The sequence below is a fragment of the Pistacia vera genome, unplaced genomic scaffold (genome assembly GCF_008641045.1).
Source record: "Pistacia vera cultivar Batoury unplaced genomic scaffold, PisVer_v2 Contig660, whole genome shotgun sequence".
Taxonomy (NCBI): domain Eukaryota; kingdom Viridiplantae; phylum Streptophyta; class Magnoliopsida; order Sapindales; family Anacardiaceae; genus Pistacia; species Pistacia vera.
The window spans coordinates 36,195-108,283 of NW_022196513.1; the positions used below are offsets into that span (position 1 = coordinate 36,195).

General features: G+C 36.2%; 3 protein-coding genes and 1 non-coding gene across 5 annotated transcripts; 1 reads left to right on the forward strand and 3 right to left on the reverse strand.

Annotated features, from left to right (window-relative positions):
- Positions 1-10,413: 10,413 nt before the first annotated feature.
- LOC116112372 (uncharacterized protein ycf45-like) lies at positions 10,414-14,794 on the reverse strand. 2 transcript variants are annotated; one of them, XM_031398510.1, is made up of 9 exons: positions 14,083-14,794; positions 13,336-13,550; positions 12,814-12,964; positions 12,508-12,699; positions 12,159-12,321; positions 11,804-12,045; positions 11,444-11,620; positions 11,052-11,213; positions 10,414-10,871 (listed from the first exon to the last, which is right to left on the reverse strand). In XM_031398510.1, the coding sequence occupies exons 1-9, from the start codon at positions 14,557-14,559 to the stop codon at positions 10,569-10,571; spliced, it is 2,082 nt and encodes a 693-aa protein (XP_031254370.1). In that variant the 5' UTR covers positions 14,560-14,794; the 3' UTR covers positions 10,414-10,568. The 2 variants fall into 2 exon arrangements, with proteins under 2 accessions (XP_031254370.1, XP_031254371.1); XM_031398511.1 differs by having other exon boundaries at positions 13,336-13,553; positions 14,083-14,203.
- A 20,381-nt stretch (positions 14,795-35,175) lies between these two features.
- LOC116112383 (probable cysteine protease RD19D) lies at positions 35,176-37,047 on the reverse strand. Its single transcript, XM_031398528.1, has 4 exons — positions 36,500-37,047; positions 36,178-36,294; positions 35,740-35,983; positions 35,176-35,523 (listed from the first exon to the last, which is right to left on the reverse strand). Exons 1-4 carry the CDS (start codon positions 37,019-37,021, stop codon positions 35,252-35,254), a joined length of 1,155 nt encoding a protein of 384 aa, XP_031254388.1. The 5' UTR covers positions 37,022-37,047; the 3' UTR covers positions 35,176-35,251.
- Positions 37,048-40,232: 3,185 nt separating this feature from the next.
- LOC116112303 (GDSL esterase/lipase At2g30310-like) lies at positions 40,233-42,735 on the forward strand. Its single transcript, XM_031398462.1, is given in 4 exon segments — positions 40,233-40,856; positions 41,781-42,042; positions 42,570-42,605; positions 42,608-42,735. Coding segments are annotated over 4 exon segments (1,050 nt in total).
- Positions 42,736-43,374: 639 nt separating this feature from the next.
- TRNAY-GUA lies at positions 43,375-43,465 on the reverse strand. Its single transcript is given in 2 exon segments — positions 43,375-43,410; positions 43,429-43,465. It is a non-coding gene; the product is annotated as a tRNA-Tyr (tRNA).
- Positions 43,466-72,089: the final 28,624 nt, after the last annotated feature.

Sequence of the window (72,089 nt, forward strand, 5' to 3'; positions counted from 1 at the left end):
TGGCGGCTTGAATCATTCTGATAGGGTTTTCTTTGGGATTTAGGGGGTTTGTTTCCTCCCACATCATCGTGTGAAATAGCGTATGATGGCTAAATGACCCTTCTGCTTGTCGCTTTTGTAGACTGGCAAAATGGACCCCTCAACAACTAGATCCGAGTAGGGAACCGGTTTGTCCCCATAGGGTGCTTCAAGTATCCCTCTCGAGGTCTTCTCAGTACTTACAGGGGATGAGCTCGAGAGGGTAATAAAACAGTATGGTATTGAGGTGAACGTTTTCCTTGACGTGACTCACTCATCGTGATACCCGTCAAGTGGCCTGGCCGTGATCTCCAAGGAGATCATCAAGGATGGGGGACTGATCCCCTTCCACCCTTTCATCAGGCCGCTTTTGGACCACTTCAGGGCGCGCCAATGCAGCTGACTCCGAACGTGTACGTCATTGTCATTGCAATGTACATCGCGTGCCACAAGAACGGGCTGAGCGAAATGACCACGACGGAGCTTGGTTGCTCGTATTTTTTGAAAAAGAGCAAGGACAAGGATTCTTATTACTTATCCAGGTGACCTACTATAGCCGAGAGGATACACAATTACCCGAGCAACGTGGGGGCCTATGAAACGAAGTTTTTCTTCTTTCACTATGATGGCCATTGCCGCTACCAGGAACCAAGTAGGCCTCTTTTTCTTCTACCTTTTTTTTTTTTTTTTTTTTTTTTGTTTGACAAATTCATTACATTTGAAATGTGCTCTTTCTAACGACCTGATTCTTTTTTTACAGTTAACAAGACGATCGACTTAGGGCTGCTCTTTGATAGACGTAGGATCGTGCATTTCGGCTCCTTATCTGAGGACAAGCGCGACGCGAAGAAACTCGTGACGACCTCGAATTTACGGAAATACGGTTTCTTCAAAGCAAGCGCATTGTTAGAGCCCCCATTGAGTAAGTCCTGCTAATTGATCCTTTTCTGGTTGTGAAATGGAATACCTTTGCTAACAATGCTTTGCATGCAGTGATCATGCCTCCGAAGGAGTCAGAGCAACCGCGACGAAGGCCGCTCAATTTTCCTCTGTCAAGAAAAGCCAAGGCGACCGATGCTTCTCCGACCGTTCCCCCGACTGAAAGTGCAACATCGGGCCCACCGGTGCGACCTGCCAGAACTTCTCAGCCACAACCGTCAGAGGACGTACCAATACGAACCATGAAGGTCCCCCAGCCGTCGCCTGCTCACCCGTTGCTAAAGACAATGGCTCAGTGAAAGAAAAGGAGGCAGATTCAGGTCGAAGAGTCAGAGACTGAATCTGAGGGCGATCAACCCAAGAGGTCGTGGCTGGACGTGAGGAGGTTGGGTAAGGAACCGATGGACAACACGACCACTGCTGAAGGTGCGAAGAAGGACACTCCAGTGTTGGACTCGCTGGGGAACCTGCCGGAGTACCTGCAGTCGGTGGTCTATGCTCTATTGGAATGCAGACTCTCGGAATCATTTGAGCAGTTCGCAGATTCTAGCGACGTGGACCTAATGTCCACATCGGTCCAACACTTAAGCAAGGTGAACGAACTGTCCTCGGCGAGGACTACCCTTAGCTTCTTTTGATTAGCTAACTCTATCTTTCTTTGTTTGCAGGCTCTTCTTTCCATGCGAATGTCCCTAGAGAAGGTTCAACTGGGAGCCGCAAAGGGAGAGGTTGCTCTGAAGAAAGAGAACGCAATGCTCAAGCGAAGCCTAGAAGCCGCCGAAACAGAGAGAAACCTATCTTCTGAGTAGATGAACCGGTACCTGAACGAAAGAGCCGCAGCTCTTCGCACGGTGGACTTCCAAAAAGTGCAGCTCGAGAAGGATGGAGAGGAAATAAAGGAGCTACAAAGGACCATAGCTAGACTCTCCAAGGAGGTCAGGAAGAAGGACCAGGAGCTCAAAGTGACCTCTCTGCAGGCCTTGTGAATAGAACAAGAGAGGGACGCCTCCGAGAAGCGAAGGCAAGCTCTCGAAGTTGAACTTCAGGGGAGTTAGGGAAAAGTTGCTTCGTTGACAAAAGAGATACAGAATCAGGCAGCGGAGGTCGAGGAGAAGGCTGCCGAATGGGCGATCTAGTCTATCTATGCCTTGCGACCGAAGAATCCGCGGCTTGATATGTCCGACCTCCCAGAGGACTGGCGGGATACACTTATGTCCATGGCGCGGGAGGATGATGAAGCGGCGGCCTCCCGAGCAGGAGGTTCGGGACATGTCTCGGATAAACCCTCAGCCGACCAGCCCTAGGACGATGAGGTCGATCTTCTAGGAGCCAGATTAGGGCTTATAGTCATGCCATTTTGCCTGCTGTACTCCTTATTAATGAAATACATTTTTGCTTTTACAATTTCTGTTCGCTTTATTATACATGAGTACTTCCTGATTGCTTACATTTATTGGAACAAGTGTGATAACATAACACATTTACACGAACAAGATTACATGTGAAGATTGTTACAAGCGCACAAAATAACACTTTACAAGGAAATGATTTACAAAAATCATAAATTAATTTACAAGGAAAACTGAGCTCAGAATTACTGATAGTATGGTCGAAGGTGCTCAGCATTCCAAGCTCGGGGTACTTTGGAACTGTTCAACCTTTTGAGATGATAAGTCCCCAGTCTAATTGCTTTGTCTATGCGGTATGGACCTTCCCAGTTCGGTCCTAACACTCCTTCACTTGGTTCCCTGGTACCGAGAAGAACTTCCTTTAACGCAAGGTCGTCGACCTGGAAGTCTCTTCGCCTGACCTTTGAATCGAAGAACCTCTTCGCGCGTTGTTGATAGGCTGTTATCCTTAGCAAAGTCTTGCTACAATGTTCTTCAACAAGGTCTAGGCTTGCTCTCATAAGTGCTTTGTTGTCGGCCTCATTGTAGAAGTCCCTCCAAAGTGAACCAGTTACCACCTCTACAGGGATCATCGCTTCACATCCATATGCCAGCAAAAAAGGTGTTTCTGAGGTGGAGGTTCTTGGAGTTGTTTTGTATGCCCAAAGGACTTTGGGGAGGTCGTTGGCCCAATTCCCTTTGGCTGCACCAAGTTTGGCCTTCAGAGTGTGCTTGATGGTTTTGTTGACAGCTTCAACTTGGTCATTTGCTTGCGGTCTTGCGACTGAGGTGAATTTTTTATGAATGCCTAGCTCGTCGCAAAACTGTTTGAATTCCTCGTTATAAAACTGTTTCCCATTATCCGAGATAAGGGTATGAGGAATTCTGAAGCGGCACATGATATTCTTGAAAACGAAGTCTTTGAGCTTTCTGGCCGTGATTGCGGCTAGCGGTTCGACTTCTACCCCTTTGGTAAAGTAATCTACTGCAATCACGACATATTTGACTCCCCCTTTCCCGACTGGCATGGGACCAATGAGATCGATCCCTCACATGAAAAAAGGCCAGGGGCTAGTCATGGTTATTAGTTCGTGGGAGGGAGTTCGCGGTATGTTCGCGAACCGTCGACATTTATCACACCTCTTGACAAAGTTGTAAGCGTCATCTTGAATTCGGTGCCAATAGTACCCTTGACAAATAACCTTGTTCACAAGAGATTGTGCGACAGTGTGATTACCGCAGATCCTGTCATGAATTTCCCTTATGATGTATTCTGCTTCTTCGCTGGTTACACATCAAAGGAGAGGGGCACTAAATCCTCTCCTGTACAGCTGGTCCCCGATGATGGTATAGCAAGCAGATCTTGTTCGTAGAACCCTTGCCTCGACCTTGTCGTCAGGCAAGATCCCATCTTTGAGGTATTAGAAAATAGGAGTCATCCAGGAATCTGATTTTATCGCATTCACGACTTGTTCGATCGGGCTGATACTTAGGGCCTCGACGAATCGAACATGAATGCTATCCAGTGCTTCTGAGTCTAACGATGAGGCTATTCTTGCCAGGGCGTCCACCACAGAGTTGCTGTCTCTGAGAATTTGAGTTATTACGAAGTGCTTGAACGGCTCGAGTGCGGCCTTAGCTTCTTTTAGATAACGGACCATGTTTTCTTCCTTGGCTTGGTATTCCCCCAAAATCTGGTTAACGACCAACATGGAGTCGCTGTGGACACTGATCGTGGTTGTACCCATTTCTCTGGCCAACCGCAATCCAGCAAGTAGAGCTTCATACTCGGCCTCATTATTGGTTGCCTTGAATCCGAACCGTAGAATGCCGTGAATGCGAGCCCATTTGGGGCTCACAAGGAGAAGACCTGCACCGGCCTCTTTTTGTTCGATGATCCATCGACGTAGAGGCTCCAGGTCAACAGATTCTGAGTGGTTTTCTGGATGGCTTCGCTAGGCTGTTGCTCTGACTCACTTGGAAGATAGGAGAATTTTGAGATGAAGTCAGCAACAGCTTGCCATTTGATAGTCGATCTTGGCTTGTACTTCAGATCGAACTGACTCAATTCCATGGCCCATTTAAGCAATTTACCCGATGCCTCTGGCTTCTGGAGGACCTACCTGAGTGGGTAATTAGTCATCACATGGATAGTATGGGCGTGGAAGTAAGGTTGCAGCTTTCTGGAAGCGATCAGCAGGGCATAGGCTAAAGGCTCCATTTTTGGATACCGCATCTCGGCATTCGTCAAACACTTGCTCGAAAGTACATTGGCCATTGGACCTTTTCCTCTTCCCGAACTAAGGCTACACTGACCGCGAACTGAGAGACGGACAGATACAGGAGCAGGATCTCTTGCAGAAGAGGCTTGGACATGAGAGGTGGCTTCCCGAGGTGTTCTTTTATACTTTGGAATGTCTGTTCGCATTCTCGGTTTGTGGATGAACTCTGGCTATGATGAGAGTCCGAACAGACTCTTCTGGAGTATGAGCCACCTTGTTGAGTTCTCTATAGAAACGGTCAATGTAGGACTGGAGGGATTCATCCCTTTCTTGCCTTATATTGCTTAGGTAGCTCAAAGGCATCGAGAACTTCCGATTTGCTTGAAAATGCCTTAGGAACGTCGCGCTCATCTAAGGCTACGAACAGATTGATCCCGCTGGGAGCGACCTGAACCACCATTTGGCATGGGAGGTCAAAGTCACTGCCAAACAACGGCATTTTGCTAAATCTGAGACTTGGTGAAGTTCCATCAAGTAGTTAAATTCATATAAATGATCCCACGGATCAGAATTTTCATCAAACGCCCGCATGTCGGGCATCCTAAATCCTAGTGGGAGTGGAGCGACTAACACTTCGAGAGAGAAGGGGGACGCAGATGTGACCTGCCCCTGTTCGTTTTGTTGAGCTCTTAGTCTGTCTAGAGCTCGCTATAACTCCTCAATTTGCGGCAATGGGGCTGCTTGGGGATTGCTTTCACCCATATGAGTTTGACTGTCGCGGTTACGATTGAGGAAAGTCCGAAGGTCGGGTTTCTCTTCGCCTCCGCTGGCGGTCCCTGCCACTCTCAACACATGCTAGCTAGAGACGTGCGATGGTGACAAAAGGTGTAGGGTATTTTCACGACCTTCCCGATGGTAAGAACCGCCCTGCGAAGTGTGGACCCTCTCGCATGGTGACGATTAGGATTGTTTTGCTGGCGGTGATAAGAATCGCCCCGTCTAGCACTTTTATGGATGTGTACTTGCGACATGGCATGAGACAGCTTGGGCTGCATCTTTTCACCGAGTCTTAACGAGACTATTATTCTATTTGGGACGTGGTTAGTGTTTGCTGGCCCTTTGGAGCCCGTGGGCTTGTTTTTTGCCACTTCCTTACCCTTTCGTCTACACGCTACAGTGCTTGTGGCACGGGCTATTTCCCTTCGCCGCACTTTCATGCGACTTGTAGGCGTTTTTGGCGGTTACACTCAGCTGATTTGGATGGCATGCCTTGGTCCAAACGGTCCAACCTTCGATTGACCATCTAGAGAGTATTGTCAAACCTCTCTAGGCAGCTTCTTATAGCGGGGTCAAGCTGTGAACTTGACGGGATATCTCCTGCAGCATTTTGCGAGGCTAAAGTTTTTTTGGAAGAAGTGTCCCCCTGAACTTGGGGGAGCCCCTCAGCGCCCTGGTTGGTTTGCTCAGGTTCTGGTTGGTGGGCCATTTGTTGTTGTAGGACCGGTAAGTTGGAGATTCTCCTGATGAAGGATGAACACTAAATCAGGCCCTCCTTCTAGCACCAAACTGTTGATGCGTGATTTTTACACCAACGAAACACACGTGTGAAATGTTGAGCTGGCCCAAAAGACACATATGCATGCAAAGGAAAATGATAGTAAATGCAATGGGGACAGTTTTTAAAGTGGTTCAGATGCTAAGGTAGCAAGTCCTACGTCCACTGATGCTTATATTGATGATAAGGGTTAGGTTGTTTTTAGCTGACTGACTTTACAAGGTATCAAATGCTAAGAATTCTAGAGAGAGAGAGAGAGAGAGTAGTTAATCAAGTGTAAAAATATGCGAATCCCCTTAATGAGAGAGGAGCTCCCAATTTATAGTGGGATGCATTGAGACAATGATCACTAAATCTGTAAGTTGGCTGGATTATCCGTGCAAATCCTTCTTTATGTCACATTGCCCACCTTCCAGAGTGATTTGCGCGATTTAGAGCAGGGATTGGACATGTGGGATCACTACAGCTTCTGGCTGGCCTGACGTGCACCCACTATTCTGACAGAATCAGGCTGTGGTTGTACCCATGATCTGACTCTTGTAGGCTAACTTGACCTTACGTCAGCCCTTATATTTTTTAGGCATAACAAGTGGGAACATGTCGTTTACTCTTTTTAAAATCAATAACACTACGGACACCGAAATATTAGTACCGAATTTCTGTACCGGCCTACATGTAACGCGTCTTTCCATTTTTTTACAATTTTTTTTCTAGTGAACGGTCGTCCATCAAATTTGGACGGCCGTTCACTCACATGGACGCCCGTCCATATTATATGGACGAGCGTCCATATTTGAGGGACAGACGTCCATATTCGTCCATATTTGAGGGACAGACGTCCATATAATATGGACGCCCGTCCCTATTAAAATAAAATTAAAAAATTTATAAAACCTTAGGGACGGCCGTCCATAATGCATTAATTTTGGACGGGCGTCCACAAATAATGGACGCCAGTCCTTCACCCACATATGAAGAAAAAAAAAATTTATTTGGGGACGCCTGTCCATACTTAAAAAAAAAGAAAAAAAAAATTGTAAACTTTTTCGTCTTCATTCCCCATTTCCTCTCTTTTTCTTCTGTCTTCATTCCCTATTACCTCTCTTCTTCTTGTCCACTTTACGCTTCCAGCAGATAATCCATAACATGAAAGCAATGATCAACATTAACTGCAGATTATATAGGCACACTCTGTCAATTGCAAAATTTGCAATCTTTATACAAACGGTTTTGCCATTATTATGTCATTGTCTCATTGTCTGTTTTAAGAAAAGAAAGATTTTTGTTTAAAAAAGAAAGAAATGGGCTGTTCGCCCAAATGAAGAAGAAGGAGACGAGAGCAGAGGGAGAAAACGAGAGTAGAGCAGAAAAAGAAAAAAAAAAAAGAGAAAGAAAAAAGAGAAAACGAGAGGAGAAGAGAAGAAAGGAAAAAGAGAGGCAAAGGAGAGAAAGAAGAGAAAGGAGAGTAAAGAAGAAGAGTGGAGACCGAGAGGTAAAGTGAGAGAGGAGTAGTGAGAGTGTAGTGCATGCATGGGGTTAGGAAGCTTTTTCTTTAATTGTTTCTTCTTTGTTGTGAGAGTGGGTGTTTGATTAAAGAAAAAGCTTCCTAACCCCATGCATGCACTACACTCTCACTACTCCTCTCTCACTTTACCTCTCGGTCTCCACTCTTCTTCTTTACTCTCATTTCTCTTCTTTCTCTCCTTTGCCTCTCTTTTCTTCCTTTTTTTCCTTTCTTCTCTTCTCCTCTCGTTTTCTCTTTTTTCTTTCTCTTTTTTTTTTTTTTTTTTCTGCTCTGCTCTCGTTTTCTCCCTCTGCTCTCGTCTCCTTCTTCTTCATTTGGGCGAACAGCCCATTTCTTTCTTTTTTAAACAAAAATCTTTCTTTTCTTAAAACAGACAATGAGACAATGACATAATAATGGCAAAACCGTTTGTATAAAGATTGCAAATTTTGTAGTTGACAGAGTGTGCCTATATAATCTGTAGTTAATGTTGATGATTGCTTTCATGTTATGGATTATCTGCTGGAAGCGTAAAGTGGACAAGAAGAAGAGAGGTAATAGGGAATGAAGACAGAAGAAAAAGAGAGGAGATAGGGAATGAAGACGAAAAAGTTTACAAATTTTTTTTTTTATTTTTTTAAAGTATGGACGAGCGTCCCTTTATTGCGGACACCCGTCCAAAATTAAGGGACGGCCGTCCACAATGGTGGACGGCCGTCCCCAAATAATTTTTTTTTTCTTCATATGTGGGTGAAGGACGGGCGTCCATTATTTGTGGACGCCTGTCCAAAATTAATGGACGGCCGTCCCTAAGGTTTTATAAATTTTTTAATTTTATTTTAATAGGGACGGGCGTCCATATTATATGGACGCCCGTCCCTCGAATATGGATGCTCGTCCATATAATATGGACGGGCGTCCATGTGAGTGAACGACCGTCCAAATTTGATGGACGGCCGTTCACTAGAAAAAAATTGTAAAAAAATGGAAAGACGCGTTACATGTAGGCCGGTACAGAAATTCGGTGCTAATATTTCGGTGTCCGTAGTGTTATTGTTTTAAAATATATTAAACTTAGAGGAAAGATGAAAAAAACAAAATTTAGTTTTAAAATTCAAACCAATATCTTCATTTTCAACATTTTTTTGGAAATGGTTTTTTTTTTCTTCTTAAAATTAAAACAATAATACTATACTTATAAAAAAATCTTACAAAAAAAATTATACAAAGTGAGATGGCAAAATATGAATAAAAGAGTGAAACAAAAAATCAAACTCATTATATTCACTATTCCATTCATTAATTATCACATTATTTTGTGTGAAGATCTTTGTAAGATTAAAATTCAAAAACTAAATTTATATAAATTAAAAAACCTAACATTCGAGGGCATTTACGTCTTTTTATCTTTTTTTATTTTGTCAAAGTTAACACAAAATAACAGTTAGGGGGCATTTGGTTGGGGGCTATGTGAGATTACTATGGTTAAGTCATCTTATATTACTTGATTACCATGTTTAGTTGTCAAGCAATATAAGATTCTAGTAATCGTCAAATACCGATAGTAGTTATTGTTGATAATATTGGAGATAATCTGATTATCTCCATTTTCTTAGGTATTGTAAAATTACTTGGGTAATCTTTTTTTTTGTTACAATTTTATCCCTTATAAATAAAATTTTAGGACAATAATGCCCTTATTTTTAAATTTATTTACATGAATCTTGCTTTTACCATTTCACCTCAATTAATTAACTTTTTGGACAAAATTACCCTTGAAATCAAAACAAATTTAAGCCTACCCAAGCCACCACCCCCACCCACCTGCTGCCGCCAGCCAAGCCACCACCAGCCGCTGTAGGAAGTCACCTGGAGTTGTCGTGAGCAGCCCACCGTGACCGAGAGGCCCCGATATGTCAGTTTTTGGCCATATTGATGGCCGAAAAGGCCATATCAAGAGTAGATCTGGTCGTTAACGGCCACACCCTTAGCCTTTAGTGGCCAGATCTAGGCGAGATCTACCCGTTAATGGCCAGATCCATGGTCGTTAACGGCCATATCTCGCCCAGATCTGGCCGATAAAGGCCAAGGGTCTGGCTGTTAACAGTCAGACCCATCAATCTGGCTGGAAAAGGCTAGAATAGATCTGGCCATTTCCGACCAGATCTACTCCCGATATGGCCTTTTCGGCTACCAATATGGCCAAAAACGGCCATATTGGGGCCTCCCAGTCACAGTGGGCTGCTCACAGCGACTTCTCACGGTGGTTTGCGATGGCAGCAGGAGGCGGCAGGGTGGTGGGGGTGAGTTTGTTATAAATTAAAGTTTTATATAAGCAGGGGTGTTTTAGCTAAATTTGAAATATTGAGGGTTAAAAGAAATTATTTAAAAATTAATAATAAAAATAATATTATATTAATATTTAAAAAGAGGGCAATTTAGTAATTTAAATAACATACTAACCAATTTATTCCTCCTAACCAACCATATTAATATAACATACCTACCAAATTATTCTAACTAACCAAACAGATTTTCTTAAAGATTCTTAATAATCTTTAAGATAATATAAAATTCCAGTAATCTAACATTCCTTGAACCAAACGCACCCTTAATTGTTGCTTAATGGAATGATTTGAAACTTCTGTTTGCGGAAACTTTGTACCCCAACCGATAATCTCCTTATATTTATTAAAGATCTGTGTATAAAATGGCATAATATTCTTGTAAGAAAAACTACAAAGCTGACATTTTTTTTTTTTTTTTCTTTTTTTTAAGAGTGAACACTTGTGTTAAAGTTTTCATTCCTTAAAATGGAGACGAAATGACAACAAATTGTTATCACAGTATTTCACAAGGTTAAATAATTACATTATGTACATGAATCGGTGTATGTATCAACCAAAAGATTGACATATGTTGCATTTGAAGAGATGGTTGAATTATTCAGGCAAGAGTGGCAGCCTGGTGACACTGGTACCTCCATCACTGCTGGTTAGTGATTTTTGGGATGTTTCCTTTTGTAAAGTTGAACCAGATTTGGAAGATTTAGAAGAAAACTTCTTGTTTAATCTCAGTGGAAGAATCTGCAACCTAGGATTCAATTCTGTACCTGAATTTTCTGCGGCCAAATGATAGCTCTTCACAAGCTCAAGCTGCCGCGCAACTATTTCAGAGCGTCGTGGGAGAAGCTCCACTGGCTCCCCTCCAGGAATTACAATATATTCAATTGCTAGGCGTACCTCCTATAGAAAAACAGTGAGAGAATTCAATACGACGAATATCCATGTCAAGCTGAATATAACAAAATACTCTTTTGGAGTCTTGCCGTGGCCATCCAGTGGAAAATATGCTTAATAAATTCTTTTTCTTTTTGTATATTAATGTAACTCAAAACAAAATGCAAATGAAGAGAGGAGTTGCACCTCCAAGGCATCAATCTCTTCCAAGGTGGGTTTTCTTTTTGGTGCATCATCTTCAATTTCAATGTCAAAGGAACCTTTGAGGGTCTGTTTTGATTTTGAGCCAAATGATTCCATCCCGAGAATCATACGAACTGCCTTGACCATTTGTGCCATGGCATTTGACTGCAAGAGAAGGAAGAAAACATTTTCATCATATAACAAATCTACATAAATACCATTCTTACAACCCCAAAAGATCTTGTCACAACCTTATGGATAGCATCTGGAGCTTAATAAAATATAATTCATGGTGCCACATTTCATCATCTGAAGTTTATAATTATAGCCACATGGTTTTAAGAACCATCTCCTTAACTACATTTGTCCCATTTGGGGAGGAAATTGAGAGATACCTTGATAACAAATATTGGCAATTGGTGGAATTTAGCAACTCCACGGATCCATGGGTTCTGCTTCATTTCGGTACTGGATGCAAGAATTGCATCTGCTGTTCCAATGTCATCAGTGACATCAATCTCGTCCTCTAGCCCCATTACTTTTGCTACTTGTAGTAGATCGGCTTCTAAGATCTAAAACACATTCAATGTAACAGATACAGCGTTATAATATTTTCAGTTCAGATCACTGACTATAAAACAACTGTAGTACTTATAACATTTTAGTTTAGATATTACAACAATTAACCTTGACTATCTGCTATGTGGAGTAAATTTGGAAAAGAATAAATCGAAATGGAAACTTCAATAGTTTACCTTATATGTATAGACGCATACTGGCAAGCTCCTCTTGATCAAAGATTTCTTAGCATTCTGTTTCTTGAAGTGAATCGGAGAATAATCTTCATCTTCTTCATCAGATTCCACTTCAGAACTTTTGTCTTCATTTATAGTCAGTTCAGATTCTTCTAGATAGCTCTCTCTAAATATGGGAGTAAACTTCAGAGGATCATCATTTTCAGCATCCATTTTGCGAACCTCAAAGAGAGGAGATTTCCCTATCACCCGGAAAAGCTTATATATAATATAACTGTTTTCCTAATTTTCAACTATAATATAAGTACATGGACCCTTGTTACACTAGAATGTTTTGAAAGAAAATGAAAAATACCTGCCAGTATAGCATCTACCGTTGCATCTAATCTGTGATGAACACGACATTCAGTCCTAGATATCAATTCAACAGCACATGTAAAAGTAGAAGGCCCTTTCCTTTCAAGAATTGTCTTCTGTACTTTCCTTTTCTTTGCTTCCTCGTCACCAAGAGTTACACTCTATTTTAAGAACTAAATTTAATTAATCAAAATATTACCATTAGAGAAAGACTTATATAAGACACTATCTGTCTAGACTATATTTAACTAGATAAAAGTAATCAATAAACACACATACAACAGTCCACATGAATACATATATGTGTTGGAGGCAAAATTATATTGAAAGAGAAAGGGTGCCTTCACCTCTATGCCCCCAACAAGGTTCTGGAGAGAAGGATTCTTAATTATGTTCTCTATAGTCATTCCATGTGCTGTTCCAACTAGCTGGACTCCTCGTTGTGCAATAGTGCTGGCAGCTAATGCTTCAAGCTCTGTTCCTATTTCATCAATTATGATGGTCTCAGGCATATGATTTTCAACTGCTTCAATCATAACCTGAAATGAAACAAGAGCTTATTAGAATTAATAGTTAATGAAAAAGAACATCTGAGGCTAATCCACATGAATATTGTAGCGAAAGGAATTCTGAGAATCCAGTTCAACTCTCACATTATGCTGCATATTAACATTAGGAACTTGCATCCTTCTTGCACGACCGATTCCTGCATGAGGTACATCTCCATCACCTCCAATCTCATTTGATGTATCTACAATGACAACGCGCTTCATGTGCTCATCTGCCAACATTCTAGCTATTTCTCTGCTCAAATAAAGACTCTTCAACTTTATTAACACTGTGTAATATGAAAACAGGTGAATGATTAAACTATCATCAATTTTCTCATTTGTTCTTTCTTCATAGTCCAAAACTTCAATAGAATATTTTGGAAAAAGACCATGAAGCATGCATCTTCTCAAAATTGAAAAAGAATCAAGCAAGAACCTTTAAACCAAAGGAGGGAAAATTCTTTTAAGCTCTTAAAAAATGTGACATCAAACAAATAACAAACACAAAATACAGAATCACAAGCTCATAGATTATGGAATAAAAGGACTGGCTTTGGACAATAAATAGTTACAAACATGAAGCTTAGTTTGGTTGCTCATTTTACAATATGCAAAATCTGATACCTGATAAAGGTTGTTTTACCAACTCCGGGAGGACCTATGACCAAGATGGATCCTCCCCCTTCGACCAAGTCCCGCAGGATCTCAGCACTTCCAGATACTGCTCGACCCACCCGACAAGTGAGACCAATGATTTGCATTTTACGGTTTCGAATTGCACTTATTCGATGTAAAGATCTATCAATACCCGAGCGGTTATCGTCTGCGAAATCTCCAACCTACTAAGATCAAGTAACTTAACATGAATCCACCTTTCCACAAACATCCCAATTCCAGCACCAGAATACAGATTTCAAACAGTCCTTACTGACAAAATATTATATAGTGTATGTGTATCAATCAATACTCCCTACTCAGCAAATCCAATCACAAGAAAGACCAAGATTAACCATTCTCCAATAACTTAGAATATATACATATAAAAAGGCAATTACATCACATAACACTTAAAAGGGATAAGATCTGAATATTTTTTTACACGTTATAACAGGACAACACTTTTTAAACATTAAAATACTGCAATCACATACAAAACAGAATTGACCATCCACTTTCTGTGGTACAACAAAATAGCTTCAAATAAAACCTACTACAATCAAAACTCAATAAACTATTTGAATAGGCAAAAGCTATTTCATTTTAATTCTCCCACTATGTTAACTGTTAAGTAACTCTACTTATATAACATGATCTGTCACAATGACTATGAACTCATACAATCAAATGCAATTTAAATTATATTTATATCACCTTAGATATTGCATGCATTAAATCTTCATGCTTCACAACTTGTTCTGAGATCACCCAATCCCCAGAAGGGAACCGAGCAAGAGGCTTTCTTCCCAAGTCCATCACCACCTCAATCAACTCACCAAGATCCTTATGCATACACAAACCCCTTCTCATTTTCAATGGCAACAATTCAATAAACAACTCCAGCTCATTATCTCCCACGGACCTCGAAGTCGAATCCGAGTTTTGAGAATCCGCCACCAACCCATTTCTAGACGCGACCCGATCGCTCGGCCGTCTGAAGCTCGGTGACTGAATCGACGGCGGTGGTGAGTTCTGAGAAAAGATTGTTTTACGGCCACGACGCGTTCGACGAAATGACGACGAGATTGAGGTGTTGAGGTAACTCATAGTTGAGATTGGAATCATCTTGTTGGCTGCGTGCCATGAACTGTTAATGTCTATAAGCACAAACCGCGAATTCAAAGATCTCATTTTTGTTTCTGTTCTCTTGTTTTTGTGTTTCAATTTTCAGGTTTTATGTACACAAAAAGAAGACATAATAAGAATATTTGAAGGATCTTTTAGCTAGTCCACTACAAGCTGTTTTTGTTTTTGCGTTCTACACAGCAAAGAGTTGAGACAATTTAATATGTACAAAGTGAAAATGGGAGGATTGAGAAGGAGAGGATGTGAAGGAGGGGAAGATTCGGAGGGATCTCCGGTGGGATTGGAGGGAAGAAGGTAAAGTGGGTTCCACATAGGAAACCAACAAACTGTTAACGACCGTTTAAGCGAAGGCCAACAGAACACGTGGGGCTCCCAACAACACATGTTAGAAGAACAATTTCGAGATGTGTTGTGTTAACTTGATTTGTGGAACTCTTTCGAAGACTTTTCTCTAATATTGAAAATTTAAAAAAAAAAAAAAAAAACTAATATTTATTTTATAATTAAATATATTTCATTATTTGTTAAAATGCTATATTATTATATTGTACTTATAATCTAATCTCATAAATATTCTCTTATAATTTCGACGTGTTTGTCCAAAAATATATCTCGTTTATCAAATTGCAAGTTGAACACTTGCATATTGTTACGTCGGAGTTGTGAAAGAAAGCTTGTAAAATTTTATTATGATCCATTTTTATTGTTTCTTAAAATATCATTAATGCAATTAAAAAGAAAATTAATTAAAAGATCAATCCAATTTCTCTGAATTTTCAAAGAGAAATTCAAAAAGTTGGCATTTCTTTTTCAAGTACACTCACTTTCCCAATTTCTCTGTCCTTGCCATAACCATTACGAGGATAGCGATCTGAACCACCATACCTATCACTTGCAATGCGATCTCCACCAGGTTGGTACCTATATTGTTACAAAATGTTGACCAAAGAAAAATAAGGCTTTATCTATTGCAGTGACAAACCCTTCCATTTTTTGTGTTAACTTGATTTGTGGAACTCTTTCGAACACTTTTCTCTGATATTGAAAATTAAAAAAAAAATAATAACAATATTTATTTTATAATTTCGTTATTTGTTAAAGTGTTATATTACACTTACAATCTAATCTCACAAACTTTTTCTCACAATCCCGACGTAGCAGCTTGTAATAGGTCATGTCTGTTCAAAAATAGATCTCATTTGTCAAAGTGCAAGTTGACCAATTGCATACTGTCACGTCGGAGTTGTGAGAGAAAGTTTATAAGATTGAATTGTAACTCATTTTTATTATTCTTAAAATATCATTAATGCAATTAAAAAGAAAATCGATGTTATTAGAATAATATATTTTTTTAATTAAAATATCAATCCAATTTCTTTGAATTTTCAAAGAGAATTTCAAAATGTTGGCATTTCTTTTTTAAGTACTCATTTTCCCAAAACTAAAACTAATTAAAGTTTGAATTTATTGATTTGACATAAATGAAGGAAATGATTTTGAGTATAAACGAATCTCACAAACTTTCTCTTACAAACCCGATGTGGCAATTCACATTATCACGTCAACTCACGGTTTTGACTAAACATAAACGATCGTTCCTTAAGGATGAACGACCGTTCATCATATTATCCATTCCATCATAGAATGGTTGTTCCTCTAGGTGGAATGATCATTCTATAGGAAAGAATGGCTATTCCATGAGGAATGGCCGTTCCTTGGAGATGGAATGGCCATTCTATGAGGAATGACCATTCCTCATCCAAGGAACAACCGATCCATCCAAAGAACAGTCATTTTTCATCCAAGGAACGACCATTTCTCCATTCATAACGGTCATTTCTTGTTTCTTAGTTCTAGTTGAAATTATCCTGCAACAATTCTGGTGGGGGCTGCCAACTCAAGTGCCACGTGGGGCTCTTTTTATCTTTCACTTTAAATGAGATATATTGTTATAATTGAAAAAAAAAAAACACACACACACACACACACACACACACACACATATATATATATATTTCTCCCCTTACAATTATTTCAAAGCTTTATATTTACAATTATAAAAAAAATTAAAAGAAATTTAAATCAAAATTCACAAGTAAATTAGAACTTATAGGAATTATCAAATTACTTAGCATTTCTCCTTTATGAGAGGAATTAATTTTTATACCTTATATCCTTCTAATCTAAGGCAAACACGATTACTTTTTTTTTTTTTTTTTTTTTTTTTATCTTCCTTCGGAAAATTTTTTATCAATTATTTCTCATTCTTCATCTCATCATTTTTCTTTTTTAAGTTTCAATAATGCTACAGACACCCGAAAACCTGCACCGAATTGTACCCGGCCTACATGTAACACGCTTCTGATTTTTTAAACAATTGTTTTCTAATGAACGGTCGTCCACCAATTTGGCGACCGTTGACTCACTGGACGGCAGTCCATATTACATGGACGGGGGTACCAGGACAGGCGTCCCCAATTTAAGGACGCCCGTCCATAAGTAAAATGGAATAAATTTTTTTTACAAAAATTAGGCGGTCGTTCATCCCGTTATGGACGGCCGTCCCTTCATTTTGGACGGGCGTCTGTAAATAAAGGACCCCGTCCTAACCAAAATATGAAATAAAAAAAAAAAAATTGGGGACGGTCGTCCATAAATTTTGGATGGCCGTCCCTTAAATTTGGACGGTCGTCCATTAACCATACTTAAAAAAAAAAAAAAAAACATTCTAATACCTTTCTTCTTCTCTTCTTCTTTCGTCTTCGTTCACTGTGTTTTTTTCATATTATTTCGCACCTTCTTCACTTGCCTCCATGGAAACTTATTGCATAGTCGTTATTTTAGGTAGTTTTTGATAAGAAACTATCCAAGATTACGAAATGGTCTTCCAATTTAATATCTAATGGGACTCACATAGAGGCATCCTACGGGCCAGCCACCACGTAGTCAGATATGTCCTTTGTGACTATATCCCTTCCAGCAGTAGCCAATACTTCATTGAAAACATTTTTGAATTGGTGTTCTCTGCTAGAGAGAAATCTGCTTATAGTTAAGGATTTAAACAAAATACAATACCACAGGAAGGCAACTCACCGTTGAATCAAGCTACAAGCAGAAATAAACACACACTTAAGCACCATTATTCTAACTACAATATACATATAAAGATACAGCCCCAAGAGTTTCCAACCGTAAATGTTTCTCGGTCACATGGCTGCAGCAGAGAGCAAAGTTGAGTAGTCCTGGTGACCAGTGTAATCAGCTTTACTAATAAAATTTTACTCCCTCTCTCCCATATGCGTTCAGCAATTTAAAGATCAGTTCAGAACTCATCAATATTTTTAAGAAAAACCTTGAAACATCAGTTTCACTCAGCTCAGCCCCCTCTTTGTAACAAACTCAATGACAGCTTGAATAGCCCCTTCCGCAGACTGCTTAATCCTATCGCATATAGCTGTGGTACAATTATGCAAGGTGCCTACAAGCTTCAAGAAATCACACAATAACTTGAAGCTGCCAGTGTCTTAAAAGAAATTGTAAAATATTAGATAAGGGGTACACCCATGATGGGTACCCCAAGCGACTTGTGTGAAATGAAACTGCCAAATGCATTTTCTCTCTAACCGCTACTTATAAAAGAAGTCTTTCTTTGAGTTACAAGACTGTTACTCCAAAAAACGCAAAAATATACGCTTTCTTCTCAGAATTTGGAAAACAGAAATACGATTGTGTTTTTTCTTCCAGATTACTTTGTTGCTTCAGAGATAAGAAATAAGGTATTTATGCTGTGTTAATTCATTGAGTATTATTATGTACATGGATTGCAATGGTGACTATGATCTTGGGATAATGTTAGGATTATGTTATCTATGTTATTTCCAACATTGGTATCAGAGCCGTGGTTCATATTGTTTGAATCATACTGAATGTTGAAGCATTTTATTGGTTTGTCAAATGCAGTCTGATTTTTTTCAAATTTTGTACGTAAAAGTTGTCTTTAGTAATGATATTAGACATTAAATTCCTTATGAATTAGAAGAAAATAGTTTTGATCATAAAAAATGGAGTTAAAATGACTTAGATATGCCCTTTGAAGTTTCGGTCGGGTACCCAATTGCAGACCCACAGAGGTTGAAGATAACACAAACCGACGCGTCGTTTTTGATCCACCCTATGAATGACATGTCGTTTTTTATCCTGTTAGTTTTTTTTGAAAAAAATTCAAATAGGCGTGGGGTGGTGAGACTTGACTCAAGTCTCCATGGTTGAAGCCCAATACCCTAACCACTGGACTAATTTCGTTTTGGTGTTAACCATATTCACAAACCCATTATACCCTATCTGGCCCAACCCATAATCCAAATAAAAAAATGGGTCAAGTTGACCCATGGCCCACCCATATGACCAAACAGGTTAGTCAAACCCGGTAATGAGTCAAACCCCGACCGTAAAGTCAAACAGTCAGTCAAGTCCGTTCAACGCCCGACCCGCAAAGTCAACGGGTCAGTCAAACCCGATCAACACCCGACAAAGTCAACGAGTCAACTCGGTCAGGATAGACCCGTTTAGTGTGAAACGAGTTGACCCGACCCTATTGTGTGAGCACGTGGCGCGCGTGGAAGCTCCTGCCGGCGCATGGGGCTCCTGTCGGCGCATTGCCGCTTCTAGACGGCGCGTGGGGCGCGTGAAGTATTGTAATTTTTTTCTTTTGATGTAAAAATAAAAATGCAAACTTGGTATATTGTTATAAGTCTAATTTTGTTATTGAACCATAACACGTATTATTTATCAAATATAGTCAACCTTTATTTGATAAATAAATAGTTTTTTTTTGTATTTTTTACAGAAAATGTTACGTTATAGACGTGCAATGGTTGCTAGAACACCCGCTCAAGGAAAGGGTTATGACAGATTAGAACTCTACAAACTCACACATTGATTTTAAGAGACCACAGAGGATAGTTGGTGCAACTCGTAAATCATTTCATTATGTGAATGAAAAGATTCAGGAAATTGTCTGGATAGGGGGATTAAGGAAGATGAGTCGAAATATCAAGTTCTAAGAGAGATTCTTGTGTTACCCTAATCTCGTTGGTCTCCTTGATATGGTTTTGGACCAAGCTGAAAGTTCATAACTTAAAGATGACAATAAAATTATAGACGTTGGTCAACAACTATATCAAGAGTAACATATATGGGGGTGCAAAAAAGACAGCTGGTGCACTATAAAGTCTCCACTCGTAAAGGACCACACAAGAAACTGGGAGTTCCCCTGCCTAGGGTTAATTACAAGTTAGATAAAGACCTTAGGATAAGGATTATCAGATCCTTCCCAGTTTTAGAATGTGGCTGTACACTTAATTTTTTTTTTTTGGTTGTTTTGGAATTTGTTTGTTTTAATTTATTACAAGTTGAATTCTATTTACATATGAGATTAATTTTGTTTATTAAAATTTAAAATTTTATGTGAATTGATGTGATTTATATTTATATTTGTGTCTAAATATATTTTTAGAATTGCAATTAATTATATCTATGATAATTGGAAATTGGAATTTTGGTGATGATTGTTGACATTGTTAACTTTTGATTCCAAATCTAATATCAATTTTATTGGTATATTAATTAAATGAACATGTATGTTCCGAGCATTGATAACATGCATTATCCAACTGTATTTTGTTTAGAAATGGCATCTGCATCTAAGAACATTGTCGCCGAACTTAACAAAGGAGAAAATTTAACAGGCGACAATTTAGATATGGAGCATGAAATCCAATATGTTTTGGAAGAACAAGAGGTTCTTGAAGCTCTTACTACAACCATGGAAGAGCCTGAAGAGGGATCACGACTCAACATAGACAGACCGTGCCACTTAGACATATGGAAGAAGAAGAATTCCACTTCTCGCATTACTTTGTTGAGCACATAGACAATGATCTCATGAAAAGATACCGGATTATGAATTAGCAAAGGACATGTGGTTTGCATTTGCTACAATTTTGGTGGTACGTCCATTACCAAACTCCGGTCACTCACTATCAAGTTTGACACGTAATGAAAAAGCCTGAACATACTATAGAGTAACATTTACGACATTTGTCAAACATGATAGTGAGTTAAGAGATGCAGGTCATGTCCTAACAGATGAACAACAGGTTCAAGCTGTCATAAGATCATTGCCTCAAATTGGGAACATATGAAAATACACCTTACCCACAATGAGGCATCAGAAATTTAGAAGATGCCATACGCCATTTGGAACTGGAAGAAGATCGCCTTAATGCGAGTAAGGCAAATACTGATGTGTATATGGCTGGTTCCAGTTCACATGGTGGGAAGATTTAAACGTAAATTCCAAGGTGGATCCCAAAGAAAAGGCAATACTGAAAGGCTCAAGGGAAGAAGAGAAAGTTCTTCAAACACGGAAAAGGAAAGCATCCTGCCAGGAAGAGGAATATGGCAAAGGTGAAATGCTATAATTGTGGTAACAAGGGACATTTTGCTCGCTATTGTAGCAAGCCGAAGAAGGTAAATTACTTTGTTTGCACAAGTAAGTTATATAAATGTTTCCAGTTCTTTTTTTCTAACTGAGTCTCATCCTTTGTTGACTGTAATTCAGCAGTAACAGACCACATAGCGAAAGACAGGAGTGCTTTCGTGGAATTTTGACGAATACCACGGGAAACAAAATGGATATATGTAGGTAACAATTCAAAAGTGGAAGTTAAAGGGATCGGCACATGCAAATTGATCATGCGTGGAGGTTGAATCCTATACCTACATGACGTGTTATATGCACCCAATATTCTTCGAAATTTGATTTCCGTGTTAGAACTTGTTAAACTTGGTTTTAATTTAAATTTTCCAGTATGGTGTCCATTTATTTTTAGACACAACATACTTGGGGTTGTGGTTATTTTTCCGATGGTTTTATAGTACTTGATTGTTGCTATAATAATATTAATGTTTGTTTTTCCTTTATTACACCTTCTATAATGAATGATGTGTGAATGTATGGCATGCAAGGCTTGGCCATATGGCCACAACGATGATATACTAGCAAGAGAAGACTTTTTAGGATCCTTAACAAAAGTAGACTTGACTACTTGTGAACATTGCCTAGCTGAAAAACAGCAAGAAAACCATTTGAAAAGCGATAAAACTGAAGTTCCATTGCAACTAATTCATTCTGACATATGTGGTCCAATGAATGTGAGGGCTAGACATGGGCTGTTTTTTTCATCACACTTTATAGATGATTTCACTCGATATGGTTATGTTTTCCTTGATTTCTCAAAAATCAGAAGCTTTAGAATGCTTTCAAAAGTTTAAAAACTTAGTTGAGAATCAATTAGATAAAAAGATAAAAGTTCTACGAACCGATCGAGGACGTGAATATTTATCTGATCAGTTCAGAAATTTTTGTGATGAAATGGAATAGAACATCAATTAACTATTCCTAGAACTCTGCAACAAATGGTATTGCAGACGAAGAACAGAACCCTACTTGAGATTGTGAGGTCTATGATGGCACAAGCAAACTTGCCTATCACCTTTTGGGTGATGCCTTATTGACTGTCACATATATCCTCAATCGAGTACCATCCAAATCTATTACTGCTACACCTATGAGTTATGGACAAATCGGAAACCCGATTTGAGTCTCCTAAAGCCATGGGGATGTGCTGCCTATGTTCATGATCCTTCCCATAATATGGAAAATTAGGTCTAAGGGCGAAGAAATGTATCTTTATAAGATATTCAGAACATTCAAAGGGATCCGTCTTCATAGGAGAACAGAAAGTGGTAGCATCACTGAGTTTGAATCACGAGATGTCCATTCTTAGAAACCGATTTTCCTAAAAGGGCGAAATAGGTAAAGACTTGTTTCTATATGAAACACAAGACCAAGGCAATTCTGTTGCCGCAATCAGTTGGTTATACTACATCCCAGTGGGAGCAATATGGAAGTTGATGAATCAGTTTCAGATCCTCCATCATTCCCTACTGTGTATCCAACTATGATAGCTGGTCCAAGTGGGAGTAACACCATCAATCTCCATACGTCGATCAAACAGAAACAAGTTCCACGTCGACGATTTGAGATTGAGGGGGAATTTTTCTAGTTACTCCACAAGATGACGAAGAGCCAAGGAATGTAAAAGAGGCTCTCAATTGCCCTTCTAAGAAAAAATGGATGAAAGCAATGGAAGAAGATTGGAGTCTATGAAATCAACACCAAGTATGGGAATTGGTTGATTTACCGAAAGGACGCAAGCCTTGGGAACAAGTGGTTTCTCAAAATCAACGTAAAGCTGATGGCAGTATTGAAAGATACAAAGCTCGCTTAGTCGCGAAGGGGTATACACAACAAGAAGGAATAGATTATGAAGAAACTTTTCACCTGTTGTACGTTTACCTCAATTCGACTTATTCTAGCTATAGTTGCTAGCATGGATCTTGAATTGTATCAAATGGAGTAAAGACTGCTTTTTCTCAATGGAAATTACAAAAGAAATCTATATGGACAACAATAGGTTTTATTAGAGAAGGTCAAGAACACAAAGTGTGTAGCTTTTAAAGTCAATTTATGGCCTCAAGCAGTCCTCAAGACAGTGGCATATTCGATTTCATAATGCGATAATGTCGTATGATTTCAAAATGATAAATGAAGATCATTGGTATATACAAAGAGATCCAATAACAAATTTGTTATATTTCATTATATGTTGATGATATACTTATAGCTGGAAATGATAAGGGATTTGTCAATGAAATCAAGGATGGTTATCATCTCATTTTGAGATGAAAGATATGGGTGAAGCTGCATATATTCTTGGAGTCAAGATTACAAGAGATCGCTCAAGAAAATTAGTATCTCTTTCACAAGACCATACATTAAGAAAATTCTTGAACGATTTCATATGCAAGATTGTAAACCCTAGACACCCCTATCGCAAAAGGCGAGACTTTAAGTCGTAAAATGTGTCCGAAGACTCCACAGAAAAGGAACAAATGAAGATGTTCCTTATACAAGTGCTGTTGGAAGTCTCATGTACGCCATGATGTGCACTAGAGCCGACATCTGTTATGCCGTTGGTTGGTAAGTAGATACCAATCCACCCAGGACAAGCACATTGGAAAGCAGTGAAGAGAATCTTAAGATATCTAAAAGGGATAGCTGATTACGCATTATGTTATCAAGGAAATGATTTACCCTTGAGAGGCTACACCGATGCTGATTAGGAGGAGATTTAGATGAAGAAATCTACTTTCGGATGTTTTTCTTACTTGGCGTGGCCATATCTTGGAGCAGTAAAAACAATCATGCATAGCCTTATCTACAATGGAGGCTGATTTGTAGCATTTTCTGCAGTGCAAGAAGCCGTTTGGTTGAGACGGTTCATGATCATCTGGGAATAATTAATGTTGCTATTGAACCAGTAAGAATAAACTGTGATAGTCAAGCAAATAGCATACACTAAGGATCCCAAATATCTGGTAAAACGAAACACATAGATTCAATATAATTTGTGCGAGACTTGGTGGCACAAAGGAGTGAACATGAAGTACATATCTACGCATGACATGGTTGCGAATCCATTCACAAAGCCTATACCGAGAGATACTTTCAATAGACATGTTAGATCTCTAGGCTTACATAGATGTTGAATGTACTCATACTTTGAGATTTCCCAAAATTGTTCACATTTTGTCTTATCAATATAAATAACAATATTGTCAATGCCATTTCGATTATTATGGAACATACATGAAGGAGCATATATATACATATTAGTTATGTAAATATTATATATGTCCATTTTGAAAAGCATGTCGGACAGCTAAAAGATTGGCCTTCTCACACAGGCATCGCCTCCATTACTTCGTAGGAATGGAGATGAGACGATTTTAAGCTTATTATCTAGGTAATAATAGAGAGCCAAGCTTAAATGTTTAACGTCACCTAGAAAAAGAATTAAATAATGTCATAATGAATGTGACCACAAGTGATAATGATCACTTTATCTGTCTAATTGCCAGATTAGAGTTCTGATGAATTATAGTATGTAAGTGAACTCAAGTTAGACTTAGGCATGTCTGAACTAAAATCTGTACAACATTTACAAGAAAAGAGACATGCACTCCATGGGAAAGGAGAAATGCTGTAGCGTGGGATTCATACCACATGTGCAAAACATTGACCAAAGGGGTAGTGAAGTCAAATCTCAACTTTAACATTGTGTGAGACCCTAAGTTTTTTTTTAAGAATAAAATCTCAAAGAATACCCTTATTACTCTATTCTGTTTCTTGAAAACTTCATTTAATGATTGCTATTTATAGTGTTACCAAAGGATTAAGATAAATTCAATCTGCTGGGACATTTCTAGAAAAGCAAGTTAAATAAAAGTTGCAGGAATCGACAAAAGAGGAAGATTACGATTTTGAATTATCACATTATAATCACGTGTATTCATTGTCGACCAATTATGTTTTACTTTTATGTAAAGATAGAACATAATTGAATACAACGGATATTTTTTTTGTAAATGAGATTGTTAGAAAAATGTGATAATATACTAGGGTATTGCATACAACATACAACCTGATTTCACAATTCGAGATTTATATATTCCAACAATATATGACTAACATGCTCTCGAAGTATGCATGGTCACACGGCAATTTACTAGGTGAACCTTAAAAAGCATAGAGAGAGATAGTCCCATCATGTGTGAGTGGGAGTATTGGATAAGGGTTACCCCATGATGGTTACCCCAAGCGACGTGTGTGAGATGAAACTGCCAAATGCAGTTTCTCTCTAACTGCTACTTATAAGAAAAATTCTTTCTTTAGTTACGAAGACTGTTACTCCAAAAAAACGCAAAAAAATATACCTCTCTCTCCTAAATTTGAAAACAAAATATGATTTGTGGTTTTTCTTCCAGATTACTTGTTGCTTCAGAGATAAGGAAATGAGGTATTTTGCTGTGTTAATTCATTGTATTCATTTATTTACAAATGTGATTCGCATGGTGACTATGATCTTGGGATATGTTAGGATTTATGTTATTCTATGTTATTTCCAACAAAAATATATCTACGAAATAACCACCTCGTCCTTGTTCAATAGAGTACAGGCAGAGGAAACAATTCTGTTGAAAACCTCTGATGGATCAATAGAAGCATTCTGAATATACAGAAGGGGGAACAAAAAATTACAGGGTAAACCGTCGATATAAACAGACATGAATTATGCAGTAATAAGAACTTACACTTCTCAAGATGGCTATATCCTCAGGGAGGACAAATGCTGTAGACATTCTATATCCACACCAGAATTTGAACCACAGGCCTTGGAAGTGAAGAGAGATGCTAAAGAGTTGATCAAGAATCTACCAAAATAAAAATTGAGGGACATAAATTTCTGAGTAAAATATTTGGAGAGCTACTAAACTTTATGTAAAAGCTTGCAAGTATTCAACCATAGGAGAAACTACCAACTGCCTATAAAATTCATACCTGAGCAGAAGTTTTCTAACTTCAGAATTAGTGTCTGCACAACGTGGAAGATACATTATGACCCTATCTCCTAAACATAGGGCTTCACGACTGGGCAATACATATGCCGCTGAAAGATAGCAGAAAAACATTTTGCACTGCAAGCAAAGAACTAGAGATAAAAGGCATACTTGGTGGAAAGCACAGAAAAGTTAATTGTGTCAAGAAACACAATTACATGGTAAGTTTGAAAAATTCGCCATTGGGTGGGGCAAAAAACATTACCGCAATTGTACGGTCAATCTGCTTGTTGTGCGTGCAACTCCCATGGCAGCCCAGTGCACAATAGCCACTAGCACAAAGTGTCCGAAACTTCAGAAGGATGCAATAAACTTTCCATGGAGGCAAGTGAAGAAGGTGCGATAAATATGAAAAAAACACAGTGAATGAAGACGAAGAAGAAGAGCGAAGAAGAAAGGTATTTAGAATGTTTTTTTTTTTTTTAAAGTATGGATGCCCGTCCAAACTTAAGGGATGGCCATCCATTACTAATGGATGCCCGTCCAAATTTAAGGGACGGCCATCCAAAATTCATGGACGGCCGTCCCCAAATTTTTTTCTTTTTTTATTTTCATATTTTGGTTAAGGACGGGCGTCCCTTATTTACGGACGCCCGTCCAAAATGAAGGGACGGTCGTCCATAACGGATGAACGGCCGTCCCTAATTTTTATAAAAAAAAATTATTCCATTTTACTTATGGACGGGCGTCCTTAAATTGGGGACGCCCGTCCCTGGTATATGGACCCCCGTCCATATAATATGGACGGGCGTCCATGTGAGTCAACGGCCGTCCAAATTTGATGGACGACCGTTCACTATAAAACAATTGTTAAAAAATCAGAAGCGTGTTACATGTAGGCCGATACACAATTTGGGTGCAGGTTTTTCGGTGTCTGTAGCATTATTGTTTAAGTTTTATGTTTTGGAAAAGAGTAAACGAACTTTTCCCACCCAAGGTTTGCCTTACTGAAGTTTCCACTTAAAAAGTTTCAAAATACCACTTTCTCACCCAAAGTTTATATTCTGTTAATACCCAAAGCCGATTCTGACGCGAAAATTCTATTTGTCATTATCATTTGAACCTCTAGTTTCTTCTTTAGAAAACACTCCCGCACTTGATTGCTCACCGATTGTTGGCCAGTGCAAAGCTAGGGTTTCCTGTTCTTAATTGATTTCCTACGGTAAATATTCAATCAGTCACTACCATTCGATCCACAGGCCTCTAATTTACAAAACCCCTCTTACCCTGATTCCTAGTAACTCGTCAAACGCCAACTGAGAAAGTAAAGTGTATTTTGGATATTAACGGAGTATAAACTTTGGGTAGAAAAGTGATATTTTGAAACTTTTTGGGTGGAAAAGTGTCATTAAGGCAAACCTTGGGTGGGAAAAAATTGTTTACTCTTTTGGAAAACTATTACCAATTATATTGTTTAAATGGAAAACTTTTAATATAACAAAAAAATTACTAGAACTTAAATTAAATAAGATATTTATGTTTTTTTTTCTTTTTTAAGCGTTTTTAGAGTTAACTTTATNAAAAAAAAAAAAAAAAAAAGATAGAAGATAAAAACTTATTTAAAACCCAGACGGGTATCTCGGCTTTCTCTTTCTTCTGTGGTGTTGATTCCTTCTTGTTGTTTAGTTGAATCGCAAGTTGAAGATTCAGTCGAAAGAAAAGTGAACAGAAACAAACATTTAAGTGGGAAAGAAAGAGAGAAGAATTACTGAATTAGAATGGTAGGAATAAGGATCATGTTTTCTGCTTTATTTACTTTTATTGCTTTTTTTTCCCTCTCTGCTTTTGATTCAATTTCAATTTCAATTTCTCGTCATTGTTTCCATTAATAGTTGAGATAGAGAATTATTATGAGAATTTCAGAAGACGTGGCGATATTTTAGCTTTAATGCAAGGACGGCATGATCAATAATGTTAGATCTATCGTCTAATCGTCTAAAATGTTAATTCGTAATTCATCATTTTATAAATGATTGTATTTATTTATTTATTTATGAGCTAATAAATTACGAATTAGCTAACGAATTATGAATTATATGTCGAGAGTTATGAAATTAAATTATAATCTTAACATTATTTATTATAGGAAAAAGAAAAACGTAAAATTTATTATAAGTCGTATTTATGTATAAAGATATAAGTAATCTTTATATAATATTATAAGTTATCTTTATAAATAATATAATAAATTTTAAAAAATTAAAATGTGTTTGATATTGATAAATAAAAATTTATTGGGAAGTGTTATATTGTCCACCTCGTGGGAGACTTTAGCAATTTTCTTTTTCTTTAATTTTTTAGTATAAGATTTTTGCTCGATATGATATGATAGATTTAAATGTGAAAATTACATGTAATGAACAAGTAAATGACATATATATTTAGATGAGCAAATACATTATACAAAATTCAGTGAAATTAAATTTACCAACTTCTTAATTAGAATGGTAAGACTATTAGAAATTTTAGCATAATTTTAAACAATATGTAAGGTGTTATAACATGCTTAATGTCTTGTAATATGTCATTCCTCCATGGCATGAGTGAAATATGTATCTTTTGTAGGCAAGTTTTTATTGGTTAATTTAGGGGGCGCAGAAATTGATATGTAAAGGCCCCTCCCCTTAATAATTTCCCTGTACCAAATTGAGAGAACCTATTACATGCTAGAAAGGTGGTAGGTCTATTGGATCAAAAGACATCCTAACAAAAAAACAACACCAAACCAAACCAACAACCCCCCCAACACTTCCTTGAATTTAGCTCTCGAAGATATACTGGTTTCTGAAAAGACCCTGATCTCTGAAACTCCTAAGGGGGTGTTTGGTTCGCGGTAATATCCGATTATTGGGGTTATCATCTTAAATTACTTGATTACCACGTTTGGTTGTCAAGTAATATAAGATTCCGGTAATCTTCAAATACCAATAGTAGTTACTATTAGTAATATTTGAGGTAATCTGATTACCTCCATTTTCTTAGGTATTCTAAGATTACCAGGGTTATCCTTTTTTGTTACAATTTTATCCCTTATTAATGAAAATTTTGGACAATAATACCCTCATTTTAAAATAAATTTATATTAATATCCTATTTCAATTTTACCCTTGTTTAACTAAAATTTTGGATAATAATGTCCTTGTATTTAAAACAATTTACAGACCACTGCCACTCAGTCACCACCACCACTGCCACCCAGCCACCACCGCCTACAGCGGCCAACCACCACGGACCACCTCAGAAAACTCGTCGGAGTCCCTAAAAAAGAACGAGTTTCGGTGGGAGGCTCCGGGAGTCATCAATATGGTCGTTAATGGCCAGATCCCTGGCCGTTAACGGCCAGATCTCTCCCAAATCTGGCCAATAATGGCCCGGGATTTGGCCATTAACGGCCAAATCCACCGATCTGGCCTGATATGGCCATTTTCGGCCATCAATATGGACAAAAACGGCCATATTGAAGCCTCTTAGTCACGTTGAGTTGCTGATGGGGACTTTCGGAGATTGATGACCGAAAACGGCCATATTGACGCCTCTTAGTCACGTTGAGTTGCTGATAGGGACTTTCGGAGACTTCCGGCGGTGGTCTACGATGGCGGCAGGCGGCGGCAGGAGGTGGGGGTGATTTCGTAATAAATTAAAGTTTTATATAAGCAGGGGTGTTTTAACTAAATCTGAAATATTGGGGGTTAAAAGAAATTATTCAAAAATTAATAATAAAAATAATATTATATTAATATTTGTAAAGGGGACAATTTGGTAATTTAAATAACATACCCACCAATTTATTCCCCATAACCAACCATATTAATATAACATACCCACCAACTAACCAAACACATTTTCTTAAAGATTCCTAGTAATCTTTCAAGGTAATTTATCTTTCCAGTAATCCAATATTCCCAGTAATCTAACATTCCTGAACCAAATACCCCCTAAAGGAATACAAGAGCAGAAGAATGAGGAAATTTCTATGAACTATACTTATACAAGAGAAATATGAAATTGTGAAACGATTATCATTGATGAAATATTCTCGTTTGCAGTAGCTACTAGCTAGTGAAATCATGAATGATGATAATTTTGAACCACGTATGATTGATGAGTATCGACAAAGACAGAAACAATTCAAGCAAAATTAGCTTTACTTCCAAAATGACAAGTATTTAGGCCTATAGTCCAAACACTTGAAGATGTGAAACCGGTTGGATTTAAATGGGTTTTTTTACAATGAAAATGAATGAGAAAAATGAAATTACTAGACATAAGTCTAGACTTGTAGCTCAAGGTTTTTCCCAAAGACCGGACATCTATTTTGATGAAACATGTTCACAGTGTAATGGACATAATCATATTCAGATATTTAATTAGCTTTGGCTTACAAATCGTCAAATTGAGCATATTTCATATGGAATACTTATCCATCAACCATCATATGTTAAAAAGCTCCTAAAATGTTTCAACATGGATAAGGCTCGCCCTCTAAGTACAGCTATGGTTGTTCGGTGTCTCGATCCCAAGAAGGTTCCATTTCATCCTAAAGATGATGATGAAAAAAAATACTTGGTCCTGAAGTACCATATCTTAATGCAATAGGTGTTTGTTATACTTAGCACAATGTACTAGACGAGACATAGCATTTGTGGTAAACGTACTAGCAAGATTCAGTTCTAAACCAACATAACGACATTGGAACAGAATAAAGCATATTATTCTTTACCTAAGTGGAACTAAAGATTCGTGATTATTTTATTCAGATAAGTCCACTAAGAATATCGGTTTAGTTGGATATCTAATGTCGAGTATCTTTTTTACCCTCATAAATGACACTTACAAATAAGATAAGTTTTTACTTGCAATGGAACAACAATCTTATGGCGCTCCACAAACCAACTTTGGTTGCAACATCTTCTAATTATTTAGAAATTCTTGCACTACACGAAGCCAACTAAGAATGCATATCGTTACGGTATGTCATCCATCATATCTAAGAAGCATGTCGATTTCCTTCCATTATAGATATTCCTTCCATAACATATGACAATGCAACTTGTATTTCTCAAATTAGAGAACGATAAACAAAAGGAGATATAACAAAACATATATCGTTGAAACTCTTTTACACACATGAGCTCCAAAAGAATCAAACAATTGACTTCAAATAAATACGCTTTAGTGATAATTTTGCAGATTAATTCACTAAAACATTATTGACATCTACTTTTGAGAGATTGGTGTTTAGCATCGATAAGTGGCTTTCCACTTTTATGCTTAGTGTCTTATAATGTGTCATTCCATGACATTGGGTTATGGATGTGAGTGACATGTGTTGTCTTTTGTTGGCAAGTTTTTATTGGTTTTGGGGGCGGTAGAAATTGCTATATAAAACGCCTTCCCTTTTGTAATTTTCTTGTACCAAATTGAGAGTGTTCATGCAAAAAACCGTATTGGGCTCTCGATCGGCCCGATAGCAAAAGGCTCCATGCGAAGGCCAAACTCTGGTTGGTCCAATAGCAAAAGGATTCGCACCAAGACCCAACTTTTGTTAGCGCAATAGCAAATGACTTCATGCTGCAACCCAACTCTGGTTGGGCTCATGCCAAAAGCTCAACTCTAGTTGGCTCAAAAGCTTAAGGCTCAGTGCCACAACCCAACTTCGATTGGGCCTATATCAAAACTCATCTTATGAGAGGACTATCTAGTAAGATGGCTGATTTTGTGAAAAAAACCGCTCTATAGGTCGGCCCGAAAGCTTAAGGCTCAATGCCACAACCCAACTTTGATTGGGCCTATATCAAAACTCATCCTGTGAGAAGACCATCCAGCAAGATGGCCGATTTTGTGAGAAGAGCCGCTCTATGGGTTGGCCCTTTCTACAAGATGGTCTACACTACGAGTTAGCCTACTTCATGAGTTGGGCTACTCTATGAGTTGGATCACTCTACGATCAAGGCCACTCTATGAATTAGGTCAACCTACATTTTAGGCCATTCCACGAGTTAGGCCTTTTTATAAAATAAGTTACCTCAAGCTCCAGCCCATCAGTCTACACTTATCTCTAAGTCTCATACATAACCTAATTCATCCAAGACTCTTAGTCTTACGTAAACTAGGACTCCTACTCCTACATGGATTAGCACTACTAGTTTTCTGTTTACTCAAACTCCTATTGTGAAAACACCTAGTTCTACAAAGACTCAAGCTTCCTTGGCTCACTATATAAACAGAGACCAGCCCTCTCATTATTCATTCAATCATAGCCCCTCTCACTAGTTCGCTAAGTTCTTACTCCTAAAAACCACCATCTTTCCTCACCGTAGAGCTCAATTCTGACTAACTCTACTTCTTGTAATCACCATAGAGTCGTGCCTTGGCCACCCTTCGTCGATAAGTCGCACCCTGGCCAACCACTCTCGGTAAAACCCTTTCCCGCTCTTAGCCTTAATACATTCCCTTCAACCATGCTGAGATAACCGTCGGAGTGCCTACGATCGACACCACACCGGTGTCCCCCGAGCCTTCACGTTAACTCTTCTGTGTCCCTACAAGTCTACGAGATTGTCAGTGATCTCATCCTCTGTAACAACCACATCGAGGTACATAGCTTTATGTGTTCCCTAAAAATTGGGCCCATTATTTTATATTCTCGTNTTTCATTTTCCGCTGTGAGATCACTTAGGATTAAACTCATCTGCTTCATTCAGAATAATTAAAAATTTCCTGTAATTGCAATAAAAACATATAAAAAAACTCTTATAAATTATCAAAACTCCATAAGACCATCTTCAACCACAACCACTAAATTGATGTAATTTCCACACCAAATTAGTGTAACTTTTGATGTATTTCACTATTACATCTCCAACCCATTGCACCAAATATTACACCAAAAAGAATATTCTATTTTTTTTTTCTTTCTATCAATAATCAACAATTAATTTATTTTACTAATTATTTTTTTATATATTAATTAAATATTGAGAATGATATTTTTTATTCAATAATAATAACTTTGAAAATTATACTAATTTAATAAAATTAAGCATTTATTTAATCAAATAAACATTACATTTAATATAAAAAAACATCACATCTAATATAAAATGAAAAAAAAAAAAAAAGACAACAATAATACAAAAGCAAAATTCTATATTGATAGTAATTTAATTTTTCAAATTAATATATTCTTCCCCCAAATAATCAATTAATGCATTTTGAAAAAGCATGGTGAGTCTCCATACCCTTTATTTGTCTATGGAGAATTCTAATTCTTTCTAATATTTTGATGATCTTAGAGGATCCGAAACTAATCTATCGGAATACTAAATTATTATTTTAATTTATGTTGTATTTTTTTTTAATTTTAGTGTTTTTAAATTAGTGTTAATTTTTATTTTGAGTTATTATAGTTTAATATTTACATTGAATAAAGTTTTGTTTTGAATTTTTTATCATTTTTTGAATTATATAATTATTATGAATTTATTATTATAAATAATAATTAAATTAAAAAATAAAATAAAAATAAATAAATAAAATATATTTTATAGTATATAAATAGTATAATTTCGAGTAGTTTTTGATGTTGGACTGGAGTAAAGTTTCCACAAACATCAAAATGGTGTTGGGTAGAAAAATAAGGTGGGAAAATCTAAAGTAATGGATAGAAATAGGTAATGTTGTAAGATAGGAGACATGGGCCCTAGCTTTCGTAACCGTTAAACTCAGAAAGAGACCCACTTGAGAGTTACATAATCCTACCACTCTCTTCTTCAACCTCACACTCTACTGGTCAACGTTTTATTATTATTGTTGCAAGTGGGTCCTGTTTGATTTATTAAGGCAAGGTTGCTTTGTTGGGAAGCAAGGCAAGTCCGGAGGAGTCGGTACAACTTTAGTTAGTGGTTAGAAAGAAAGACTTTGGGAGAGTAATTAACTCCCTTAATCACTGTACGATAAACATCAATTTATTTATAATTCAATCTTAATCATTTAATTAACTTATTATTATACTTTCATTTGACTATGTTGACTCTCAAGAGTCCAATAATATTAGAAAGAGTGAGGGGCAAGAAAAGGATTAAAAAAAAAAAAAGATATTGGAATACCTACTGCTTATTACTTTTACATCCACAAACCAATTACGGTTAACCATTAATCCTTTAGGTTTGATCTTTAAACTCTATGTGAATATTTGAACCAATTATTTATGTTGCATTTGAGAATCCACCCACTTAACTTTAATTGACCAACAACATTATTTCATGAGTTTTTGCTATTCGGGCCCGTCAATATGTGGACCATCTTTTTTTCTAAGTCCATTTGCTGTTGGGCTCTTGATTTAATCATTATTTCATGAGTTTCTGATATTCGGCCCGTGAATTAGTGGACCATCTTTTCTTCTTATGTGTCGGGTTTTTAATTTAAACTCTATGGGTTATTGGAAAGGGTCTTGAAGTGACTATATCAAGGACTTGTCCCTTAATTGAAAGAGAATAACTTCAAGCATGTCTTAGGGAAGTTGGGTTTGGGTGCTTCGGTCTATTGGATTTGGAGGGAAAGAAACAATATAAAGTGTTTTGTGGGGAGCACAAGGATACAACTTCAATCATTACTATGATTAAGTTAATTGTAAATGATAGAGCTATGGATCCTTGGAAGATGAAAAGAACCATTAGTAATAAGAGTCCTGAGTTTTTGTTGGTCAGCTTTGTTTTGGTGAGAGTTGTTTTGTGTATGTTTTAGAGATGGTTTTGTATAAGCTCTTGTTTTCGTTCTAACCCAAGGCTTATTTTCGTTCTAACTCAAAGCTTGTCCTATGATACGATATGAACTGAGAGATAGTGTTTTGAGTAACTCTTTTGTCTTTATTGTTTTTATCTTATCCTAGAGGTTTGACCTGTGATAAGCTGACCGTTTTTTATAAGCTTTTTGTACATCATTTTTCTCTTTTTATTTAAAGCTTAATTAGAATATATATATATATATATATATATATAATAAAAAAAATAACCCAAAAAATAATTATTTTATGAGAATTTGAGAATTACAACACTATTTCAAAACTTAATGCAATAATATATAAGATGCATGTCTATATTGATACCTGTATTATCATTTGAAATAGAACAACATTATAAAACGACTACATTTAGGAGATTTGAGTGACTACTGCAGAAACCATGGTGTTCATTCCACACATACCGTGGCCTCGGCAAAGCCGGTAGTACCCATTTTCTCCCCAGTGCTTTCCCCATGAATTCTTGATGATCCAGTATGGCTGATTGCCAAGTCTTAGAATGGAGAACCCATGGGCTCCATATCCGACAAGGAGAACGCCGTGGTTGATCCATCGCTTGCCACAGATGAGCGGACACGAGACACCCCCAATGTAAGTTTGCATGAACAAAGCATTCAACCCAACTGCACTTAAGATTTTCACCATTATCGATGTTTCCACAGTAGTAACATTAATTAAGCAAATTTCACTAGGCCTAAATGGAAATTTTAATCATAAACTCTGAGTTTCTAATTTAATTCAACATTTGACTTTCATATTCTTGGATTACAATTTGAAATGAACAATACACAAGGTTCATATTTTTACTGAGAAAGTTGATAATGAAAAGAAAAACTCACTTGCTAGAGGGCCATGATGAACTAAATGTGCAGCGATTTGGTTCTCGTCGATGGGAATATTGGTAAAATTTATAACTCTAACAGCTACTTTATCTGAATTAAACTTGCATTCACCATTTTTTCCAGTATAAGGGTATGAACTTTCTTCCTGTAGTCCTCCGGCATCGATCAAATATTTGTAGGCATTTGTCATAAGGCCTCCATAGCAACCACTGTCACATTCACTCTGTTGCTTTGCATCACACTGCAAAATTACTTAACCAATGAATTATAAATCACCAAAAAAGTAATTAATTGGATCTTTAAGAAGTACCAAAACCATATTCAGAAAATTAAGCTTTTATCCCTATGCAAGGATTTTACATATATATTTGTTCTTATGGTGCAAATCTTGAATGTATCTTTTCTGATATGGGAAAAGATCCTGTAGGACCTAACCATGTGGTCGCAATCGACAAGCTGCTGCTCACTAAGATTCAGAAGCTTCCCGGTTGCGATAAAGTTGGCTCCTTCAACTCCTGTAGTGCTAAAAGCCCAGCATGATCCACATGTACCCTGCATCGAAATTTCAAACTTCACCATCACTAAACAACAGAAATGTTACTATTTAATAACAAAATTAGAACCATGAACACAAAGCTGCTGCTCATCCGTAAGCAATTTTTTTCATCTATATAATAAAGTTAACTCAGAAACTTCAACAGTAAAAAGAAAATATAATAAAATTAGCATTTTGGAGGATGGATTAATTAATATATACCTGCATCTTGACCTCAGTAACAGCTCCCTTTTCTCTCCAATCAAAACTCTTAGGCAAATCATCCACCTCCAAATTTTCCATCATTATCCCACCCTTCACGTCATCTGCACCGTTCATCACCGCCGGTCCACCTCTCATCCCAGTGTAAAACCTCTCAAACTCCTCCTCAGACAGATCGGAGAAAGGCGTCACGCCATGCACCGCCGTGGGATCAAGCAGCTGATGCTCAGCCGCCTTCATCACGTTCTTCGCGAAAACCCCCAAGCGGTGCACGTACTCCTCCCTCGTAGAGTAGCTTTTCCCATATTTTTGGATGAATGACTTGAAATTCTGCTCTGTAGCAGTACCCAGAAGAGCGTTTCTGGAGAGGATGGAACTGGAATCGTCTGTGACTTGGAGTATTGTAGGGTTTAGTGAGGCGTCATCAACGTGAAGAGGTGAAGCTGAAGAGAATGTGAGTGCGTAGGTTAGTATTGTAACACTCACGGCGCATGTTACAGCTCGTAATTGTGCCGGTGTCATCTTCTTCTGGGTATTGCGTTTGTTCTTCGCTCTGTTTACTGAACGAAGGGACTGAAAGGGCCCGTTTAAGTTGCATTTTCCGGCTGTGTAATTCCTCTTTTGTCCTTAAAAGATTGCAGAAGGGAAAGGGTGTTATGGTAAAGTAGAGAGAGGGTGGCCAGGTGTAGGGGCTAGTCGGCCACGTGTAGAGCATGAGAGTTTTGTGTGACACGTGGTAGTATGTGTACGTATATGTTGAATCAGCTTGTTTACCTGGATGTCATATTAAGTCGGCATGTGGTTATCTAAGACCATCTCCAATCCATTGCACCAATTTAGTACAAAATTGTACTAAATTAGTGTAAATTTTGGTACAAAATACTATTCCATCTCTAATCCACAACACCAAATATTACACCAAAAAGAATATTCCTTAGAATATTTTTTTTCTTTTATTGTAATAATCAACAATTAATCTATTTCACTCGTTATTTTTGTATATATTAATTAAATATTGGGAATGATATTTTTATTAAATAATAATTATTTTAAAAATTATACTAATTTAATAAAATTAAGCTAGGGCACAAAATTATGAAATCCAAATAAAAAAATTGGCTTTGGCAGAATATCGAGAAGATAATAAAATTTTATTCAAGGATTTGAATTCTATAACTGATCCAAGCCTACGTGAGTTTTTTCAAAATGAGCAATTAAGAATTATGCAAAAAATAGCTCAACAACAAAGTCAAGGATCTCAAAATAACTCAAGTTCTTTTCAATATTTTGATGATCTTACTGGATCCGAAACTAATCTACCGGAATACTAAATTGTTATTTTAGTTTATGTTTTATTTTCTTTTAATTTTAGTATTTTTAAATTAGTGTTAATGTTTATTTTGAGTTATTGTAGTTTAATATTTGCATTGAATAAAGTTCTACTTTTAATTTTTCATCATTTTTTAAATTATATCATTATTATAAATAATAATCAAATTAAATTAAATACAAATACTTAAATTTGGTGTGATTTTTGGTGTAAAATTTAATACTCAAATTAACTTAACAAAATTAAAACAAAAAAACCAAAATTAAATTTTTTTTTTTTATTTGTGCTACAGTGTTGCGCCATTTTGGCGCAGCACTGTGTTTGGCGTGGGTTAGAGTACCAACCCACGCCAATTTGGTGTTTTTTGCGTCATTTTGGCGTGGGTTGGAGATGCCCTAATGCAACCAAAACGGAGCTTGTTTTGGATTGGGAAATGGGAAGCTGAGGGTTTGGATTTCGGGTAGGGCCATTAGGGTTGGGCGGTTGTGCCTTTTTCTTTTTCTTTTATGATAAACTCGGGTAGGATTTCGGGTGATAAATATTCGAGTTATTTAGCCTTGGGCTTAGAAGTGTTATATGGATCGGTCCAACTTTTACTTATTTTTTTATGATTGGTGATGTTCGTACCAGTTTACGCGTATCTTAATTAATTTTTCGAAATCTTAGAATTATCGGTCGGATGAGAGTTCCAATGACTACCCTTATTAAAAAATCGAAGAAAGACTTAAACTTTGGATCTCTTGATAAATATAGCCAAGAATCACTATCGAATCATTCAACCATCCAAAGATAATTAATCGGTCCAACTTACTCATGCCAGATTTTCTTTTTCTTTTAGTAAAAAACTCCTTAATTATAATAAATAACATTATTGAATCAACAAGGTAATAATTTATTTTCTTAATTGAGGAGTCTACTCTAAGCCAACCACTTTTATATTGAAAGCAAAAGTTTCCTGAATGATATACACAAAGTTGTGACATCTAAAATATGAAATATACTATTTCTACAACCGTATAGATTAGTAAAATGTTTACATTAAATTCCATAAATAAATTACTGCAACCGCAGAAGCAGTTGAGGTAGGCAGAACCAATCAAGTATTATAAAGTCTCGTCATATTTTTATATAAATAGAGTTAACGATTTTTTTCCCACCCAAATAATGATTTAATTACACTTTTTTATCCACAGACTTTTAAAATACCACTTTATTATCCAAATTTACATTCCAACGATGAACAAAGAGCAAATTTTACCCACGCTATTGGGCCTTTTAAAGAGAGAGGCTGATGAGTCTTTTGGTGATAGAATATTAGATTTTGATGGTTGGGATTGATCGAAATTTGACTTGGGAGAGATAGTTGTGCAAATCCTAATTGCTCGATTGCCGGTGATTGGCGGGGTCGGCGGTAGTAGGGTTTTAGAGGTTTTGGTGAGTGACGATCGAGGAAGAGAATAGTGGTGGTGTGGGGTCGCATTTCGCAACGATGCCGAAATCGGAAACATAATATAAATTTGAGTAGTAAAATGATATTTTAAAAGTCTATTTGTGGAAAAGTGTCATTAAACCATTATTTGGATGAGAAAGTCGTTTACTCTAAGGGTGTGTTTGGTTCAAGGAATATTAGATTATTGGGAATCTTTAAGGAAATATGTTTGGTTAGTTAGAATAAATTAGTGGGTATATTATATTAATATATTTGGTTAGAAGGAATAAATTGGTGGGTATGTTTTATAAATTACTAAATTGCCCTCATTTTAAAATATTAATATAATATTGTTTTTATTATTAATTGTTAAATAATTTCCTTTAACCCCCAATATTTCAGATTTAGTTAAAACATCATAGCTTATATAAAACTTTAATTTATAACAAAATCACCCTTACCCACCCTAAGTCATTGTCGGCCGCCAACCACCACCATCGGCCGCTGCTTGACGCAATCAGAAGTCGCTGAAAATCTCCGGGAGTTGCCGATATGGCCGTTTCAACGACTTCCGGTGATGGTGGTTGGGTGGCGGTGGTGGTCTGCAATTTTTTTAAATATAAAGACATTATTGCCAAGTAATATAATATGACATTATCTCAGTAATCCAATATTACCTCTAACCAAACACACCCTAAATTCAAATATCAAATATGGCAACCAAGAGTAACAGTATCCCACAATTAGCCGAACTTACAACCCAATTCTGTCCACCAAAAGAAGGCATACTATCTCATGCACATTTAATTATCTTTCTTCAAAGCCAAAACTATCTTATCTTTCTTCACTCAGGGAATTAACTTGACATCCAGTGCAAGTTTTTCATTACTTAATCTTCAGAAATATGATCGTACTGCAAATTATATTCCTATATAAATAATCATACATTAAAAAACTTTCAATGTAAGTCAACAATGGCCTCCATCAATATTCTTGTGATGATAATTTTACTTCACATTCTCGTACTCTACATGATTATCAACACATCAAACTCCAGAGAAAAGTTACCAACAATCCTTGTTTTTGGTGATTCAACTGTGGACACTGGAAACAACAACTACATTCAAACTTTGTTCAAGGGAAATTTTCTCCCATATGGCCAAGATTTTCCTGGGAAAATTCCTACAGGAAGATTTTCCGATGGGAAACTTGTACCTGATTTTCTTGCCAATTTTCTAGGCATCAAAGACACTGTTCCTCCTTTTCTGGATCCTAATTTGTCAGGAGAAGAACTCGTCTCTGGTGTTTGTTTTGCTTCAGGGGGATCAGGGTTTGATGATTTGACAACTGCTGTATCTAAAGTCATCCCGGTTTCTAAACAGATTGAGATGTTCAGAGATTATGTAGTGAGGCTTAAGGGGATTGTTGGTGGTGATGAAGAAAAGGTTAAGAAGATAATTGGTAGTGCTTTGATTGTGATTAGTGCAGGCACTAACGACTTCATTTTTAACTTTTATGACGTCCCCTCAAGAAAATTGGAGTTCAATATTAGTGGGTACCAAGATTTCTTGTTGGACAGGCTACAGTCCTTCGTTAAGGTAAAAATAAATTCCTGGTTTCTTTTCATAAATTTCCTTTGTTTAATATATCGTTTGCTCGTTGATCCAAAATCGTGTCCTATTTATCCCATGGATTAGTTCAAAAGTCAAATTTGTGGTTTTCTTCCACGATATTTGCGGTTCTGAGTAATTGACATAATAAAAGGAGTAAGCGACTTTTTCTGACCTAAATAATGGCTTCATCACTCATAAACTTTTAAAATATCATTTTATCACTTAAATTTATATTTTATTTTCGATTTTGACATCGATGCGACCCTACTCTACTACCATTATTTTTTCTCAATCATCACTCATCAAAACCCCTTAAATCCTACTTCCGTCGAATAATCCCATCAATCATCAATAATCGTCATACTTCCGTCGATCCCGTCAATAGTCAATAATTGAGCGATTAGAGTTTGCACAACTGCTCTTCCCAAGTCAAATTCTAATCAATCACAACCACTAAAATCCAACCTTCTACTACCAAAAGACTCATCGGTCTCCCCTCTTCAAAAGCTACAACAGCCTGAACTGAGTTTACTTTCTGTTCGTCGCTGGAATATAAATTTGGATAGTAAAGTGGTATTTTAAAAATCTGTGAGCGGAAAAATGTTATTAAGCCATTATTTGGGTGAGAAAAAGACGTTAACTATAATAAAAAAACTATTTTTTGCTTCGCACTTATAAAAAATTGTAAGATTCAGTCTACAAAGTAGGTTTGCGGGATTAGATAGCTCATTGTTTGTTTCTCGCTTCTCAAATATTGTAAGGTTCGATGGGATTCTAGTTTTAACTTAGGGTCATATTTTATGTATCATTATATATTTTTGTATAATGTAAAAAATGGATTATATTGTATTTGGATTGATCGGAACTATGTATTTATATAAAATTTGATCTCAATTTACCAACTTGTAGGAACTATATGACCTTGGGGGGCGTAAGATGGTGATAGCTGGTTTGCCTCCAATTGGTTGCTTGCCCATACAAATGACTGCAAAATTTGAGAACCCATTTGCTAGGATTTGTTTGAAGGATCAGAATTCAGATGCTCAATCTTACAATTACAAACTTGCTAAGGTGTTGTCTCAACTTCAATCACTTCTTCCAAAATGCAAAATCATTTATGCAGACATTTATCGGCCGTTGATTGACATGATTGATCATCCTAAAAAATACGGTAAGCTATGCTCATAAATCGATTAATTAAATAGTTCTCAACTTTGTTACTATCTTTCAGTTATCAAATTGATAGGCATGACAATGGTTCTCTGAATCCCGAGGAGCCACCCCTCCTTGCCCCTTATGGGGTGAGGGAATGGGGACGGGACAATTTTAATCCCCATCCCAGGGGACGAGAGGAGCCCTTCTCTCCCCCTGCTCCGCCCCATATATATATGTTAATGTTAATGTCAAATTAATGTGGCGGAGATGGGGAATCTCCACCATCCCCATAACAGGGACGAGGTGGGGGATGATTTTTGGAGTGGGAATGGGGACCCAGGCCCTGCCCCGTTGCCATGCCTACATACTGAGGATGAGGAGTGTTAGTGACAATCACGGATGTAACACACACCGTGTGTTTAAAATAAATATAATTATATATATTTTATGAAAAACGGATACATGATATGAGAAGACTAACGATTGTCGGTTAACATTTCTCTCATAAGATTTCAGTAATAGAAATTGTTGCATAATTTACAGGATTCGTGGAAACAAAGAGAGGGTGTTGTGGAAGTGGAGTATGGAAGCAGCATTTCTATGTAATCCATTAACCCCAACATGTGGAAGGCCTTCAGAATTCTTGTTTTGGGATAGCATTCACCCAACTCAATCTGCCTACCGATTCATATCTCGTATTTGGAGATGAAATCTATTCCAAGTTACTCTGATACCATTTCAAATAATCACTTAGATCAACAAAATCATCATTTGAGTTCTAGCGTTACACACATTACGTTGCGTTAATAGTCTCATCAAATGATAACGTATGGATAAAACGACTCCGATGATTTCCTAATATTATTTATTAGTTTTACATGAAAAAATGTATCACGTGTAATTTAATTATTGTAATTTTCTCATTAAGCAATAGATAACTATATTTATTTTGTTTTGTTAGTCTTCCTGACGCTTATATTATGCTATATTTTAGAATACTTCATTTGTTCACTATGATACATTTTTTTTTTTTTTTAAATAATCATCAGTTTATTGTTATTATTATTATTTTTTTAAAAGGATGATATTTATATATTGTAGTGTAAGAAAAAGACAGCTTTAATATTTAAACTTTTTAGATGGACATTAAACATAGAATCTCCCATAAAACATTAATGAAAGAAAGATTTAATAGATGTAAAAATAGTAGAGAAATTGAGAATCCTTTTAGAAAGGCGTTTCAAGTGCTTTCTAGTGATTCCTAGCGAAGACTTAAAAGGTGTAGAAAATTAGAAATTCTAGAAAAAAAACACTTCTAAAATATTCTAATTAAATAAAAGAAAAAAAGTCCGACCTGCCGGATTCGAACCAGCGACCTAAGGATTGCTATCAGGTTAGCCCACTACAGTCCTCCGCTCTACCAACTGAGCTAAGGTCGGTTGGTGATGATGTTTTAAGAAAAATAAATATTATCTAATAATATCAGAAACTTAAAATTATAAATTATAAAATATTAGCTAAATCAATTATTCTTAAAATCAGAGCCATGTCAAACTTACCTACGTTTTCTTTGATTAATGAGGTGAACATGAACTTGCCTAACCAACCCAGGATGTGCCTAAATATTTTCTTTAATATCAATGATACATTTTTTCTTTAAAACTTACCACTATGAGATTATTTAATATGGAAGATATATTATGTTATTGGAAAGTATTATGTACTCATCATATATTAGGGATTTTTTTTCAATGCTTTTTTAAGGGGATTTTTATATTTTTGAAGGTGTTATTGATGTTTTCAAGTAGAGTTTTACAATCATAAGAGATTTTATAATACTTTTCAATAATAATAAATGCTTTTTATATTAAGTGGTATCACATGGATAAATGAAGTAAACCCATTTGAAAAATGTAAAACAAGTACAAAATTTATTCTTTAAAATTTAAATTAAATTATACTATTAACTCTTTCTTTTATTTAAAAAAAGATATTATAAGAAACTAATATCCAATGTATTTTCATATTTTTATTTTAAAAATCATTTTCTACTACTATATATTTTCTGAATCTTAAAATATTTATATTTTAAAGAATAAATTTCTTAAATTGGTGTTCTCCTAAGAATCAATGAACATATATACTATATATTTTGTGTAAAAAAAAAAAAAAACTTTGTAATAATGTTTCCATAATAGGCACACCAACTCAAATCAAACATGTTCAATCAATGTCTTCACCTAACGTAACAATCGTAATGACCAAAACACCCATCTCCAAATGATAACAAAGAAATTCGAGAAGGGTATCCCAGTCATTACACATGTAAATAGCCTATCCGAACCCAAAATCCAAATCAAATCCACGTCAGCAAGAAAGAAAAACAGAAAACTGGAAAACCATAAACAGAAACAAGAACAGAAAGCAAAACAAAACTAGAATGGAAGAAACATACAGAAAGGCAAGCTTTGTGTTGTGAAAATCTAATTTGGTATCAAAATCTCACAGAAGAAATCATTTTTAGCTCCAGCTTAAATTGGATTATGTTACCAGAGATAAATAAATACTCCTGTACAAGGTGTGGCTCAAACTTTTTTTTTTTTTTTTNATAGAATTTGTTAAATAAAAATTTTATTATATCTTTTTAGAAGTTAAATTATCCTTTGTGTTGATACTTGATATTAATTAATACATATGATTAAGATTTATATTTTATTTTTATTAATTACTAATCTTATTTTCGTTTGAATATTTTGGATAAGTATTTTGGGGCAAGCTGATGGTTCCGAATTCCATTACAATTTCCAACCATTATCAGCCAGTTGGAAAGACAACTCATGCATATTAGAATCATAACTTTGAAGGAGTTTACTTTATTATTATTGTTTTTGGTTGATAAGGGTGTTTGTGTCAATTTGTACATACATTAACTAATCTCCCGAGACCTTAAAATTTATGATCGGGTAAATTTCCTTAATGGTCACCCCTATTAGTAACCCAAGTGGATCAAACTCAAAACTTTTTTAGTAATACACCTATATATATATGTGTGTGTGTGTGTGTGTGTGTGTGTAGGCTAGCCACTGAGGAGATGTATCCAATTGTCAACTTCAGACCGCAAGGAATTAATTGAGGTAAACACAAACTAGCTCAAATACTTTCAATAAAAAAAAAGAGGAAAAAAAAAATTAAACCATGTTTTGGAGAAGGAGAAAGAAGAGTGAGTAAGCGAGGGCAATGAAAAAATTAACACTCTCTTCTAATATGTGCTTCAATAAGACAATAACCACTTAGAAGAATAATATTTGTGCATAAAGTCTTGCACATTTTACGGGTTACAGTTGTTGTGCTAGAAAATTTATTGTGATGGCAGGAGCCATTGTTCATAGTCAATAAGTTTCTGAAAAAGTTTGGCTCTCTCTTGGTCTACATAATGCAGAGCAGATGGTTATAGAGTTCAAAATTATATAAATACTATATTTATTTATATATTATTTTCTTGCCAAGAACTAGTGTAAAAAAATCATATTTATACAGGATACGATGTTTATTGTTTTTCTTGTAATATAGAATTTGTTTTAAAAAATTAATATAATCTTTTTAGAAGTTAAATTATCCATTTTTGTTTTTTTTTTTTATCAGGGTATTCGGTTTAACCTATGCACACATCAATTAATCTTTCAATGCCCTAAAATTAACGATCGGATAATTCCTTTCAGTAACTATCCTTTACTAATAGTCGTAGAGATTTAAATTCAAGATATCTTAACTAATATACCCAAGAATCTCAAGTGAACCGCCAAACTATCCATTTGTGTTCATATTAATTAATACATATGATTAAGATTTATATTTTAATTTTATTAATTATTAATCAGGTATTATAATCTTATTTTTATTTGAATATTTTGGAAAAGTATTTTAGGGTAAGGTGATCTACCAAATTCCATTACAAATTTCAAGCTCAATGCATATCTATCAGTATTATTGATGTGAAATTTTGACACCAACTAAACACACGTGTGAAATGCTGAGCAGGCCCATAGAACACACGTGAATATGAAAATGAGAGTAAATGCAATGGACAACAGTGTTTAAAGTAGTTCGGATGCTAAGGAAGCGAATCCTATGTCCACTGATTTTTGTATTAATGATAGAGGTCAGGTCGCATTAGCGGACTGACTTACAAATGATTGTACAAAAGAGAATGCTATATATTTTTAAGAGAGAGAATATCCAATCCCCTAAATGAGAGAAGAGCTCCCTATTTATAGTGGGATAGATTAAGGTTATCATTACTAAATCTGTGAGTTGGTGGGATTATCCGTGCAAATCCTTCTTTATGTTACATTGCCCACCTTCCAGAGTGATTTACGCGATTTGGTGCAGGGATTGGACACTTGGAATCACTATAGCTTCTGGCTGGCCTAGCGCACACCCACTTTACTGACATAAGTGGGCTACTCAGATCACCACGCAACGTGGCTGCTTCTAACTGGCTATGAACCTATCCAAACTCTGATCTTTTATGCTGACTGAGCCTTGCGCCAGCCCTATGTTTTTTAGGCATTACAAGTATGAAAGACAACTTTGAAGAAATTTATTGCAGTCCTCCTTTACAAATAATTAATTTTATTTTAATTATTCACTTTCTAAGCTTATTAAGAAGATTTTAGGGTGCGTTTGGTTTATTATTCTAGATAAGATTTTGAGGATAGTATTGGATAGTTGGATATGAGAGTATTACGAGAATAGGATTTGCAGGATATGTGTTTGGTAGAGTATTTTAACCTTGATATTTGTGTTAAATATTTTATTAATATATTTTTTTATAAATGATTTATTAATATAATATTTTGTTGCATTTTGTTAAAATAATGTATTATATATATATATAACTTATCAAATTACATTTAAATAATACTAAATATTTTATTGGTAATTTTGTCACCCGTATATATTAAAAAACAAAAAGTCATATTAATTTTTAAGTATTAATCCAACTGTTTAAAAACACCACATTAATACATATATGACAAAAGTATTAATTATTGACCCTTGCAATCATTATTACACGTATACTCCATTAACAACTACGACATGGTTCACTGTGCCACCCACAGTGCATTCGTTATGTTATCCCTTATAGTCGTCATGTTGTCTATAATACCTTGTTGCGGTTGACTCGGTTCTACTCCATTTCGGCCATATTCTGGCCAATTTTTACGATCACAATTTACTTGCTCATTACCCGTATTATTATTGGTTTGTTCGAAGATACGGTTGTCCATATTGTACATTCTGATAAAATTATGAAGTACACAATATGCCATAACAAAAAAAAAAAAAAAATGCATTGAAAAGGATTCATGCCTATGCCAAATAAAACAAAAACGAAAAAAAGAAAAACGAAAAAAAAAAAAATCATTCCGTGCCAAACAAAATAAACAATCAATTACAATCATGTGCCAAATGCCAAATTAAACCCATTCACATGCGTGTGCCAAATGGCAAATAAAAGCAAAACTCATTCCAAATACCAAATAAATCAAAAACCAAATAAAACAAAACAAAAACCCATTCAACAATCCATTAACGCAAAAAGCATTCTCTGTATCCATTTAACGCAAAAAGCATTCTCTTCTACACAGATCGAACAAAAACCCATTCACACCATTAACGCAAAAGAGCATCCTCTTTTACACAGATCAAACAAAAAACATTCTCTGTATCCATTAACACAAAAAGCATTCTCTTTTACACAGATCAAATAAAAACCCATTCACACCATTAACGCAAAAGAGCATCATCTTCTACACAGATCAAACAAAAATCCATTCACACCATTAACGCAAAACATCATCCCCTTCTACACAAATCAAACAAAAACCCATTCACAATCAATTCCTGCCAAAAAAATAAAAAACGTAAAACAGCATCTGAGGTGGGTTTGATCCAGATGGGGGTGTGGGTTTGCGAAGGATCGGGTCACGGTGGGTTCATTTTTAATAGATCGGGTCACGGTGGTTGGGTTGCAAAGGATCGGATCACGGTGGGTTCGTTTTGGATAGATCGGGTCACGGTGGGTTTGTGTGTGACAAATCGGGTCATGGTGGGTTTGTGTGTGACAGATCTGTCACGGTGGGTTTGTTTGTGACAGATCTATTTTCGGGTTCACGGTTAGGGATCTAAAGTGGGTTTGCGGTGGGTTTTGTGATGGAGGCATTTGCGGGTTGACGGTGGTGGGTTCACGTTGGGTTAGGATGTGGGTTTGTGACAGAGGGACTTGCAGGTTCACGGTGAGAAGTGAAGCACTGAAGCTGCCACTGGATACTAGAAAGTGAAATGGTGGTAAAGCAAACTGGGAAGTGAAGCACTAAACCTGGTAATGGATTATCAGAAACTAAAATAGTGGTGATGGATACTGAGAAAGTGAAGCACTGAAAACAGTAATGCAAACTGAGAAGTGAAGCACGAAGCTGGTAGTACACTGAGAATGAGAAAGTGAAATAGTGAAGCAGTGAAGAAAAGTGAAAAAGCAAACTATAACGGTAAAAAAAAATTTGTCGAGATAGTTGTCAGGATTGAATTATCAAGACAGTGTTATGTAAATAATAAAACAAACGCTATCTGAAAAATCCGGTCCAAAATATGAATAGAAATAATAAACCAAACATAGCCTTATTTATTTTGACTTCTCCATTTTGTTCTTTAACAGGACCGTTAGTTTCTTTTTAAAAGATTAAATTATAAGTTTGATATAGATAGATTTTTAATTTTGAAAGAAAATTTTCTCATGTTCTAGATTAATATTAAAAAGTTAAAACATTAAAACCAGCTTAATTATCATTTCTCATTATAGATATGACATATAAACAATACAAATATAATTTTTTTTTCATACTGTATATTTTTTCAATTTTCAGTTATATATTAGAATTTCTGTTTTTTTTTTTCAATTTACCTATTTTATTTGAAATTTGTTTTAAGTTTTTTATTTGATTTCTTGATTTATGTAATAGATCTTTATCGTTTCGGCGACAATATGTCATGTAGCTTACAGCTCACTGGGACACTATAAGCCTAAATTGATTGATTGACATTGAAAATTATTTATGAATTCGCTTTCTGTAACTTTTGATAATTATTAGGATAATAGTTTGACAATATATGTGGTTGTGCTTGTTTCCTGCTCAAACCATATCTTACCGTGAGTATCGTGGCAATCCTATCAGAATACATATTTTATGTCAAAATTTTTAAAATTTAATCTTATTCAATTCAACTCAAAATATTTAGATTTTTTTAATTTTTTAATTTTATTAATTTAACTAAATATCCACAAAAATAAAAATTTATAAATTAATAAAAATATCCTCACCTATCCACATATTATTAACAGATGGCCACCATTGTTGAAAGGTGACCTGAATTTGTCAAAATGGCGCACGCCAATCTGACATTTTTTAACTAGATTTATGACTAAAGATGGGATGAAGAACCAGACACCGGTGTCAAAATGGCGCACGCCAATGCTACAGACACCGGTGTTTTTACACCGAAATTTTGTACCGACTGATGTGTGTGCTGACTCAACCATCCAAATCATCCCACGTGTTTTGGCGTTATTGAATTTGATCTAATGAACGGCCGTCCATAATATGGACGGCCGTTCACGCATATGGACCCCCGTCCATATTATATGGACGGGGTCCATTTACTATGGACGGGCGTCCTGATTTAGAGGACGTCCGTCCATTGCAAAATAAAAATAAAAAATATTAAAAAAAATTAGGGACGGCCGTTCACAGGTCATGAACGGCCGTCCATAAACATTGGACGGGCGTTCATATGTTGATGGACGCCCGTCCTTTAATTTTGGACGGTTTTTAAAATATAAAAAATTAAAAAAAATCTGGGACGGTCGTCCACAAATTGTGGACAGCGCCTAATGTGTGACGGGCGTTCGTAGGAATGGACGTCCGTCCATAATTTTTTTAAAATTTTTAAAAAATATTTGGACGGTCGTCCCATTCCTTAGGGCGGCGTCCCTTAATTATGGACGGCCGTCCATCTTAAGGGACGCCGTCATCCTTAGGACGGCGTCTCTTAAGTATGGACGGCCGTCCATACTTAAGGGACGCCAGTCCCTAAGGAATGGGACGACCGCCCACCTCTATTAAAATAAAAAGGAAATTAAAAAGTTTTAGGTTTATTTAAAACTTTTAAAAAAATTAGAATAAAAACGTTTTAGGTTTATTTTGCACTTTTGGGAAAGCGTTTGAAAAAAAAGGGCAGCGGTCTTCTTCTTCTTTCTTCCATTTGAGCTCTGGTTCGTCTGGTTCTTCATCCCATCTGCGCGCTCTGTTCACGCGTTCTTCTTCATCTCAAAAGCCAAATCAGCCGCGGTAATAAGATACTTCCTTTTCTCAATTTTTTTTTTTGAATTTTTTTTGTTGGATGAATGTGTTGAGAATCCAGTCCATTTGGTGGGATTGGTTTGTGTGATTGCAAATAGAAGTGTTCTGTTTTGATGTTTTTGGCTTGGAAAAGGCTTACATTTTTGTGGTTGTGTGTATGCTCTCGTGAAGGCCGTTGTTGGTTGTGTGGCGTACACTTTCGTTTTTCAATTTTTTTTTTCATATTATGCATGATACATTAAATTACAGCAATGAAAATAACGGCGTGTTATAACATCAGAGTTGGGAGCTTGAACTACCTGCAGGCTTAAACATATGTTTTTTTTTTTTTTTTTTTTTTTTGTTGCTGTTGTTCCTAACTGATTGAGTAAGTTGGAAATAAGGATTATAAAGCATTTTGCCGAAAGTTTAATGTTCAAATGAAGTGGATTGAGTTGAGCTGCAGTTTATAAGTTGAGTTGGAGTTGATTTGAATTGAAGTGGTGTTTTTTGTTTACTATTTCATTTCAGCAACCTTTGTTTCCTTCCTCTTACCATTATCAATATAGCATTTTCCATTATTCTGATTTTGGTTGGATTTGGTGTTGGAATCTTGCTGAATGTGTGCTTGGTTTATTGTATTGTCGCATTTGAGTTGTGTGTGTGTGTTTAAGTTGAGTGGAGAGCTGGTTTTATATGCATTTATGGGTTGCATTTTTGTTGAATAAAAGCATATGGAGGGCTGGAATTACATGGTTCCAGCCTGCATAATTTGGGCAAAATGCAGTCCAGAACCATGTAATTCCAGCCTCCAATTCATGCTTCTGGACTGCATGTTTGCCCAAATATGCAGGTAAAGTGGCTAAAATCCCCCACCTTTACCTGCATCAATTGGGCAAAATGCAGTCCAGAACATGAATTAGAGGCTGAAATTACATGGTTTTGACTGCATTTATGGCCAATTTATGCAGGTAAAGGTGGCTGGGATTTTAAATTTAAAATGCATCATATAGCACATAACCAAAGAAATCCCTTCAAACACATACAGAATCAAACAGCTCTTATATACTCATCCCAAGAATGTGGATTAATTTTGATAGTATACTGTTAAAGTGGATACATTATGCTGTAGGTGTTTGTGATAGTACTTATGGATATGTTTTTTGCAGGGTTTTAGAAGGAAGCCGAAAATGTAAGAGCAAAAAACACAAGCACTCCGGATGCAGGCTCTTCGTCATCTGGAGTCCAATTTCGAGACAGGCAACATAAAAAGAAACTACAAGAGATGGCGAAAGAGATATTTGTCTTGGAAGAAGTTTGGATATAGGATTTATAATAGTTTGGGTTTAGGTGATGAGATTAATGGTTGGATTCGTATTTGAAATGGGAGCAGTTGGCGAGTATTATATGACGATATAACATTGATTTACGAGTTTTTTAGTAGTTTGAAGTTGTGGAGACAAGTACTGATGATTTACCGCCGTATACAATGTTTTTTAGATATAAGAACCAATTGTGTAGTAAGGCCAGACTTACAAACTGATAGGGATTGATTTTGAAGGTTTGGATGCGTACCCAAAACGTGGGATTCCAGACAAGCTTGACGGATTTTCGGAATAGGGGTTTATCATCCACGGTTTAAATCACGAAGTTAAGAAATCCTGCCATGAGAGTTTTTCACAGATTTCTGACATTCACATTTAATGGCAGGAAAGAGACAAATGGAATGTGATAGTGAAGGTTTATTGTTGATGGAAGCAGCAGTAACAGGGAAGCATAAATTCAGCTCAGTTATTGATAAAAAGTTGGGAGAGATTAAAGCAGAAAAAGGTGACATTTATTGGGGGATGATTGTTACGCTAATATGTCGAAGTTGGGTTTTCAGACACACCCTTTAGATGAGCCAATAAGATACGTTTTCTGCAAATAATTTGTTGGGGGATGTCACATTGTCTAAAATGGGTTTGATTAAAAAGATGTGACAGAGAGATGGTTGTTGATTAGGGATGAAATTGAGGAGAGGCAATGTGCAGGGGTGTCCCTATTCCGAAGGGGAAATGAAAGACGAGTCTATAGTGCGAAAAAAAGAGAACGAGTATGGAACCTAATCTCTCAGAATGTAGAACAAATGTCTTCTCAACCTAGATGAAATGTAAGCAGAATTGATCGATGAAAGGTTTCAAGAAAGAGTTTTTCACATATTGAGAGGAAAATGCAAGACAACAGATCATTGCAAGTGATTTCAACTCGTTCGCATCAAGAATAGAAGAATGGTTGACATCCTTGGGGAACGCATGACAGAAATATCCAACATGATGAGAAATTCTCACCAACCTCGTCCTCCTCCAGTCGCCTCCACCCCTACACTACGATGAAGACCTACTGAACAATCTCTGCTTCTCAACATTTGTAAGTTAATTGGGCGCTCGACTATGAATGTTAATTGTAATTATGTGTAGTTCAAATACTGAACTGTATGTACAGAAATATGTTAATTAATAAAGTTTGATTTCACAATATATTCTCAATTAGCTGAACTTCTCCATTTCATATGACTGTTAATTTTTAGTAAAATGTTATGAATGAAGATATATGGCACAGTATAATCTGAAATGAAATGTGAATAATTTGAAATAAGAGTGACGATAATATATACTGAAAACATTCCAATAAGGATATATATACATTTATTATTATTATGAATTCAACACCCTACAACCAACAGTCTACTCTTACCCAATCAGCAACAAAAAGAATAAAAACAAAACAACTGATTCGGCATATAGCTCAACTGCATTCATCAGAAATTAACCACAACGCAAGTAATTTCTACCGAATACAAATGCAACATGCTCCAACCAGTGGACGATATCAATCTCTCCCAACGAAACATGTTCATCATTTACATCTTCCTATCCAGACATAAATTACTATTTGCTTCGAGATTCTGAACCGGACCAGTGGACAACTGTCAATGTTTATAACCACAATTTAGCACATGTTATAGAAAACTCAGGTTTTTACATTATCCAACATACATAACACATACCTGAGTAGCAACAAATCATTTGACAACACTTGAGTTCCCAATACATTTTCAGCATTGTTGGCTCGGTCTGCTGACGATTCTTTCCCTATAAAGTAACATAACACATTAATAATCAAGTAAATATTATAATAAACTTCAAATACGTAAATATCTTTAAAAAACAAATTGATGTCAGAATGGGTGTATAACTCATACCAATTCTTTGTTTTCGGAGATTTTTATTTTTAGCTCTACGAACAATTTCGTCAACCTTCGATTGTTTTCTTTTGCATGGAGGACGACCTTTGCTGTGAGCTACCCGTGGACATTAATTAGACTATTCCCCTCTTTCTGAGGATTGTCCCCCTCTTTACTAACAACCCCCCCTCATCTTCCTTCTGCTCCAACTGATTTTTCACTCCAGTAATCAATTCCATCAACATGTTACAGTCTTCCTCATTGTTTGATGCCATATCAGTTACTGTCAACATTAATTAGACAACTTCCAAAAGCTGTCCTCAACGTTTGTGCTCCACCTATTATAACTTACCTTGTTTTCGTATGACATCTTTTTATGTTTTTCCTCCAACGCCGTAGAATGTACTTATCTGGAATGTGTGAAACCCTTTTATGATCACACAATAGGGCATGTCTGCATAAAATCCCTTTGAACTCAAACAAATGACATTGCAGCGAATATCACATGAAATTTCTTCAAAGTAAACCAGAAAGGGAACACGCCGATTACTATCTCCAAACCAAATATCTTCTAAAACCTGATACTCCTCATCAACTGACTTTTTCAGAAAAGATAATTCACAATAAATCTTTCCCGCAATCTCTTCTTGAACCTTTAAATTTTGCGGTTGTGTATGCATTTTGAAATTGTTTCTCAATGGGGTAATTCGTTATGCATGGTACCAAGACTTGAAAGATCTAAATCAGCCTCCCTCCCTTTTCCACTTTATCTCGCAATGCATTATCATATTTTCGACAAATTGTTTCAATGTTGTTTTGGAATTTACATATCCATCGAAAAATGCATGCATCCTTTCACTACGTTGGGTAGTAGACATACCTGCCCAGAATGTATCTTTAAGAAATGCAGGCACCCAACGTACTCTTTCTTATACAATCCAGATAACCATTCATTCTCATGAAGGTTATACACATCATGATTTGTTCCACCGTTCTTCGAACTCTTCACGTGCCACGAATCTACACATATTTGGTAACGTAGACTTTAGTTTCATATTCGTTATACCCTGTTAACTTCTCAGGCAGTTTCTTCATTATTGCCACAAACACCACCTATGTCTGTACTAGGAAAACAATCTCAATTGCATTTTGCATGGCCTTACTTGATCAGTGATAATTCCATTAGGAGCAACATCCATGCATTCAGCCAAAACAAAAGCCATACAATGTCTCTGTGTCCCATGTGAAATTAACCCACACCTAACAATGTCGAATGTCCATGATGATCAACCCCCACAAAAGCCGAAAATGGCATATCATACTTGTTCGTCAGATACGTTGTTTCGAAAGTCACACACTACCAAAATCTTTATTGCGGCCCTACATCTACATCAACCCATAGCACATCTCTTCAATCGACTCTCTTCATCTCATCAGTATGCCACAGAAATTGGAATTCCCTTTTGCATTTTCATAAAATACTCTAGCACTGCCGAAGCATCTCCAACTCCAAGTCGTAGCCTTCAATTTTTTCAATGTAATTCCTACAATCTTTTTGTAGAAATGACAAATTCTCTACACCTCCTGCCTCAACTGAACATGACTGAAAATTTTTACACGGTCTAATCCCAGCCTGATCATTAACTTCAGCTCTTTTCACAAAGGTTGTATCGTTTGTTTACTTTGAAATACTTCTTTTCGTCGGACTTGTAAGATCATGGTTATGCTCAAGCACAACTGACTTAATTTCCCATTTGTATTCACCATTCAAAGTTGCACTAATCCGACTCTTACAATCTGTTTTTGCAACAGGTTGTTTTTTCAAGGTTTTTCGCATTTACTTCTCTCCTTCCCAAAACAAGAACACGCCACTGTCCCGTATCTCATAACTCCATCATCCCTTTCTTTGACGTACTTACATTGCTTCAAACCCATTTTATTCCCATACCTTCTGTATACTTCACCAAACTATCACTGAATCAAACACCATTCCAATATGAGGCTCCCCTTCTCCTCTGCACATCCCTATCTTCTAATTCATCACATTCATTTTCCTGATTCAATGGTTTTATAATAATAAATTAAAAAATGTAAATGCATCATAATAACAATACAATACACCATATTTAAAAAAGTTTCTAAAACAATTTACCTCACATCATTGAAACGAGGCAAACTGGACTCTTCCATATTCAGTTATTTCATGCACAACTAATACCAGTTTTTACGTTCACGAATCTAGTTCACAACTGTCACCAACAAATATTATCTATCAAACATGTATTCAATCCATTCAAACATATATTCAATCTAAAATAGAATATAAAATAAGTCAAAAATTCTTTACCTTCACAAACAAATCCTAGCTTTAGCAGTTTTGATATTTACTTTTGTTTCAAGGTTATCTCTGTAGGACGAGATATTGCTGCTGGTGCTTGGACGAGATATTGCTGCTGGTGCTTGGCTGTTGAGGAAGTAATCGGCGTCAAGGAATCACAACACGCAAGAAGGAGAAGCTAAGAAAACCAAATGGTGCAGACGAAGAACAGAAGAAAAACAAATGAGGGAGACAAAGAGAAGAAAAAAATTGGGCGCTTAAATGAAGCGTATTAGGCAAGCCATTGTTATTATTAATTAAAAAAAAAATATTTTAACATGGACGCCAGTCCATGTATTTTGGACGGCCGTCCTAGTAGATGGACTGGCGTCCATGTAGTTTGGACGGCCGTCCCTAGTAGATGGACGCCAGTCCATATACTAGGGACGACCGTCCATATTTACATTATATTAAAAAAAAAAAAAATTAATAATATAAAAATTTTACAAACTGGGGATGGCCGTCCATCATTTAGGGACGGCCGTCCTGATAATTTGGACGGCCGTCCTAATAATTTGGACGGCCGTCCTCATAGAGATGGACGGCCGTGCCGGTCCATATAGGGGGACGACCGTCCAAATTAGCAGGACGACCGTTCATCATTTAGGGACGGCCAACCCATATAGAGGGACGGCCGTCCAAATTATCAGGACGGCCGTCCATATCTATGGACGGCCGTCCAACATATTATATAGAATGGACGCCCGTCCTCCTAATTTGGACGGCCGTCCCCCTTATGTCTGTTTTCAATCAGTGCAACGTGGCGGCTTCCACGTGTTTCGGTGCAATTTTTCGGTGCAAGTTTTCGGTGGGTATAGCATTTTTGTTGACAATATATGTGGTTGTGTTTGTTTCCTGTTCAAACCATATCTTACCATGAGTATCGTGGCAATCCTATCAGAATACATATTTTATGTCAAAATTTTTAAAATTTAATCTTATTCAATTCAACTCAAAATATTTAGATTTTTTTAATTTTTTAATTTTATTAATTTAACTAAATATCCACAAAAATAAAAATTTATAAATTAATAAAAATATCCTCACCTATCCACATATTATTAACAGATGGCCATCATTGTTGAAAGGTGACCTGAATTTGTCAAAATGGCGCACGCCAATCTGACATTTTTTAACTAGATTTATGACTAAAGATCTGATTGTTAACGGCTAGATCTGATAAATCTAGTCGTTAACGACAGCTAAGATATGGTCGTCGTCAACAACCTGACGATCAGATCTTTGGCCATCAACTGTAATAGCCGCTTTCTACTCAAATACTCATAAAATATGTACATAATAAAATACAAAATTTGGGCCCAAATTTTTCTTTTATTAAACATATACATTATTTATACAAAAAGTTGTATCATGTACAAAAGCATCAAAACAAGGTGGATAACATAGCCATATCTCTTTGCTTGTCGACGCCCTTCCGACTGTATCCTCACCTAGGTCCTGTAAAACATAGAAAACAGCGGGGTGAGCACAATTAATGCTCAGTAAGTAAATCCTCTACTCATCTATCCTCGTAACTCTCTTTCTCTCTCTAATTCTTTCCTTACAATTCTCATTTACTCTCTCTTTATACTTCTCTCTACTTTCTCTTTCTCATAACTCTTTTTTACTAACTCTCTTTAGTAAGTCACGGTCCCATCTGACCGGAGGCACGGCTGGGACTCACTCTCACTCTACGCGACTTGTACTCATTCTAGCCGATCGGACTCGGTTATGCATGGATTCAGAACTCTTGGCCATGTGAGTGTATATTCTCTCTCTCTCGGGTACTCTCGGATATAGCCCTCATCCGCATGCACTCTCATGGGTTACACCACTTCTCTCTCTCTCATACTCATGCCGCTCTCTCAATGAGGTGTACATGCGGGAATACTCTATCCATAACTCACGGGTTCCCCATCGCACAACCTACTCTATTCTCTTTTGTTTAGCACTACTTTCTCTTTGTTCTCTAGTGCTCATTCTCTCATTCTCTCTTTACTCTTAAAGTAGCTTATACTCACATTCTCTACTATTTCTCAAGCTACTTCGTAAGTGCATAAATAATGTGTATGGATGGCTCATGCTGCACTTATGAAAAGCATAAATGCAATGGTGCCTCAAAGACAGTCATTCTGCGCAGGTCACACTAAAAAGGGCATAACTTGAGTTATACATATCGGATTGCTACGATTTTTGTCTCGTTTTAAATCTTAGAGACAAGGCTATAACTCTTATGTTTTGGTCTAAACCAGTTCAATCCGTAAGATGCCCAAAAATTACTCAAAAAGTCACAGCTGTGACAGGGCAGTTTGGTAACATGCTTTCACTTAGGCATTTCATCAAGCAACTCATGTGCATATAAACACTCTACTATAATTACTACTCTACTTCATTTTCTAGCCATCCAAAATGGGAGAAAACTCCCTCATATAACCATAATCCCTGTCAAAGAAAGTACTTCCAAATAGGTTTACACAACATCTCCCAAAACTTCGTCTCAATTTCCATTTCTCCAAACACATTAAAACACTTCTCATATATGAAGTGTATCCAACAACCACAAAATAGCTACTCATCTCAACTAAATTTCTCATCAAGCATACTACATACTTATTCATGCATACATTTCTACTCAATCTCTACTCAAAAGCTTATTTAAAACTCAACTTGGTTGGATTTACTTACCTTGTGAAAAAGTGACTTCTCTAACACTTTTCCTTTCCTTTGTTGTCTTGTCTTCTCTCTACAACTCAAAACAACAACAAGAACAATAACAACCAAATAAGACTTCAATATAACTATAAGCAAACTCACATCTAAAACAAGAATCCTTACCTTAGGATGCTTTAGATGAAATCTCTACTCAAAATAACTCAAAAGTTATCTTAAATTCCTTAGAAATCTTAGGAAAATTGAAAGGAAAATTGAGAGAATTTAGAGAATGCGTATGGCGGTGGAAATGAATGAAATGGAGGGTTTATTTCACTTAACCCTTTTTAGCTCATATTATAACCTTTCTTTCCCATTTTGCCCTTGCTCTTTCTTGGAAATTCCATCTATATCTTTTGATTCATTACTATCACACCCCCACACTAACCTATTCTCCATGAAATTTTCTTACATTTTACTCACCACTTTTCCTACTAATTAGGGGTAGAATGGTCATTGTCCCAAAGGAAGAATTCTCTAGAAACTCATTAAACTTTTCAACTGGCTTGTCGCTGCGGCGAAGAAACTTCTGTCGCCTCGGCGAAAAGTTACAGAGCCGACACCTTCTTACTCAAGCCAACGTCGCCGCAACGAAGACTATTCTTCGCCCCGGCGAAGACTGAAATTTTAAGAGTCCTCAAAACTCGACCAATTTCAAGGCAAACACTCAACCAACTCAACATACAAACTCAATTAAAACTGAATCAATGAATACAACAAATCTTAACTACGTACCTCAAGCGGGGCGTTACATCAACGGCCAGATATTTGGCCGTGGATCTGACCGCTTCTGACCAGATCCATGATAGATCTAGTCGAAAAATGTCAGATCGATGCACTACCGGTTATATCCAATCGGTTATGTGCCATTACGACGACTTCCGATAGTAGTGGCTGACAATATGTGGGTAGATGAGGGTATTTTTATTAATTTTAAAACTTTTATTATAGAGGGTGTTAACTAAATTAACAAATGTAGAGGGTTAAAATAATCTAAATGTTTTCAAAAAATTTACTACACACATTTTCAAATTCAAATTTTATTCTCATAAAAACAATCCAACTTAACTCAACTCAACTTAACTTATTTTAAAATTCTACTCTAAATATTCAAACAAACACAGTTTTTTAAATTATTATCAAATGAATAACATTAGGTTTATTTTCCAAAGCCACCCCTGGGTTTCTGAGAAGTACAACTACATTAAGAATTTGGGTCTATTGTCAAAGCTACCCTCGTGTTTCTAAAATCACCCTTATAGTCTAGGGCTGGCCGCTGGGCACTTGTCTGTTATGCCCTAGCCAAAACCTGACCTGACCTGAACCGAACCGATTAAAATTCGGCTTTTGTTTTCTTAACTCGAAGAAAACCAATTGAGGAGTAAAAACCGAACCAAACCATTCATGTTCGGATCAGGAGGGCTTTTCGGTTTGAGTAGAAAGAAATTATACAGCCTAAAAATAAATTGCATTGCGATCAATGAGAAAAATAAGCATAAAAACTGTTCATTTATTGCTAACGATTTTCCGTTTTCCGTGAGTGTTATGCATGTATAATGTATTGACTATTTGTCCACATATCAAAATTGAAGACAAAGGGAGCCAAGAAGGGAAAAGGAGAAGTTATTTCAGCTCTTTGAAACTCTTAACCCAGTGCTGTGAAAATACAAATGAACAAATAAGAAGTAAAAGTACACCCAAGAGTTAATTGAAACTCTCTAAGGATCGAATAAATCTTCTCAGTAATTACCCCTTATTAATAGTCGTGGATATTCGAATTCAAGACCTCTTGAGTAATACATTCAAAAATCTCAAACGAACTATTAAACTATCCATTTATGTTCATATTAATTAATATATATGATTAAGGTTCATATTTTAATTTTATTAATTATTAATCAGATATTATAATCTTATTTTCATTTGAATATTTTGCAAAAGTGTTTTAAGGGAAGGTGATCGTTCCAAATTCTATTACAGATTTCAACCTCCATGCATATCTATCCGTATGAAAGACAACTTTGAAGAAATTTATTGCAGTCCTCCTTTCCAAATAATTAATTTTCTTTTGATTATTGGCTTTCTAAGCTTATTAAGAAGATTTTATTTATATTGACTTCTCCATTTTGTTCTTTAACAGGATCATTAGTTTTCTTTTTCTTTTTAAAACATTAAATTATAAGTTTGATATAGTTATATTTTAAATTTTAAAATAAAATTTTCTCATTTCTAGATTAATATTAAAAAATTAAAACATTAAAATCAGATTAATTATCATTTCTCATTATAGATATGACAAATAATACAAATATAATTTTTTTTCAATTTTCAGTTATAGATTAGAATTTCTGTTTTTTTTTTTTTTTTACATTAAAATCAGATTAATTATCATTTCTCATTATAGATATGACAAATAATACAAATATAATTTTTTTTCAATTTTCAGTTATAGATTAGAATTTCTGTTTTTTTTTTTTTTTTTCAATTTACCTATTTAATTAAAAATTTATTTTAAGTTTTTTATTTGATTTTTCGGTTTATACAATGGATCTTTATCAGTGACAATATGTCATGTAGCTTACAACTCACTGGGAGTTTGGTACACTATCAACCCAAATTGATTGATTGACATTGAAAATTACTTTGAAAAATGTTTATGAATTTATTAATTTTGTAACTTTTGATAATTATTATTATTATTATTTTTTTTTTTTGAAATCAAATGAGCTTTATATTCATTCAATAGGATCGACTAAAGATCCAATACAATTTAGAACATCTTCAAACTCTACCAATACATCATCTATGGTTAGAGTATCTTTAGCTAGAGTATGAGCAATTACATTGGATGCTCTATTAACATGATGAACCAAAAAAGTTTGAAAATTCCTAGAAACCGTTTTAGTATCCATAGAGATTAGACTAGCTTGGCCCCAATTTTCTTCATCCTTAAGGAGATCATTGACTACTTGAAGTGCGTCCCCTTCCAGGATAATTTGGTTAATACCAATATCTGCTGTTAGAATGACTGCTTGAAGAGCTGCGAACAATTAGGATAATAGCATGACAATATATGTATTTTTAAAATTATTATCATATGAATAACATAAGGTTTATTTTCCAAAACCACCCCCGGGTTTTTGAAACATACAGCTACATTGAGAATTTGGGTCTATTCAAAACTACCCTCATGTTTCTAATATTGTTCAAAAATCGTCCTTATAGTCTACAGGTGGCATTGGGCACTTGTCCGTTCGCCCTAACCAAAATCCAACCAGACCCTAACCGATTAAAATTTGGCTTTTGTTTTCTTAACCCGAAGAAAACCATTCATGTTCGGATCGGGTGGGTTTTTCAGTTTGAGTAGACGGAAATTCTAGATCCCGCTCAGTCTGTAGAGAATATTGTTGCACAGTTTCAAAGTTATAAATATTATATTTATTTATATATTATTTTCTTGTCAAGAATTGATGTGAAAAAAATAAAAAAATACTTTTATATGATACCATGTTTACTATTTTTCTTGTAATATAGAATTTGTTAAATAAAAATTTTATTATACCTTTTTTGAAGTTAAATTATCCGTTTGTGTTGATATTAGTTAATACATATGATTAAGATTTATATTTTATTTTTATTAATTATTAATCTTATTTTCGTTTGAATATTTTGGATAAGTATTTTTGGGCAAGCTGATCGTTCCAGATTTCATTACAAATTCCAAGTTCCATCATATCAATCACTTCAAAAGACAACTCATGCATATTAGAATCACAACTTTTAAGGAGTTTATTTTATTATTATTATTATTATTATTTTCTTTTATTGGGTGTTTCCGATACTTCAATTAACCCTTGAAATAAAATATCTTTTATTAATAATCGTATTAATTAACGCAAGTTTAGTAAGAGTACATTGTTTCATTTAACGTGAAAGTGACGGTTTTTTTTTTTTTTTTTTTTTTTTTTTTTTTTCACAAAGAGTGTTCAATTAAATTGTCTGCGCTTATTTTCTATATCTTGAAATTGATAATCAGATAAATTCTTTGAGTGATCATCCTATTAGTAATCCAAATAAATCAAATTTAAAATTTCTTGAGAATATACTCAAGAGTCCTAATTAACTGTTGAATCATCCAACTGTAGTTAACACTTGGGGTTTCGTTGGTGAGGGAACTGCATCCGTAAAAATGAATGGTCTCAAGTTATTCTATTATCTTTGATAGTCCTTTTCATTTTTCCAGGATTCATTTATTTAATGTTTAATGTTTAATGTTTTATGATTATTGATTACTATTTAAATTTCAATCCACAAATCCATTTCAATCATACTATTAATTTTACTCTTATAAGAGATAGTTAAATCTCAAATGCCCTAATGAATTCAAAAACATGATACCTCTATTAAATTATAAAAACCCTTTTAAAACTTGTCATAAAACCTTCTATAAAATATTAAAAAGCTATTCGAAGATTTATTTTAGTAAAAAAGTTCAAATGAAACTGAAAATTACAATAAGCTTGGACTCGGTGTTGCTAGTTATAGCTCACTCGTGACCAAGCGTTAGATGTATTCAATAAATTAATTGATTTGATACGACAATTATTTTGATAATATTTATTTTGTCTATTTTATTTTCTCTGGCAATAGTCAGTGTCTTACAGAGGTAATAAGTAAAGAATCAAACAAGACAGACAGTAGAAAATGTTTCCTCTCTCATCCAGGACGATTACATGTTGTTTTATTTATAGATGATTTTGGATAAGCTCAATCTGTTACAGCATTTGAAAATATTTAAATTTACAGATAGTTTGTTAGTTCCTAGATTTACTCCCGTAAATGTTTATCTATATCATGTTTGAATCGATCTTGATCTTTATCAGTTTGTTGGGCTTTATCTGTTTGTTGAGATTCGGTTGTGCCATTACGCCCCCTCAATTGCAATGGGAGCTCGTGAACATTGAGATTGTCTCGGAGATTGCAAAACCATGTAGTAGGGAGAGCTATAGTGAATGAATCTGCGATATGATATGTGCTTGAGATGAACCAAACCTGCAGTTGATGTTGAGCAACCTGGTCATGCACGAAGTGAATGACCAGGTTTGTTGAATCGATCTTGATCTTTATCAGTTTGTTGGGCTTTATCTGTTTGTTGAGATTCAGTTGTGCCATTACACCCCCTCAATTGCAATGGGAGCTCGTGAACATTGAGATTGTCTCAGAGATTGCAAAACCGTGTAGTAGGGAGAGCTATAGTGAATGAATCTGCGATATGATTTGTGTTTGAGATGACCCAAACCTGCAGTTGATGTTGGGCAACCTGGTCATGCACGAAGTGAATGTCCAGTTTGATGTGCTTCGTGCATGAGTGATAGAGAGGGTTGGCCGTTAGGTACGTGGCCCCTATATTGTCGCACCAGAGTGTAGGTGAATTTGGACTTGAGATGCCGAGTTCTGTTAGAAGAGAACAAAGCCACATAACTTCAGCGGTGGTATTGGTAATAGCTCGATACTCTGCTTCGGTGCTTGAACGTGATATCGTTGGTTGTTTGCATGAGCTCCAGGAGATTAGATTTGAACCAACGTATACACAGTAGCCATTTACAGATCTTCTGTCGTCAAGACAACTGGCCCAATCGGCATCGAAAAAGGTATGTATGTCTGTGAATAAGGTGCGGCGGATGAGAATGCTGTGGTGGATGGTGTGGTGGAGATAGTGGAGAATCCGTTTAACTGTGGTCCAATGATCTGTTGTGGGATGCTGCATGAACTGGCACACTTTGCTAACGGCAAACGCAAGATTGGGTGGGTCTTGTAAATGAGAGATCTGGAGAGAGCCAACTGTATTGTGATGAAGAGTTGGATCATTGAAAGGATCACCTTTGAAGAGTGATAAGTTGGCTGTCGTGGACATGGGGGAGTTCACCAGCTTGGCATGTAGAATATTGGTATTCTTGAGCAGGTCAAAAATATACTTTTGCTGTGAGAGAAAAAGTCCATGGTTATCCTGTAGGGCCTCAATACCCAAAAAATAGTGAAGGGGCCCAAGATCTTTTAGGGCAAAATCGTGCTGAAGATTTGTAATGATCAAGTGTAAAAAAGATTGGTGAGGACTAGTTATGATGATGTCATCAACATATATGAGTAAAAAATTGACAGCTTGGTTGGACCTGAAAATAAATAAAGAAGTATCGGCCTTGGAAGCAGTAAAGCCCATTTCTACCAATTTATTGCTGAGTTTGGAGAACCAGGCCCGAGGTGCTTGTTTGAGCCCATAAAGAGATTTTTGAAGATGACAAATATACTCAGGACATGATGGATCAAAGAAGCCGAGAGGTTGGGTCATGTAAACAGTTTCTTGTAGGTTTCCATGTAAAAAGGCATTTTTGACATCTAGTTGTCGAATGGGCCAATTTTGTGACATTGCAAAAGAGAGAACAATTCGAATGGTTGTGGGTTTTACCACTGGATTGAAGGTATCATCATAATCAACACCTGGTAATTGATGAAAGTCTTTCGCAACGAGATGGGCTTTGTATCATTCTATGGACCCATCAGCCTGTTTCTTGATGCGGTAGACCCACTGACAGCCCACAAGATTTACATTGGGCTTTGGAGGGACTAGGACCCATGTATCGTTGTCAAGTAAAGCTTGAAATTCCTCATTCATCGCTTGTCTCCAATGTGGGATTTTTGAGGAAATAGAGAAGGAAGTGGGCTCAATTTCTTGGATCTCGGTGATTAAGGCCCGCGGAGTGGAAGTCATATCAGGGGGGAGACTTTTGGGTTTGTGTATATTATTTTTGGATCTTATGGTCATAGAATGCAAGTTTCGGTTTTTAGGATTGGGCTCGGGTTGGGAGTTTGGGCTTAAGTTAAGGCACGATGTAGTTGATGAGAGAGTCGGTAAGTCATTTGTTGAAGGGTGAGGCTGCAAAATATAAAGGTCATTTTGTGAAGGGGGAGGCTGCAAAATACAGAGGGATGAGGGTAGTGATGTGAGAGAGGTTTGTGAATCAGTAGAGGGGGGACTCGTTTGTTGGAAAGGAAACTTGGTTTCATCGAAGATGACATGTCTGGAAATGAAGATTCGGCCTGAGGATGGTTGTAGGCAACGATAGCCTCGATGGTTGGGGCTATATCCAAGGAAGACACAAAGATCAGAGCGGTAATCCATTTTGTGGGAGTTGTATGGTATAGGGCCAGCAAGCACACCCGAAGGTACGGAGGAGGGTATAGTTTGGTGTTTGGTTGAAGAGAAGCTCAAGTGGAGTTTTGTGGTGAATGATTGGAGAAGGGAGGCTATTTATGAGATAGGTGGCAATGATGAAGGCATCATCCCAGTATTGGTGGGGAATAGGCCATTAGGGTGAGGCCAATTTTGGCGATGTGGCAATGACGGAGCTGGACAGACCCATTTTGTTCGTGAGTGTGTGGGGAGGACAGACGATGAATGATGCCAGATTTGAGGAGATGTGATTTTAGAGCCTGAAATTCGCCTCCAAAGTCAGTTTGGACGCTTTTGATTTTGCAATCAAAGTAGCATTCAATTTGAAGTTGGAAATTGATGAAGGTATGTGCAACTTTTGATTTTGCATCAATAGGAAATAGCCATATGAATTTAGAAAAGTCATTAATGATGCTTAAGTAATATTTATCCTAGTTAATAAATACGGGTACGACAAAAAAACGGTACGGGAATTTTACGGGTATAATACGGCAAACGATGAAAAATACGTTTATAAAAATTCGGTTATAAAATTTGGATACGGGAAAAATACGGTACGGGTATATACGGGTTTAATACGGTGCATTGTCAATAATACGTTTTGAAAAATACGGCAATATCAATCTTAGTTTTAACATTTTTATGGACTACCTGGTTAAAATCAACATAACATTTCAAATGCAAAGTATTCAATTAACCAATAACACAAATACATAATACATAACTGATATTCAAATTATAGTCTCTAGACTCAAACACAATATTTAGCCAAGATTCAACTATAGTATCAAATTAAACACATAAGTCATAACAAAATCAAAATTCAAAGTCGCATAAGAGCTCCAAACAATGCCTTTGATCCTTCACCAATCAATGCCTTTGATCCCAAGTTTGCATAATACACTCTTCCATATGATCCTTCACCAATCAATGCCTTTGATCCAAAATTGTCAGTTGTTTCTTTCAGCTCATCCAAAGACAATGCTGGCACTTCAATAGGTGGAGCTGCCTTTTGCACTTCCGGTTTAGCAGGAGCTGAAACCTTTGATTTGTGGTTCCCTAAAATGCAGAAAATAGTTGAGATAGGGAAAGCATTATAGGAAATGCCTAAAACAAGTAAACACGTATTTATGTTTATCAAACAGTACAAATCATGTTATCTCTTACTGGTAAATATGTCAGATTAATATTTTTTTATAGAAAAGAATGAGAATCCAGAATGTGATTGCAGGTTCAAGACTGTCTCTTAAAACCTCATTTCCATTCATTCACCATAACTCCAGTGATCAGTATGTAAATAAGAACATACTCTGAATGTTAGATGATTTTAGAAAATCTAAATTTAGGAGGAACAGTAAAATCTATAGAGAATCTCCTCGTCAAAAATGAAAAATCACATGCACATATTTACATGGATACAGTTAAACCAATCATTCATCATAAATAGTGATATATTCTTGCTTTTCCATCTAATCATCTTAATTTCTCTACTTTGAATAATTATGAGGCAGACCCCACTTGATGTTTTCCAGTCATATCTCCAGTTATGCACTACATGAAAGTTTGAAACCCAACACACTTCAATATTCCTATATATTATTATTACTAAAAAATAAAAACTAAAATTTTGATTCTTCTATTCTCTCAAAACAGGGCTGCGAAAATGCAAACATGAATAATGTGGCTATCAAGATTTTCTTGAAGAAATAATCCAATTCTATGCTTAATCAGAAACAGCAAGTGAAGATGAATCAGAAGAGTTTACAGTCTTGTATACAGATGCAACTTATCATTATTTTTGCTACAACATTAGATCAAATGCACTGCGTTTAAGATCTCATTTACCATATGGTCTGCAACAGCATTACTCAAACACTACTTTTCTGCAATCTAATAATCTTTTTTCTCAAGGAACTAAAGCATTTTCAAGGATCAGATTAGATATATATGTCTAGAAAATCTTTCAGAACTCTTTCTTTATACAGCCAAAATCAAATGAACTGTTGGGACTAATTTTTCTGATGGGATACAATTTCCAGTATAGCATTAATTATCAGTCACTTCTTTTTTATAAGCAAATCATCAAACGGCAGCAGACTGTGTATTGTGTAAGTGGCGGCAGATGAGCCATGGCTCTTACATCTGTATCCCTATCTCCACCACCATTAATCCTCAAATGGCAAAACATATCATACCATACCAGAAATACAATACCCAAAAAAAGGTTAACTACCCAGTAAAGGAAACAATCCAAATAGAAAAAGTTCAGTCAGAAAATAACAGAAATATCAAACACCAATACTCCTCAACAAGAAGAACCATGTTTCAAACAAATCCAGCAATCCATTACCATAACAAATCCATCAATCCACCAAAGAGAAGAGAACAAGTGTTAAGTGTGTACCTTGAAGTCCCGAACTTGAAGTTGAAGCTTGGAAAGAGAACAAGAGATGAAGAAAAGCTGAAAACGTGAAGATTTGAGGAAGAAGAGCTGAAGCAGAGCTGAAGCAAGGAAGAACGAAGAAGAAGTGAAGAACTGAAGACCAAGATCTGATCTGCTTTAATTTTTAGTAAAAAACCCACAAAACGACGTCGTTTTGGGGGTGACCTTTTTTGTTTTTTTTTTTTCAATTATTCGCGAATAATTCGCGAATTATTCGCGAATAATTCGGGAGGGCTTAAAATACGCGTATAATTCGGCAGATTTTGTAAAATGCGTATACGGGCGTTTTATACGCGAATTATACGGATGTCCGTACAATTCGCGTATAAAACGCGTTTTAACTAACTAGGATATTTATTGCCATGAACAGACTCAATGGGTGAGTGACCTTATACATCCATAAATATTAACTCAAAAGGAGTAGAAGAAATAGAATTTGATAAATGAAACGGTAATTTATGACTTTTCCCTAATTGACAAGCAAGACAAACTGGAAAACTTTTATTTTTGGTGACTCCTAGATGGTGCTTTGAGAGGATTTCTTTCACTGTGCGTAAAGCAGGGTGTCCGAGGCTTGCATGCCATTGTGGAACTGAAACTCTTTTGCCAATGTAAGAAGCTGGATTGGTGGAGGGAGATGTGAGAGTATGCAGAGGGTAAAGGCCATTTTTACTCGGTCCTTTGAGGAGGATAGCTCCCGAGGATGGATCCTTGACACAGAAAAAAGAGGGGTGAAATTCAAAATAAACGTTGTTATCTTTTGTGAACTGAGAAACTGACAATAAATTCTTTTTGATTTCAGGAGCATGTAAGCTTTTGTTGAGAAAGAAAGATTTTAAAGCTGAATAAAGAAGAGAAGAACCAGTGTGAAGAATTTTCAAACCTTGTCCATTGGCCACTTGAATTTGATCAGGTCCAGTGTAGATATCGGTATTGAGGGAAAGATTATTGAGGTCTGACGTAATGTGATTGGTGGCACCAGTGTCAGGGTACCAGTTTTGATCATATTTGGGTGTAGGAGGAGGGGTGGGAGGTATGTGTGATTGAGCTATGTTTGCTTGAGGATGGGGTGTGGAGGGAGACTGAAATTGTTGGTTGAATCTATGCCAACAAGTGGTAGCTGTATGGCCAATTTTGGAGCAAATTTGACATGGAGGTTTGTTTGATTGTGACATTTGGTGAGGGGAATAATTCTGGAATCCACGCCCCCTGCCTCTAGATCGATTGCCATAGTGGGGAGCACCTCTATTTGAAGGTGAACCACGATGACCTCGACCAAAGTAGGAGGTAGCAATATTGGCTGAGGGTAAGTTGAATTCATTGGAGGTTGTTTGTTGCTCAAGGCGGTTTTCATGAGTAAGTAGGCAGCCATATAGGTCATCAAGGGAGATGGGATCTAATCTGGTGGTAATCGAAGTAACAAGTGAGTCATATGAGGAGGGGAGACCATCAAGGAGATATGAGGTGATTTTTGAGGAGCTAAAGGGATGACTTATGGCAGAGAGAGTATCTGAAAGGTGTTTGACTTTGGTGAAGTAATCGGTGATTGTGAGGGAGGCCTTTTTAAGGGTTGAAAGTTGGAAACGAATGCTGACGATTCGGGCAGAGGAAGTGGATGAGAATGTTTTCTCTAATGCAAGCCAAACATCTCTAGAAGTTGTAAGACCAATAATTTGGGTGAGAAGTGATTCGTTGAGGGAAGAGAGTATGACGCTTAGAATGATTTAATCTTGTTGTGACTAGTGAATGTATTCGGCATTGGGGATATGTATGGAAGTGTTGGTAGAGGAAGGAATTGTGATGGGTAGGTAGGGAATGGAGCCATCTAAGTAACCAAATAGGTTTTGACCACGGAGGTATGGGATTAATTGAGCTCGCCAAAGAAGATAGTTGTCTTTGGTGAGTTTGATTGTGATGAAATGATGAAGTTGGGTGGGGAGAATGGAACTTGTAGCAGCAGAGGAAGAGGAATTGTTGGTAGAGGATTCATTGGAAGCCATGGATGAGAGACATAAGTCTTTGTGGCTCTGATACCATAAAGAATCAAACAAGACAGACGGTAGAGAATTTTTCCTCTCTCATCCAGGAGGATCACATGTTGTTTTATTTATAGATGATTTTGGATAAGCTCAATCTGTTACAACATTTGAAAATATTTAAATTTACAGATAGTTTGTTAGTTCCTAGATTTACTCCCGTAAATGTTTATCTGTATCTTCATGTTTGAATCGATCATGATCTTTATTAGTTTGTTGAGATTCGGTTGTGCCATTAATAAGTTCAGTAATTGAATGAGAAATTTTACTTAAACCTTTTTTAAAATGGAAGAAAATAAAAAATAATTAATTTTATTTAATATGATATAAAGGACCATTTATTCAATCTTCTCAAAGTAAAAATGTAATGTCCTCACACTTTTGCAACTTCAAATTTTAGATTTGAACTTTTTGTTTGATTTTTAAGTGATTTTGGATGTTTAATTAAGTAATGTGCGATTAGTTTTAGTTTAATTGTTACTCATTTAAAAAAAAATGATTTAATTAAAAAACATAAATTAATTTTAGGTCACATTTTTTAATAAATTTGAATGAACTCGTGCAATGTTGAATTAAACCATGTTAACCACCACTAGGTGGTCCAGCAGTCAACTATGTCTCTTGGGTATATTATTCAAGAGGTCATAAGTTCGATTTATCTGGGTTGCTAATAGGGTTAGCCACAGAAGAGATTTACCCAATTGTCAACATCAGACCCCAAGAGATTATTTGAGGTACGCACAAACTAACTCAGACACTCCCGATGAAAAAGAAAAAGAAAAAAGAATTAAATTATGTTTTGGAGATGGAGAAAGAAGAGGAGAGTGAGTAAGCTAGGGCAATAAAAAAATCAACACTCTCTTCTAATATGTGCTTCAATAAGACAACAACCACTTAGAAGAATACTATTTGTGCAGAAAGTCTTGCACATTTTACAAGTTATAACTGTTTTGATGAAAAATTTATTGTGATGGTAGGAGCAATTATTCGTAGTAAAAAAGTTTCTGAAAAATTCTGGCTCTCTCTCGATCTACAGAGTGCAAACAGATGGTTGCAGAGTTCAAAGTTATATAAATATTATATTTATTAATAAATTATTTTCTTGTCAAGAACTGATGTGGAAAAATCATATTTATACATGATATAATGTTTACTATTTTTCTTGTAATATAGAATTTGTTATAAAAAAAATTAATATAATCTTTTTAGAAGTTAAATTAAAATTTGTGTTTTTCTTTAACGAGGGTTATCTGGACTAGTTTGCAGACATTTCAACTAATCTTTTGGGGTCCTGAAATTAAAGGTCGAATAAATCCTCTCAGTGGTTGCCCCTTATTGATAGTCGTGAGGATTCAAACTCAAGACCTTTTGAGTAATACACTTAAGAGTTCCAAGCAAACTGTCAGACTATCAATTTGTGTTCATATTAATTAATACATATTGTTAGACTTTTTACAATATGGTCCTACACTTCTCATATAATTACATTTTGGTCCCTATTGATGTGGTCATACGGTTGTGTCTCTTGAGCAGTTGTCTTTGATGGAAAGACAACTGCATATAAGAAAGAGAAGTTTACAGGTCCCCATTGATGCAGTTTTAATTTTTGATTCCTAAAACCATCACCCAAAATTGCAGTCAGTGG

What these genes read in the sequence shown, in the direction of transcription:
- LOC116112372 (XM_031398510.1), bottom strand. Translation starts at nt 14,559, where the DNA reads ATGAGATCTTTGAATTCGCGGTTTGTGCTTATAGACATTAACAGTTCA. An exon ending in GGTAAAACAACCTTTATCAG is followed by an intron (nt 12,965 to 13,335) that starts GTATCAGATTTT and finishes TTATTTGAGCAG; the next exon opens with AGAAATAGCTAGAATGTTGG. An exon ending in ACCTTGTTGGGGGCATAGAG is followed by an intron (nt 12,322 to 12,507) that starts GTGAAGGCACCC and finishes TTCTTAAAATAG; the next exon opens with AGTGTAACTCTTGGTGACGA.
- LOC116112383 (XM_031398528.1), bottom strand. Translation starts at nt 37,021, where the DNA reads ATGACACCGGCACAATTACGAGCTGTAACATGCGCCGTGAGTGTTACA. An exon ending in TTGTCGATTGCGACCACATG is followed by an intron (nt 35,984 to 36,177) that starts GTTAGGTCCTAC and finishes GTAATTTTGCAG; the next exon opens with TGTGATGCAAAGCAACAGAG. An exon ending in TCATCATGGCCCTCTAGCAA is followed by an intron (nt 35,524 to 35,739) that starts GTGAGTTTTTCT and finishes TCTTAAGTGCAG; the next exon opens with TTGGGTTGAATGCTTTGTTC.